Source organism: Mandrillus leucophaeus, unplaced genomic scaffold, assembly GCF_000951045.1.
Source record: "Mandrillus leucophaeus isolate KB7577 unplaced genomic scaffold, Mleu.le_1.0 Scaffold1, whole genome shotgun sequence".
Classification (NCBI taxonomy): domain Eukaryota; kingdom Metazoa; phylum Chordata; class Mammalia; order Primates; family Cercopithecidae; genus Mandrillus; species Mandrillus leucophaeus.
Genome location: NW_012098097.1, coordinates 2,482,981 through 2,543,183, shown reverse-complemented (window position 1 = coordinate 2,543,183; position 60,203 = coordinate 2,482,981). Strand labels below are relative to the sequence as shown.

The 60,203-nt window shown below is 37.6% G+C and overlaps 2 protein-coding genes across 3 annotated transcripts; one reads left to right on the top strand and one right to left on the bottom strand.

Moving 5' to 3' along the window:
* Positions 1-25,379: 25,379 nt before the first annotated feature.
* Positions 25,380-36,834, bottom strand: KCNJ2 (potassium channel, inwardly rectifying subfamily J, member 2). 2 transcript variants are annotated; one of them, XM_011991458.1, is made up of 2 exons: positions 35,753-35,932; positions 25,380-30,610 (listed from the first exon to the last, which is right to left on the bottom strand). In XM_011991458.1, the coding sequence occupies exon 2, from the start codon at positions 30,392-30,394 to the stop codon at positions 29,111-29,113; it is 1,284 nt and encodes a 427-aa protein (XP_011846848.1). In that variant the 5' UTR covers positions 30,395-30,610; positions 35,753-35,932; the 3' UTR covers positions 25,380-29,110. The 2 variants fall into 2 exon arrangements, with proteins under 2 accessions (XP_011846848.1, XP_011847564.1); XM_011992174.1 differs by lacking the exon at positions 35,753-35,932 and adding an exon at positions 36,598-36,834 and having other exon boundaries at positions 28,986-30,610.
* Positions 34,601-38,447, top strand: LOC105554922. The gene is made up of 3 exons (XM_012001608.1): positions 34,601-34,717; positions 35,403-35,668; positions 35,946-38,447. Exons 1-3 carry the CDS (start codon positions 34,601-34,603, stop codon positions 36,616-36,618), a joined length of 1,056 nt encoding a protein of 351 aa, XP_011856998.1. The 3' UTR covers positions 36,619-38,447.
* The last annotated feature ends 21,756 nt before the right edge of the window (positions 38,448-60,203 follow it).

Here is a 60,203-nt window from a genome sequence, read left to right as displayed (position 1 = left end):
CATGAGGTTAGGAGGAAAGACAAGGTGCTACAAAAAATAAAATAAAATAAGAGTTGATATTTCTATAGCATCTGTTTATGACAGTGTATATAAATAAGAAGAGTTTCCACCCCAGTACAGGACAAGGAAAAATACATATCTTTTTAGGAGTTGGCTTTCTGCAAGTGCAACTAAATGAAAGACCGTGGGGGTGGAGCCGAATATAAATGCAATGTCAGAACAAAAAAGAACCACCTACAAAAATCTTTCCTTAAAAAGCATCCATTCCTAAAGAAGATTCATGGCATGTAGGCTCACACACAGATTTACTACCTACCCAACCCAAAGTGGCCTGTGACAATGGCTTCTTCGAGAGAGAATTTTAAAACTTGAGGGTTTTCTTTCGTTGTTGTTAAAAAAAAAAAAAAAAGCAAATTACATGACTCCTAAATATTTTTTGCCAGTCTAAATATTTAACAGGAGTTGGCATGGCAGGGCATGTCATACTACTTCTAAGGGGATGCATTTTTGCAGAACAATTTATTTGAGAATCAACGTTCAGTGAGACAAGATTAATTCCTAAGACCCTCAGCTGTTAAGAAGTGCATCAATCATTCTGCATGTTTATTTATATTAACATCATGAAATGGATATTGTTTTTGTTTTGCACACACACATATATATAAATATTTTAAAAATATGACTATGTACACATATGCATAGGCATATGTGCGTGTAGTAATATTTTTGAATGCATGGGGGTGCGAATTGGATGGGATGCTTTTCCATTTACAGGCTCCATGGTGCACTGCAGGAGTATACCATCCCCGGCTCCCTGGCAATAAATATTAGAAATACCCTCCATGGTTGTGGCTTCCAAAATCATCTTCACATATCCCCAAACACTTCCTGGAGAGTGGTAATGCCCTGGTTGAGAACTGTTCCATGAAACGCTGATAAGCAAGTTGCAGACTGTTTCCTTTTGAAGTCTGGGTAGCTTGAAGCTGACTTCACCGTTTACAGCATTGTCTCTGTGTCCAAGGGCTGTTTGAAGATAATTTCTTCGTCAGAGAAAAAAAAAGTTCAAGTTTGAATTTTGGCAAAACTATAAAAAACAAACTAGAACCTCAAACTTCAACCTAGATAGATGACCCTTCCTTTTTAGGTATTATGTTTTGGTGTTTAATGAATTATTTCAAACATTTTAGAAATGTTAGATTTTACTTTCTATATTTTGTAACTTTCACATTTCTTTAATATGGTTTAAAAAATATTCTTCCAATATATTCTGGGAAATGCAGACACAGAAATTAGTAATATATTAAGGTTGTCTAAAATGGGAGAAATTAGATCCCTACAATGTAGCAAGCATTGTATTAGATGCTGTGTATACATTTTTTCTTTGCATCCACATACCAGCCCTGCATGGCGGATGCTATTATCACCATTTTACACATGAGAAAACTGAGCCTAACAAAGTTTAGGAAACATTATAAAGAATGAGTAAGCTATATGTCACTTTTAGAACACATGGGTTTAAAAGTTAATGTGTATCTAACTTTGACACCAATAAAAATATTTGACACTAATTAAAATGTAAATACATATTCTCCTATCACATTTTCATGGCATCCAAAGATAGCCCTTTCATCGAAATTAGATTTGCTTCAGTTATTTTTAATGATTGCTCAAAAAAGTGTGAAAGAGAAATTATATCTGTTGACTATTCTAGGGCTTTTCAGGAGACTTAGACTGTTGCTGTATGTCCTGTGAGTTAAAGATAGAACACAATGTACTATTCTAGACCAGATGTAGATACGCCCAGAATATCACATGGAGTCTAGATGTTTGGTAGAAAAACCAAAAAAGGAACAGGCTGCATCTATATGTGGTAAGAGTGTAAACATGGTAAAAAGGAAAGATAAATGACGGACGGACGGCAACTTACTTGTCACTGCCTCCTCTCCCTCCTCTCCCTCCTCCTCCCCTCCTTCTCTCCTTTCTTCTTCCCTTCTGTCAATCATTCAAGGAATGTTTACTGAGCACCTAGTTAATATCAGGCTTTGTGGTAGTGTTAGTTTGCCCTTTCCCCAAAAAGATTTCCTACTCAGAACATTTTCTCAACTAATCTTTGTCCTGTCTCTGCTCTGGGAGCATGTTCTTAGTTTTTCTGATCTTCTCTCTCTGGTCTATCACAAGTTCTGTGCTCCATAATTACTTTATTGTTATTTTTATTTTCATTAGGCTGATTTTGAGAACCGCAAAGAGAATCGCTGACTTTCTACTTACCCTCTACTCCCTCCCTTAAGACCTTCCTCTGAGTTAGAATGTTAAGTCTTGGGAAATGGGCTCGGGTGCCCTTTCTCCCTGCTTTTGTGGTACTCTGTGACTGGAAATGGGACTCTAGAATTAAGTGAATATGTGATTTTTTCCTTAGTCAGCTAGTACCTCTACATTTTGGTTTTCTAAGAAAACGGTCATTTGTTGGGCCTTTGATTTTATTGCTTTTGGGAAGAAAAAAAAAAAAAATCAGCCACATTGCTTAAGATCAAGATATAAGTTGCTTTGAATGGCCTTCTGCAGAATGATGCTTCTTGCTTTGTGTTCGGCAGATACTCATCACTGTCACTGGCACAGCTGTGTTCATTTTTTCATTTCACTGGGCAGGGTTTTTCCTTCTTTCTCTTCTTTTTCTTGTTAATTTTGTTGTTTTGGGTGTCTTGTGAGAGACTGCCACAAAAAGTGTTTTATGCTGCCATTGCTTTGAAAAACACCGATTAGGCAGATTAAATAGATGTAGAGTTACTTATTGCACTTAAATGTCACCCAAGGTAACAGTTCCTCTGCCTACTTACACACAGTAGAATAAACCGAATGACTTAAATGCCAGTTTATTGATGAAGCCCTGCTGAGCTGGATACAGCTGTAAGAATTATAAGTGTCAACCTAAGAATGTTAAGGGTTCAGCTAATATATTGTCTGCCCTGAATTTAATAGGCATAAATTGAAGAATACAAAAAAACAAGTTATCTAAACTAAAGATAAAAATGTGTGCAAAACAATTCATTACATATTTCTTAAAGTTATTAACTTTTCAGTGATTAATTCTGGCAATTATTTTTAACTTTGTGAACATCAACTTCATGAAAACAGCTGCACTAAACATTGGAATTGCAATGCACGTAACATCTCCACTTAGCCCGTGTTTGAAAGTTTCTTTTGGATGTGTCCTGTGATACTGTGTAATTTATTTATTCCTAGAGACTTTTAAATTGACTTCTGAAGAATGTTTCCTGTATTTATTGTGCCTCCTTTAATTTAAACAAATAATTGTCAATTGTATAACTCACGAGTTGCCACAAATTATTTTGAGGGCCAGATATATACACATATGGAAAGTGAGAGTTATTATAGAAGTTTGGTAATACGTAATTTTTTTCAAAGAAGCCTATACCTTGTAGGACAAGAAAACAACAAGATCAGGTACTCACAATACAATGCAAAAAATTAAACATGGATCATTATTAACCCAGATAAATTGCAAAGAAGAGAATTATCATTTCTCCGGTTTAGTGTAGACACTCATAGTGGTTCTATACAGTATAACGTAGTGGATAGGATTAACTGGAGTCACAAAGATCTCAGTTAAATGGGGACTCTGCCACTCAGTAGCAATTTAATTTTAAGCAGGTTTCTTAACATCTCTCTGACTCAGTTTCTTTATGCAAAATGATAGTGGTAATGCCTACTTTAAAGGTTTTGTTAAGGATTAAATGAGACTATAATGTATGTAAAATGTTCATAATAGTGTGTGGCATGTAGCAAAGTTGCTTTTATTTCATTGCTGTTGCTGTTAGAAGAGTTATTTGACTAGGCCGGGCACTGTAGCTCATGCCTGTAATCCCAGCAGTTTGGGAGGCCTAGGCGGGCGGATCACGAGGTCAGGCGATCGAGACCATCCTGGCTAACGTGGTGAAACCCTGTCTCTACTAAAAACACAAAAAATTAGCTGGCATGATGGCGGGTGCCTGTAGTCCCAGCTACTCTGGAGGCTGAGGCAGGAGAACTACACGAACCCGAGAAGTGGAGCTTGCAGTGAGCCGAAATCACACCACTGCGCTCCAGCCTGGGCGACAGAGAGAGACTCAGTCTCAAAAAAAAAAAAAAAAAAAAAAAGTTATTTGACTAAATACAGGAAAAGAAGAAAAACTACAGTTACCAAAAAACGGTAAAAATATTATATGTATATATTTACATGTACATCCATGTGAGAGGTAAACCTTCATACTGAGCACTGTAAACAAAGGTATATATATGAAGACAGGAGTAAACAAGGTGAAGCCATTTATTAAAATTTGTGGAAGGCCTAACTTTTGATTCCTTCTTCATGATTTTATATTCAAACTTTAAAATCACCTAGACTCAAGCCACTGTTAAAATTTAACTGACACTGCACATATATAAATTCAAGTTGTAGTTTCTCTAACAAAGCTTTGTCTTCACCCTGAAATAAGTATTTATTTAGTATTTGTTAAGTTCTTTTTATAAAATAGCCAAAATGATTTACTTCTCAGTGATTGTACTACTCACTAAAGCGCAAACGGTCAGGAGGACTTAAAATTCACAACCATGTTATTGACCATACTTTTTCAAAGATCATGGCGGCCCCTTTCACAAGTGATGTTTTTATTAAAGTTTCTTCAGAGATTATCCAGACTTATCCTGAACAATTTAACCTTTCCTGTAATTCTTTAAAAGGAAGACATAAAGTTAACAAGATTGCCAAATGCTGGGTTGGTGGCCTTGAGTATTCATTTTCCTTGGCATTAAAAATATTTATGTTTAATTACTTCACTAACTCATTATCTGGTGAATATAGCAGATGAAGTTTATTTAGTTAATGCGTATCTTTATCCTAAGATACAATGAATTATGTAACACGAGATAGTTTAGATTCATTTGGTTTAATTAAGGTACTCAGGGTCCTTGTAAATAGGGCCTGAAATAATGACTCACACTTTCTAATAGGTTCTAGATTACCATAGGTTATTTAAAAATTGCTTTAAAGTCCTTAGGGTACATTGCTTACTAATTATGGATGTTAAATGATAATCATGTTTAGTAGAAACCTTAGGTAATTTCATTAAATCACAGGATTAACAAATCCCTTTTTGAACATTTGTATACTGTTGGTGTGAATGCTAACTATTTCATCCACTGTGGAAAGCACTTTGTTCCTCAAGGAACTTAAAATAGAACTACCATTCAACCCAGCAATCCCACTACTGAGTATATAACCTGAAGGAAAATAAGTCATTCTGTCTTAAGGAACGCATGGACTTACATGTTCATTGCAGTGCAATTCACAAGAGCAAGGACATGGAATCAACCTAAATGCCCATCCATAGTTGATTGGATAAAGAAAATGGGGTACATATACACCATAGAATACTATGTAGCTATAAAAAAGAATGAAATCATGCCCTTGGTAGCAACATGGATGGAGCTGGAGGAGATTAAGCAACAAAACGCAAGAATAGAAAATCAAATACCACATATTCTCACCTATAAGTGCGAGCTAAATATTGGATTCGCATGATTGTAAAGATAGGAACAATAGACACTGGGGATCACTAGACAGGGGATGGTAGGAGGCGGGTATGGGCTGAGGAAACACCTGTTGAGTTCTATGCTTATGGCCTAGGAGATGAGATTGGTAGGGACCCAAGCCTCAGAGTCACACGGTCTACCCGCGTAACAACCCTGCATGTGTACTTATAATACGTTAAGTTGAATCTATAATAAGTTCAACTTATTATAGATACAAAATATATCTATAAAAGTTGAAATTTTGAACTTTTAAAAGTTGAAATTAAAAAAACGTATAAAAGTTGAAATGAAACTTATAAAAGTTAAAATTCAAAAATCAAATTCCTTTTTCATTCCTAGGTGAAAATATGTGTGACAATATCAAGTAGACCTTTTTCATCCAAGATTGTCATAGGGAAGAGCATGATAGGAAAACTGTTGAAGACAGAATGGAAAATAGCACAGGCATTAACAGAGCTAATTTTAACTTGTGTTTCTGTGTATATGTAAGTGCATAAAGCATGCGTATAGCATGAAAAGTTGGGAAACACATTTGGTGGTTCCCAGGAGTAGTCAGACTAGGAGGCTTATTAGGTAATAGGCAAGAGTTCCCAACTCAGCCCTAGTGGTCATTTTCAACAAAATCTGAATAGAAGCACTCACTGGGTGAGGAAGACCACTGAAAATACATGCCGTACCTCTAAAATATTATTAATGGCATAATTTTAATTTCATCTCTTGAAAATTGTGTCATTCTTGTAGAATGAGTTTGAAGATGTTTCCAATTACTGAAACAAGTAGGAAGAAAGAATATGACTTAATCGGTCTTATGTGAAAGAAAGAAGAATTTCTAAAGGTTTTTTTTTTTAGGCCCCTATAGAATTAATTTTTTACATTTACCATCCTGGAATTTCCTCCCAGAGCCCCAGGGAAACTTGTCTGCCCAGAAGTCTAGACACTAAATAAAACATGCACCCAGGTATTATCTTAATCCTTTTAGACCAAGAACCTCAATCTCTTCTATAGCTCTCCAAGAATCCAAGGATTTTTTTTTCTTTTTTAAATATCCCAATTTTTTATTACATATTTAATAATTCTTTGTCTTCTTCAAACAGAATTTTCAGACAAACGTAAAATGAATCAGAGAATCAGGGCTCGTTCTGGAGAATTGTGGGGTTGATAAAACTTGTCTTGGTCTTTCCTACCATTAAGTCACCTACTAAGTTACCTTCTGCTTCTCTTTGTAGAACACTTGCTGTAGGTTACTGTAAACCTCTGAGTATGTCAATAATGCAGTTCGTGCAAAAAATGCAAGTGTCAAAGGAGGGACTTATGGTCTGGAAGTCATTCAAAAATATCAAAGAGATAAATTCTTCAATGGTGTGGAAGAGATATAACCTCACAAGATGTTTCTCAGGATCTGGGGTCAGGCGAGGGACTGATGTGTCCCTTGAAAAAAAATGTCCATACCAAGCATGGCAGACCAATGGCAATGACCAGTCTCTCTGCCTAGCAGTTGTTTCATTCATGGCAGATGGAAGGTGAGAGACTAGAAGGAGATAATTTCTCCTTGGTCATTCTCACTTCTGGGAAGGGCTTCACATCAAAACATTCTCTCAGCAGGTTAAACAGTGGATCACCCTGGTTTATGTTCTTCTTCTTGCTTTTGACTGTTGGGCATGAGGAGGAGTACCTTAAAGACCTTAATTATGGAACCCAACCCAGCCAACAAAACTCATGGAATAGATGTACTCCTGAAACTGGTATAGTAGTTTAATAACTCAGTTGACAGAAAACCCACAGGACAGACACAAGGAAGTTTTGCCATTGACCAGTTTAGTTGCCTTATTGATCATGCTTACCCTTTGTAGCATAGACTTAAATTGTATGGCAAGAATGTAGTTGGAATGAGTAGAATTCATGCATTTTAGCATTGTAGGATTCTTTATTTTTTGTTTGTTTGTTTCTTTGTTTTGTTTTGTTTGTTTTTTCAGACTGAGTCTTGCTCTGTCACCCAGGCTGGAGTGCAGTGGCGCCATCTTGGCTCACTGCAACCTCCACCTCCCGGGTTTAAGCAATTCTCCTGTCTCAGCCTCCCGAGTAGCTGCGACTACAGGCGTGCACCACCATGCCCAGCTAATTTTTTACACTTTTAATAGATATGGGGTTTTACCATGCTGGCCAGGCTGGTCTCGAACTCCTGACCTTGTGATCCGCCAGCTTTGGCCTCCCGAAGTGCTGGGATTACAGGCGTGAGCCACCACGTCCGGTCAGCATTGCATGATTCTAGGGAGCTGGAAGGTTGAGGAAATCCTACAGTGGAGGATTTATGCCTTGCATAAGTCAGAGGGAATTCAACTGGCTATACTTCCTTGTAATAAACATATCAAAATGCCTGCTTTTGGCTGCTGTATACATCAGCTGTGGGCAGTGATTAACTCCTGGCCTCCTCTACTTCCACTCATGCCATAAGAGGAGGGGAGAAAGAATCTTTACCGGCTGTAAAGTAAGACATATAAAACAAGGCTAACAAAGCACTGTGTGTCAAGTTGCAGCAGGAGCGATGGCAAATACATAGGAATGAGTCAATGTCGGATTAAAACAAAGAATGTAATTCATGGAAATCTCTCCAATGTACATGTTGGGATGTGCTGAACAGTTGACTTGAGTGGATTTGTAGCAGCATGTGAAGGTGATTTACATAAATGTGAGCTCATGCCCAGAACACAGATGTGACTTGCAAATTTACAACCCTGGTATCATGGAAGCTGCACACAGAAGCAAACACAATTGATAGTAAACAAAACATTACTCCTTTTGCCTGCTGTTAAATATTTAGTGAACTCCAATACAATGCTGCTAGGATGAGACTTGAATTAGTTAGCCTCACTAGTTGAATTTCTCTGAAGGGCAAAGCCTGTGCCCCCATCCTTACCTGAGAGTGAAAAGATTATATTGTTGCAAATGAGGGTGGTAACTTGGATTCAACTCAAATGGAAGAGTTCAGGAATGTGAACAAAAATAGCAAGTTGAATCAATCTGCCTTCTAGAAGCCTATTTGGTGTGTCCACCTACAAATGACCTGCCCACACTTCAAAAATCAAAGTGTATTTGTTTCTCTTCAGTTCCCTCCTCTCTCCTGACTCTGTTTCTTAATTCAGCCATGCTGTGATTTTTCCAACCACCTTCTCCCTTCCCATGATTTAAACAGATGCTGAGTCATAAACATTTCTCTTCTGCCATGTCTCTGGAATTGATCATTGCCTTTCCTTTTAAAGTTCAAGTCCTTCTTACCCCTCATCTGAAATATTGCCATACACTCATAATTGATCAACCCATTTCCTGTTTTCAACTTTTATCCCTTTAATCAGCTCTATGTTTTGTGTGGGGTTTTTTGTTGTTGTTGATTTTATTTTATTTTATTTTATTTTATTTTATTTTGAGATAGGGTCTCCATCTATCACCCAGGTTGGAGTCCAGTGGTGAAATCCTAGCTCACTGCAGCCTTGATTCCTGGGCTCAGGTGATCCCCTTGCTTCAACCTCCTAAGTAGATGGGACCACAGTTGTGCACCACTATTCCTGTTTTTTGTTTTTTTTTTTTTTTCATAGAGATGAAGTTTTCCTATGTTGCCCAGGCCAGTCTCAAACACCTAGGCTCAGGTGATCCACCCACTTCAGCCTCCCAAAGTGCTAAAATTACAGGTATGAGCCACTGTGCCCAGCCAACTCTATGTATTTGACAATTAAGTTTCCCACAAGGCACTGTGGTTATTTAAAAAGAAAAAAAATCTTCAGTCATTGCTCAGGACCTTCTATTTCAGGTTACTTTTCCTTGGCCTACCATTTAAAATCTGCAAGCTACTTTTCCAGTTGCATTCCCCGTTAATGTCTAAATTTAGCTCCCCTAGAACAGGGTTTCTCAAGGAAGCACTATTTCCATATTGGACTAGATAATTCTTTGTTGTTGGGGTCTGTTCTGTGCGTTGTAGAATGTTTAGCAGTATCTCTGTTTTCTAGCCACTAGATGCCAATAGCACCAACTGCCCAGTTGTGACAACAAAAATTATCTTCAAACATTGTGAAATGTTCCCAGGGGGTAAAATTCCTGCCCCAGACAAAATGGGTCTCTTGTGGTTATCAAGATATGCTTTAGGTTTCTCATGTCTACATGTGTGTTTGTAGTGAGCCATTTACTTGGAACGTCTTCCCTACCACATCTACCTATTAAAGTCATATCCATCATTTGTGGTTTAACACAAGGCTCCTTATTACCAAAGTCCTCTCATTGTTTTAACCACTGCCCCTTAATACAAGTGGTTTCCTTTGGAATGACATAACATTTTACATATTTCTTTTTATTTATTTACTTCTTTATTTACTTTGGGGTTTTCTGGTTTTTTGTTTTTCAACTTTTATTTGAGAATTGGGGTACACATGCAGGTTTGTTACAAAGGTATATTGCATGATGCTGGGGTTTGGTGTGTGAATGTATCTGTCACTCATGTAGTGGGCATAATACCCAATGGGTAGTTTTTCAACCTTTGCCCTCTTCCCTTCCTCCCCTCTTGTATTCCCCTGTGTCTGTTGTTCCCATCTTTTTGCCCAACACTTTACATAGTTCTTAAAACATTTATCTTAATTTTTACATTTTTCTTTTAATTTGGCTGCTAAAAAATTAAACACAGAAGCAAAGTTCTGGCCTTTATTTAAATGTGTAAATATTTATAGCCTGACTTATGTAAGCTACTCTATATTTTGAACTTTGCTTTCTCATTTTTTTTTTTTTTTGCCCCTAACCAACCTATTGTATCTTCTTGTATGAAATTTTTATGGGTATATAAGTACTAAAGTAATAGGCCTTATGTAATTATCTCAAAGTTATCTCACTGATACATGCAATTATATGATGTTCTTTTTTATCAAATGTGACAGAAAATAAACCACAGCCTCTTTAGAGAGAGAAAAGAACACACACAAAAACTAGAGCTGGCTGGATCTTAGAAGCCATCTGGTCCTTCATCTTCCCGTTTACTTGAGGTAACGGGAATAGGAACATTGGAAGGACAAATGGCTTTCCCCAAGCGGTAGATACAGTCTTTTACCCACAGTGCCTGCTCAGAATTTATTGCGTTAGACTAGTTATTCCTCATGTGGGGTCTTCAGACCAGCATCATGTGCACAGCTTGGAAACTTATTCGAAATACAAATCCTCAGGCCCATCCCCAATATACTGAGTAATCCCAGCTCTTTGGGAGGCCAAGGCAGGTGAATCACGAGGTCAGGAGATCGAGACCATCCTGGCTAACAGGGTGAAACCCCCATCTCAACTAAAAATTCAAAAAATTAGCCGGGCGTGGTGGCAGGCACCTGTAGTCCTGGCTACTCAGGAGGCGGAGGCAGGAGAATGGCCTGAACCTGGGAGGCGGAGCTTGCAGTGAGCTGAGATGGTGCCACTGCACTCCAGCCTGGGCGACAGAGCAAGACCCCATCTCAAAACAAAAACAAAAACAAAACAAAACAAACCTCTGGGGATAGGGCCCATCTATCTGGGTTTGGTATAGTGTGGGGGTCCTCAAATCTGAACTTATCAGGATAAGTTGGAGGATCTGTTCATATAGACTGGTTATTTACTATGTGCCATATTTAGTGAAAGTTAAATTGTTGTGGATTCTCAAGACCAGATTGTGAAAGGCAGCTACACTCAATATCAAATTAACCACCTGACCTATTTCTTGAAATATAAAACTTAATCCAGAGATCCTCTGTTTATACAATAAAATGTTTTACTCTAATATGGTGGTTTCTGTTTCATCTTAAGATAGCATAATAAGTTTGCATCAAGTTTAAAATAAAGATCTAACATTTATTTGATGTTGATTTTTATCATGTATTACAGGCAGCAGAAATTCTAAGATTAGGAATAGGAAGGCAGGAGAGAGAGTTGAAAGCATGTTAAGCTTTTGTCTTAGTGAGGAAAATAGATATAAATGCTAACAACTCATAGGCATCTTCAGAATGATTTGTTGTAACACAATATAAATATAAGACAGCCACTAAAATAAAAGAAATAATATGTGTATTTATAAGCCAGTAAAAGAAAAAATAAAGGCAAATATGTCAATGCAGTAATGAATGGGAAGGAAAGAAAGAAGAAAGGAAAATACAAAACATGTCAGTGTTTATAATTATTGTAAATATTCTTCTCAAATTTTGTATTTAAATAACACATAAAAATGGCATAGAAAGGTAGAAAAATGAAGGAAGACAAAAAAAGTTAGACTGGACCAATACCAACAAAACTGAAATAGCATTACCATATTAACATCTGACAAAAAATAATCTGAGACAAAAAGTAAAAAGAGGGTTATTTTATTTGGTAAAGTTACAATACTCTGATAAGATTTGACAATCATGAACATGGATGTACCTAACAAAATATCAATAAAATACGAAGCAGGTGCCATTAAAAATACAAGTAAAATCAGAATATTTAACCATCATGGTAGAGACTTGAACACACTTACCTCAATACTCAAGAGATTAAACAGATAAAAAGTATTTAAAATTTTGAATATTTGAATTATACAGTTAACAGCCATATAGATATTTAAAATGTGTACCTAACAAAAGGGAATGTACTTTAATTTCAAATAGCCATGACGTATTTATTAAAGTTGGCCATTAGATTTTAAATAAAATATTTCATATCTTCTGACACAGTTCAATAAAACTAGATAATAAAAATAAAAGGAAGGAGATAGCCTCCTTTCACAAAAATAAAACAAAACAATAAATAAATATCCAACTGGACGTATTAAAATGCTGTTTTAAATAATCTTTGGGTTATTAAACTACTTAGAAATTTTTGAAAACCATGAGAATGCAACGTGCCAACACCTATGATTTTCGTTCAAATGGTACTCAGATGATATTTTAGAGACTTCAGTGCATTTATTATTGAACAAAAAAGAGTATAGGAAATATCAACTATGTGTTCAACTCAACAATCGTGGATAAGAAACAAAAAGTTATATATTTTCATTGTAGAAAATATTAAAATGATAAATAAATTATTGGAGAAGAAAATAAGAATCACCTACAATTATGTTTTTCTTCCCTTGTAATTATAACATATATAATGGACATTATTTTTTTCCTCCCCTGTAATTATAACACATATAATGAACAAAAAGTAAATCAGGACAAATGCCCCAAATTGTGTGCTGTCTCTACAGTTTCAGGGCTGAATTTCTCCTTTGATCTTAAGAAAGTCACAAGAGAGACTCAAGAATGAGGACTCTGACAATCGCCATGGAGTGCCTTTAGTGTCATGCATGTACACGTAGAAGTTGTGTGTGTGTGTGTGTGTGTTTGCACCTGCACGTGTTATGGTGAAGTGATGGACGAGTTGAACCTCCTCAAACCTCTTTTCAGGAATACTACTTTCTTTTTAAAAGATTTTTGCAAAGGAAAATACATGATTCATTTTAGCAGATTTGCCAGAAGGATTTCAGTGACATGAATATTTGGTAAAGATTTAGCCTGCAAAATGAAGTCATGAAAACAGCAAAGGAAAAAATATACCAAAAGAAGTAGTAGGAAAAGAATCCCCTGAAGTCCATTGAGGAAAAAAACCACCTTGGACACAATGTAAGAAAGGAGATTTTCTTATATAAGGAATCCTGATAGAAACACTACTAAACCTCTGCCAAACAGCAGGACACCCTGGTTTGGCTAGAAGTTCTGGGAAAGGCCACCTCCTTCCTCTTGGAAGGCAGTAGTCTTGTTTTTGGTAAATAAAGTCATTTGGTTCAGCAGAGGGCATCTAAAACACTGAAGGCATTACTTGTCTGGACATTGATTCTACTAGGATGTAGGCCAGAAGATTACACTCTTCTTTTCAGAAGAATGAGAATAAGAAGTGACTAGCATGTCCAAACAAGCTGTGAAATCTTATCCCTCCTGCCCCTTGAATAGAGTCCAATGCCCCAAGATAAAGGAAATCCACTCTGTAATCCGATAGGCTTGTTACTGAGCATTTTGCCAAGAACAACACCTTCCCTTCACGTAGTGCCAGGGTCCAGGTGCATAAACTCCAGCCTAATAAACTCAAATACAAAAAAAAAAGAAAAGAAAAAAGAAGTGAAACCTCTTGACTTTTGATATAATGTGACTATGGATTTTCTTGGCAAAGATGGAGAAGAATGTGCTTACATGTGTTGCACAAACACTTTACTGCAGGTCTTTTGGCTTGGTTGCTAAGGTCAGAGGACAAACATAGAAACCCAAAATTAGGTTACTGTAATTGTTCCCATTCTCTCTCATGCCACTGAGAGCTCTTTGACAAGCCTACCTTTGAATCTCCAACACCTATCATAGTTCTAGTCATTTGATGGTTGGTAAGCATTTTTCAAAATGAGAAAAGTGCTTTGTTGTGGTTGTTATTGTTGTTTGATGGACTTAGGTATTTGTAATTTAGGGTAAAAACTGTCTATCTCAGAAAATAAAAAATTGCTACTACAAGTATAAGATAATACATATAGTGCCATATCATTTGTAAAGCACTTTTACATAAACCATTTTCCTTTAAATCTCACAAATTCTGTTTTTATTTTTATTTTCTAGTGAGCCAAACAAGGCTCAAAATTTTTAAGGAACTTGCGGAAGGCCACTTTTTTTCACAGCCATTTCTCTGTAGAAAATGAATGAGCTTGCATATAACATTTTACTAAGTGGAACTAAATATATTTTACTACAAAATAAAAAGGGGAGATATCAAACCTGCTGCAAAAAACCTGTAGAAGTTCATTTGAGAATTTCTTAGAATTGTAGATTTCCTTAGGAGGAATATACGTTAAATCATACACACACACGTGTGTGTGCACATGTATATATACACACATATGTACGCATATATGTATATGTATATGTATGATTATATTTAACATATATGATCAAAATTATATTTTTTCAAAAGTTGTGCTACCAAACCAAAAAAGGTGTCAGTGGTCCAGAGGGTTGGACTGGGAAGTAGGTAGGGAGCTGGACAGAAGTAATATGTACTGAGCACTCAATTTCCAAAACTTGAAAATTAGTAAAATTCTTCTCTAAGAGTTAGAGAGCAAAATCAGGGCATGCTTCATCAAAACAGAGATAGGCAAGTCCTTTAAAAGACACAATAACAAACACAAAAGACGTATGCAATCTAAAGAGAAACTGGAGTATACATAAATATATAAAAATCAACTCAAATATTTAAAACATTAGCTCAAAATGAATTAAAGATTTAAGTGTAAAACTCAAAGCTATAAAACTACTAGAAGAAAATACAGGGGAAATGCTTCATAATATTGATCTTGGTAAAAATTTTTAACGATAAGATCTCAAAGCACAGGCAACAGAAGCAAAAATAGACAAATGGAACTACGTCTAACTAAAAAGCTTTTGTACAGCAAAGAAAACAATTAACAGAAGGAAGAGACAACCTACAGAATGGGAGAAAATATTTGCAAAGTCAAGGGATTAATATTTACATCTGTCAAGGGATTAATATTCACTTGTATAAGAAACTTGACAGCAAATATATATATACTCGAGTTGAGAACTTCAACTCTCCCTCCCTGAGGAGTTTTGGACCGTGTTTTTAAAAAAATCTTTGGCAGGTATGGGGCTGAGAAGCAGGAGGTCACTGATTAGGGCATGGGAGATTAAAAAATTGGGAGAGGTATATATACACATATATATACACACACACATATATATACATATATATATATACACACACACATATATATATCTCCCAATTTAAAAATGGGCAAAATATCTTAATAGACTTTTCACAGAAGAAGACATACAAGTGGCCACCAGGTATATGAAGAATACTCAACATCACTAATCATCAGGGAAAGGCAAACCAAGACCACGATGAGATACCACCCCACTCCAGTTAGAATTGTTGTTATCAAAACAACAAAAGAAAACAAGTGTTGGCGAGTATGTGAAGAAAAGCAAGCACTTACACATTGGTAATGGAATTGTAAAATTAGTACAATCACTACATAAGCGGTACAGAATTTCGTCAAAAAATTGAAGCTAGAACGACTGTATGATCCAGGAATTCCACTACTAGATATATATCCAAAAGAAATAAAATCAGTGTGTCTAAGAGATATCTGCGTTCCTGTATTTATTGCACAACTATTTACAATAGTCAAGATATGAAATCAACCTAAGTGTCCAATAACAGATGAATGGATAAAGAAAATGTTCACACACAGACACATGCACACCATGTAATACTATTTAGCCATTAAAACAAAAATGAAATCTTGTCACTCGTGGCAGCATGGATGGACCTGGAGAGCATCATGTTCAGGAAAATAAGCCAGACATGGAAATACAAATACTGCATGATATCACATATATGTGGAATCTAAAATAATAAAAATAAAAGTTAATATCATAGAAGCAGCAAGTAGAAGAGTGTTTACCAGAGACTAGGGAGGGGTAGTAGGGGTAGGGGAGGATAGGGAGGGATTGATCAATGGGTACAAAGTTATAATTAGATAGGAGAAGTAAGTTCTGGTGTCCATTGCACAGCAGTGTGGCTATGGTTAAGAATAAAGTATTGTATATTGCAATATAGCTAGAAGGTGTTATAGGGCTGTTATGTTCAAGCGCTCATTGAGCAGTAACAATTCAATATACCGAGACAGCGGGAGTTGCTGCAGAGAAAGAATTTAATAATCATAGGTGCATCCAAATGAGGAGATAGGAGAGAACCTCAACTCTACCTCCCTGAGGAGTTTTGGATTGTGTGTGTGTCTTTTTTTTTTATTCTTGTTATTGTACTTTAAGTTCTAGGGTACATGTGCACAACATGCAGGTTTGTTACATATGTATACACGTGCCATCTTGGTGTGCTGTACCCATTAACTCATCATTTACATTAGGTATATCTCCTAAAGCTATCCCTCCCCCTTCCCCCCACCCCACGACAGGCCCCGGTGTGTGATGTTCCCCTTCCTGTGTCTAAGTGCTCTCTCATTGTTCAATTCCCACCTGTGAGTGAGAACATGTGGTGTTTGGTTTTCTGTTCTTGCAATAGTTTGCTGAGAATGATGGTTTCCAGCTGCATCTATGTCCCTAAAAAGGACATGAACTCATCGTTTTTTATGGCTGCATAGTATTCCATGATGTAAGTTTGGCAAGTATGGCGCTGAGAAGCAGGAGGTCACTGATTAGGGCATGGGAGATAAAATCATAAATATGTAGAAACTGCCTTGTTGCACTTAGTTCCTCAGAGGGTTCTTCACACTCTCTGGTGTCAGTGGGCCCTTAGTATGCAAGATCTGGAAAACATCTCTTAATGGAAAACTTGAGGTTTCTTAACATTGAAGAAGTTGTCTGTAGAAGTTAGGAGCTTGTGATGGGGCTACGTGAATTTTAAGTAGTAGGAAGCAAGAAAGAAGTAGGCTCTAGGGAAACCTGATTAATGCTTAGCCATGCTTCTACTCAAAGCTTATGCTTTTGGTAAGAAAACTGACAATTTAGTTTTATTAATTTTATGAGGACAGTTTTAGGGCTAGGCTTTTAAATGTTCTCATCACAAAGAAATGATAAATACCTGAAGTGATGTATAAGCTAACTACCTTGTTTTGATCATGATACAACATAAATATTGAAACACCAAATTGTACTCCATAATTATGTACAATGACAATGCATCAATTTAACAATTAAAAAAATAAAGATCAAGGAATCAAAAAAAAAAAAGGATAAGATGAAATCTCTGGAAAAGGTAAACTTACTTTGTCAGTGGTTTCCTGGGGCCAAGGTGGGGCTGAGAGGGGAGGATTCTCTGAATCAAGGTACAAAATAAATTTGGAAGATGATGGTAATGACCGTGGTAATAGTTACAAGAATGTATAAATTTATCCAAAGCATAGAAATGTACACTTAAATAACTGCATTTTATTGCATGTAAAATATGCCATAAAGAGATAATTATATAAAAAATCACAGATGAAACAAGAGAAAGATTTCCAGACCTCTGAAATGTAACTTCAAATGGACTGTGTATATTCACTTATGTAAGTAAAGAATGTTTTAATTAAAAGGGAACAGAGAAGGATGATACTAGTTGGCCTTGGAAGTATCTGAAAGAAGAATCCCACAAGCTAAAATGAATAATGCTGATCCAAGCATTGTTCAGGGCAAGAGAGTTCCATCTGATGATTCAACATGACCAGTTCTTTAGTCTGATTCCCAGTTGAGTTAGATGAAAGATGCTGTCTTTGTTTGCTAACATCCTACAATCCTACAGTTAATTCACATGACTTCTCCTTGCTCTATTCCCAAGCACCATGAAAAATTCACAGAGAGTGAACATACACTGACTGTAGTCTTCAAGTGTGTGGTTCCCTTAGCATTCATACTTCTCATTGTAAATAAATATTTTAAGACCATACATCTGGATCCTAGGGCCAGATGTGCTGATGGAATCAGATGTTTGAGCTTGTGGGACTGGAGGCAAATGCTGGACTGAGTTAATTAAACTTTATTACTTTATGTATCTTAGTGGCACAGTTATTGTACAATTTTTCTTTTAATCTGTGGAGTTTTAAAGCTGACCATTTCTAACAACAAGGGTCTTGCTAACCACAGGATCCTTTGATTTGCCCAGCACCTTATTGGGTTTCAAAAGGCGAAAAGAGTAGATCTCACTCTTGGTGGTGACAGATAAGAGAACGAAATCCCCATAGAAGTCCAACCTGCAAGATAAGTTTGATGTTTCGTGCAGAGTGTGTGCTGAGAACCCCTTTTCCGTCTTCCATATAACATTATCTATAAAACCAATATTTCTTAATAATGCATTTTCATGTTATTTTGGAAAAACTCAAAGAGGAATTGAGTTCTCATCGTGGGTTGATGTGGGGCAAAAACCAAAAAACAATCAACAATAGAACAAAACAAAACAAAAACGCCAGAAAACAATGCATCGGAACTCAAAGACAGGAAGAGGACATGGCTGACATTTAAAGCTTTATTTGAGGAAACTCCTTTTGTGCTTGTTATGTACCTCTAGGTAAAAAGACCTGGAAATTCTAGATTCATTTAAGTAAAATTTTCCCACCTTAAACAGCCAAGAACGTTCTTCAGTTCCATTATTTTTCTTTCTTTCTTTTCTTTTTTTTTTTTTTTGCAAGCATGTAACTGGTTTCAGTAAGCATTTAAGAAACATGGCCAGTCTAGTTTTACAAACAACACTAGCTGAACCAGCTACATTTTTTACCTGCAGGCTGCCAGCTTTCCAAAAAGGGAAAAATCCTTTCATATTTTACTTATACAAAAGACTTATTTGCCTTGCAGACAGTCTCAGCCTCGGGTTCTCACACGTAGTCCTCCGAATCAAGAGAACAGACAAGGCACATTCATGAAGAACACATAGGATTATATTTTTGCTCATCGGACACACCTTGTACCTTTGCATTTTCCTTTTTAAGTAAATTCTATATTGCACTCAACTTCATGCAAATCACTAGCAGGAAGTAGCAACCTAAGAACAAGTACATTTCAAATCATGCCAGCACGCAGGTTCAGGATTGCCCTGTTTCACTAAAGGATACTAGAAAGAAGATGTGTCATTTTCCACAAGCAAATTTAACTCATCAGCCCTTCAGAAGGTATAAAGACCAGAGGCAGACCCTCTAAATTCTAAATTCTAAATTCTAAATTCTAAACCCTCTAAATTCTGAATATTTCCCCCAGGTAAATATTGCAATGGGACGACTGTTGAGGTACTCTCCTCCCACCTTCCTCTATTGTGAAAGAAGCTGTTTATTGCAAGTAGCAACAGGATTTCTTTAAAAAAGGATTTTGTTGCCCTTCTCCGCTAATTGCTTTTTTGGCATTCTCCTGTCCACCTCTTTTTATTATCCTGCAAAATGATCATAAACCTATAGAATGTTTTAGACTACAAATGCCAAAAGGCAGAGCAATTTCAGTAAGCCTGGTGAACCCAGATGGCCTGATATGAAGATCCCCTGGAAATAGACTTTGTTAGAAAAGACTCCACATGCAGATGTCAAATGTGAACCAGGGAAAGATAGAAAGGCAGAAAGTCTCACTCCCCTGTCTTGGTAAATCTGGGCCTCATTTCAATTAAAACTGAAGTGAAGACTCCTCCTTGAATGGTTCAAATGTCTTGAAATGGAAGGGAGAAGTGAGCTGTAGACTGAGGCAAAAGTACATACTGTATTTATAATCGAACACAGCTTTTTATATAATTACATCCTTGTGCACTTTTTATTTTTGGTTCTTAAACAAAGTCACTCAGATGAAATTAAAGAGTGTGCAGGAGAAGGTGCTTCTATGCTTCCTCCAGTTTCTATGGCAACTCGGGGGCATCTTATTCAGCTGCCTCATTGACTGAGTGTGCTCAAGTGATGCTGGCTGCAACTTTAGCTGGCTTTCAACTTTCCCTCCCTGGAAAAGGCAGGGAGAGTGCTTTGTTGACCTTATGGCCACCAAAAGAACTCATGATAGGACTGAAGAAAACCTCTGACATGTTAATTCAACTTTCCCTCATTTTGTCATATATGGCGCCATCTGAGAGTGCTTTTGCTGAGAGTGTTTTGGTAGAAAGGTGTGTATACTTGCCTTTGAAATTTCTCTATTGGTAAATAATCTGTTTTTATGTGAAAGTTCCTAATGCAGCTATCTATATAATGTAAAGGAACCTCCTATATACTATTCGACGAGACACTCTCTTTGCAGGACCAAATGAAGAGTTGCTTAACTGGGACTTCAGATGTAAAACTGTATTAGCAAAAATGTAAAAAAACAAAATCCAAGTAAAATGACAAAGTCTGAGACTTGGTTCATTTGTTTGTTGCACTAGATTGAATGTTTGCCAAGAGATGTCTTTCTGTCCATGTGTCAGGACTGGGGAAATGCTGAGGCGAGGATGATTCACAGAACTAATAGGAGCAGAATACGAGGTCAGAGCAGTCATTTAGCAGGAGGGAGGGAAAGAACAGAGTTCACGGGAGCAAAGTCCTTACAAGACCAATTTAAACTTTAAGAAGAAACACTTCCAAATTTTAGGTTAAACATTGCATTAGGTAACCATGCTTTATTACTGTAACTTTATTAAGAGTCACTTCTGAGCACTACTAATTACAGCAACAGCAAACAGAGTGGCAGGCAAATGATAGAGAATTAAAAGTGTTTGGGAAGAAGGAAGAAAAGAGGAGAGAAGGGAAGAGGAAGGTAGGAAGAAAAGGAAGGAAGGAGGAAAGAAGAAAGCAAGGGAAGAGGAAAAAAGGAAGGAAGGAAGGAAGAGAGGGAGGGAGGGATGGGAAAGGGAGGGGAGAGGAGGGGAGGAAGACAAGGAAGGGAAACAAGGAAATAGGGAGGGAAGGAAGGAAGGAAGGAAGAAGGGAGGGAAAGAAGGAGAGAGGAAGGAAGGAAGGAAGGAAGGAAGGAAGGAAGGAAGGGGAACATACATGCTATTTTTGAAATGTCTCTGGCTTTGGAGTCTCTCTATGCTTAATTTTCTTACATTTCCCTAAACCAAGAAATTGTCATAATGTTTTTACCTCACAATTCCATAACTTTTATATTAGTATAAGCTTGTTTGGGTATGTATGTTTGTGGTCAGAAAGCAGTCTATCAAAACCAAACCAAATGTACACAAACATTTAAGTTTTCCTTGAGGGACTGTTTGACCTATAGAATTTCCATTGTAAGAGTAAAAAAAAATATAGACTGTAAAGTAATGTATTCTGATTATGGCTGTGTGTCTATACAAGTATTATGTTTGTAAATAGCTGTTTTTTAACTAAGTTGATTTTAAGGTTATTGTTACTGATATATGGCTAATGGTTTCAAAAGAAGTGACTAGAAGGAGGCTAGGAGGGGGAGAAAATGATATATATTATATTTTAAAGGTTTTACATATTTTCATTTTAAGATATTTAAAGTTGAGAAAATAGGTTTGTCTCACCAAACTTACACATTAATATGAATGTTTGCAGATGATGTTTATCTAGAATTCAAGGGTAAAAATCAAAACAAGAGGTAGGAGTTACCATCATGAATTCGAAAAGAAAGTGAGAGGGAAGGAAAGCAAGAGAGAGAGAGGAGTTTTTTTGTTTAAGCCAGGTAAGATTATTTATAGACATTTGAGATGTCCTTCCAAGTTATCATGGCAGAAGGTTGCTTACTTAATCCAAGTCTACTCTCTTGGTGCAGCATATTTTGTAAAGCCTCCTGGGTCATTTGAGCCAAATCAAAACCATTAATAATTAAACAACCAAACCATCTCATTAATTACATGTTCTTTATAGTCACTCATTTGTTGTTTTGTAGGACATGATATTTGCGATCTTAGTTATCCAACTTTGTCGCTTAAATGTGGTTCCAATTGAGTTCTGGATTTTTCTAAATATCGAATTTCACCTTATACCAAAAAGTTATAAAAAAATTGTCACAAATAAAATATTCAAATGATGTGCTCTGAAAACGATTCCCAATAGGGTGTTTCAAAAATACTAGAATCCACAGTGACTTCCCTGCAAAGATATTTAATCTAAGTACTCAGTAATTGGTAGTTATTGTTATACACAAACTTTTTATATCTAAAACCCAGTTACTTTTCTTAGTTTTTAAGACAAAATAAATATATAACCATACCACCCATTTTCTAAGTTGTGATTGATTGGAGACCAAGTTCATATAGAAAACTCTGAGTGCCCAGTACTACATAATAATTGCTTAACAAATTTTTGGTTGAGTTGAATAGAATTTTCTAAAGTCAAGCTGCTTAATTGCCTCAACCTCTTAGAATATAATCTCGAACCTGAAATAAAAAAGATCTCTGAAAATCAATACAATGAAAATAAAACCCCTGCACTGAAGCCAGGTCGTTTGTGTCTCCTCTGGGCCTTCTGAACCTCTCTGCTATTACCTATGATATTAGTCATAGAGGATTATGGGATATCCTCTCTGATAATCTACATTATATAAGATACGATATGATATATGATAAACTTATCATATATGCTATATTATATCATATATGATACAATAACCTATGTCATAATAACCTATGTCATAATAACCTATGATTTATTTGACACAAAGAGTAAGGAGCAGAAAACAAACTAGTACCAGGGGAATTCTGGCAGTGGACGAAATATTAGCTGGTTTCATGCTAAAGAAAGATTAAAAAGCATATCCCATCAGAAAGAGGTGCACATATTAGCTTGAGTCACATAAGGAAATGTTAAATAATATATATTATCTTTTGAATAAGGCAGAGAATTGTACAATATTTTAGAAAACCATTCCTCCAAAACAAAAAAAATGCCCTTGAGGCGACAAATTTCAGTTAGTTGGAGAGAGCCGTTTCCTAAGTCACTATTCACCATTATTATTCTGTTTAGTAACACTAACGTGCTACCTCTGGTTTACCTTGCTTCAATTCCTCCCTTCCGCATTCTTAACTGGTGGGTCTCCCCCTTTCCCCCAGCCATTCTACTTCTCTACTTTCCAAAGGAGGATGACCGACTCCCTTGGTTTGCCCAGAGCTTTTCCAGTTTCAGCACTGAAAGGCTTGCACTCTGGAAAACCCCTGAGTCCCAGGCAAATCAGGACAGTTGGACACCCAATTCCTAAGCCAGGCATTCTGATACTCTCATTCTACTCGTGCTGTGCAGTACTACCTTGTAATTAGATATTTCTCGTTTTATAAAATCATTATAACAACCCTCAGATAGTGACTAATCATTAGGTCACTCAGCTCCATGGTCTGAAATATTCTGAAGAAACACTGAGGTCCTGAAACAAGCTGATCATGGATTTGGTTCTTTACTTCATTTAAAGCGCATAGAGCTAGCCGTCCTTTATTTATTTGTGTGTTTATTTATTCACTCACTCAAATTTGGGCAAACAAATATGATTTATTTAATCAGTTTTGCTAGCTTGAAAATGAACATTTCTAGACGGAAATTTGTTTTTTTCTTTGTGGGTATGACCTGGGAAGCTGCTGCTTCTGAAGGCTAGAGCTTGGAGGTCTTGCCTCACTTGTCACTCAAAAGACAGTCCAAGCAAAAGGACTCTGAAATTCCACCCTTGCCTTTTCTTTTTGTATACGTATTTAATAAAATAAAAAATAGAGGCCTTTATAGCATGCAACTCACTGCCTAGCGTTACCATAACCGGTCTTGCTTAATTATCTCAATTGCCCAGAGGATTGTGTTACACCTTTGGCTGTCATGGGCAGAAAACAAAAGTGTGAATGTGGTCGGGTGCCTGCAGCTTGGTTAGTAACAGAACTTTGTGGTTTCGCCTGGAGACAGACCTAAACAATTCCGCGTTAATTGAAATTAATCTTAAGTTTGAAATTTACCCAAATCCCACAACCAGTGTTTGTAGTTAGTCTACTCGTTGTAAGTTGTTCTCTTCTCACCAAACATTAAATGAGGAATTTAGGAACAGGTTATGAACAAGGCAAGAATTCTGCACTAATGTATGCTGTGCAAACAAAAAGGATGTATTTTCATTACTGAAAAGGATAAAAACTGAAAAGCAGAAAGGCCTTAAATGGTGAAGCTTTTACCAAGCATATGTACGAAAAGAAAGTGCATAGAGGAGTCACAAAAACCCACCACCTAGTATTGAGTGGCCTCAGTTTAAGTCTCAGCACTAATAATTCATGTACGTACTTGGACAAGGTGCTTAACCTCACTGAGCCTTAGTTTCTTCATTTCTTAAATGAGGATAATAATACAGCCTATTCCATAGAGTTGCTGTTAAGACTAAATTATTTAGTACTTAGAAAGGATTTAGTCATATTTGAAATATAAATAATAATTGCCATATTAAAGAAAAAATAGCAAGGTACAACCCATATTTTAGAATGCAAATTTTCTCCGTATTTCCAACCTTGAAAAACATTTATTTATTTCAAATCTGCCAGAGAAAGTGGCATTTCCTTTGGGACTACATATCCTTGGTAGCTTTGTGACCTGAAACGATATATAATTGAGTGGATAAAATTAGGTTTAGATGCAGGTAAAACTGGAATTCAAATACTACCTCACTGATTCATTAGCTTTAAAATTCATACTCAGTTTCTTCACCTAAAACAGGGGTCAACACACTACTGGCCATGAGCCAAATCTAGCCCGCTGGCTGTAGAAGTTAGTAAAAATTTTTTGAAACACAGCCATACCATTTGTTTTCATACTGTCTGTAACTGCTTTCACATTACAAGGCTGAATTTGCATAGTTGAGACAGAGACCCTCTGGTTCATAAAGCCAAACAATACTTATTGCCTGGCCCTTTACAGAACTTATTTGCCAAGTCTTAATCTATAATACAAAATAATAACATCCTGATTTGGCTTCTGTGGGAATGAGATAAAAATAATATGTAATGCAAGAACTCTACACATAGTTGAGACTCAATAAAGAGTAACTACACATTATCACCCATTAAACAGAGAATCAAAATCTAAACTTCATAATATTTTTGTTAGTTTTTTTTTTTTTTTGGCTAGTTTATTGGTCTTTTCTATTCCCTTTCTACCTAGGCTGTTGTATCCAAAAACAAAATATGAGCTTGACTTCCTCAAACTTGAATTAAACTAATCTGCCACCCCACTGCACCTGTCTGTTGCCATTTCTATGGCTCTATTCATCTAACCTCTCAGGGTTTATGTTCTATTGTTTGGGAATATTTGCTTTATGGTGTTTCTAGAGTAATCATACAGGAAGCCCAAAGATTCTTCCACCAATTTGTTTTCAATTTTTAATTTTTTTATTTAGAAATAATAAAATAAGACATAATATATAAAAATATGTACAATCCATGGTTTGTGCAGTACAATAGGAAGACTTTAGATACAAAAAGACAGCAAATGGGAAAATAATAACTATCACGATTGTCAATGGCTAGGATTGTTCAACTTGCCAGAGCCCAGAGCTGAAACTCAAAATTACTAGAAAAGAGATTCTACTTTGCTGAGGGTTAGGGATGGGCAGGTAACTACGCCACACTCTTTTTTTTTCACCTGAACATTATTAGACACAGAGTGAAAAAGAACTCACTCTACTTCTCAGGACAAGCTTTTGCTTTTACTGAGTGGTTCATTATAAAATATGAAGTGACATTTATTAATTGTAAGGGAAATACGATTTACGGGACAGAGCTCATCAAATAGACATCAAGAGTTGGGGTAGGAGTGTATTGGGAAGAAAGGAAGTAAAGAGAAGAAAGAATGCATTAACAGAATAAAAACAAAGTAAAACAAACTTTTCTAGGAATTTGAAAATGACAACAGTGCTATAGTGACATCCTTAAAATGTCTGATTCAAGTATACTCTTAGAGGGATAGAAAACTACTCCTTTCTCAATAATCAAAATAGAATTCACTTTGTCTACATTTTATTTAAAAATAGGAACACCAGGAATCTATGGCTCCCCCCAAAAATATAGTGCCCTTCCAGATATGGGCAAAAATTCTTTAAAAGGGAATAAATCCTAAGTAAATTCAACAGGGAATCTGCTTGCAATAGAGAAGCAACACACATCTGGGAATCGACCCCAGATATTCACGGTGAGTCCCCTCCATCTGCATTCTAATGACATGTGTACACTAATTAAGGAGACCCAGTCAAGAAGGACAAATATTTTGAAGGTAAAATGCAGCAATCAATGTCGTGCATTACCTGTGTCTTGGCTCTTGACAAAAAAAAAAAAGAAAGAAAAAATTGCCATTTAAAGCTTGTAACTGTTAAAATGCTAATAACTAGAAAAAGGTTTCAAATGAACAGTCCATGCTGAAATAAATAACAGAAGAACATAGCAATACGAACCTTATAAGGCTGGTATATATTTGCTAAAACCATGCTAACCCGTAGCATATAGGTACTAGCTCTCAGACATTGCTGCACTGACATTATACTTTCTATGGCAATTATTTTTCTTTACAGACCTCTATTTACATTTGGCTTTAAATATGAAAATATCTGATAAACTTTATAAAATGTACACTTTAAAAACATAGCTTCTGCAAAATTTTCTTGAAAAAACAAACCTGTGCACCAGAAATTTTATATTTTTTTCTCTTTTTCAGAAATAAGTTGAAAGATTTCCCTCCCTCTTTCTTGCCCCCCCCCCATACCCACCCCCTTTCAAATTTCTCAAGTCTTTTTAAGTGGCAGCACTCTGTGTTTAGGGGGAGCCTCTTTTGTGGCCACCCCCATTCTCCACTGTATCTTCATTTAATTTACATATCACTGAATACTCTTTGGTTTGATTATTTTCCTTTGCAAAACGTCATAATAGCAGCAGCTGAAGCCCTCAATATCCTCTCACTGTCAAGAACCAAATTGTTGCCTCTTCTGTAAGTTTTCTTGTCCACTCAATCCCCAATTCCTCCAACTCTTTAAACACCTTCCCAAACCTGCCTTAACATTTGGATCTAAAACAACCACTTGCTTAACATCTCTTTCTCGGTTTCATTGAAAATAACACCTCAGTTTTCAAAGCCATCAAATCTGAAGGCTGAAAACAGCAAAAATTGTCATAGTTTTGCAGGCACGGCATTCAGATATGGCTGTTCAAGAACCAGAGACCATCACAAACATCAATTTACAAAATATGTGATTCTAGAACAAGCTGTTTTTTAATGGCATACAGAGATATAATACCATAAGAGAGTTGATTTTGAGACTCCAATTAAAAAGAAAAGTCAGTAACCCCAGAATTCACAAATAGGGAATTTTAAATTTAAAAAAAAAAAAAAAAGAGTTCCATTATTGAGCTACAGTGAGGAAAAAAAAAAAAAAAATGTTTCTAGCAAGGCAGTCAGCCAGGCAGGGGAGGCTTCTGGAAAACAATGTGTCCTTCCTTAGTAACCTGCTCTAGGGCTCCACAGGAGACAATGCTTAGCTCACATTCAATCATAAGTATGCACACAGAAAAGGGAAGTAGCCTTTTTAGACCATTATCTCCTTTACTTGTCATTATGTTGTATTTTTATGACTCTCTTTGACCCTAAAATACTGAGACATTTTCATTACTCTCCTCTGCCATAAAAAAGGCAAGTTTCCTCTTCCTCCTAAATACTTGATCTGAAGTGCTGCATCAGATTGGCTTGTCCACACCTCCCCGTTTCCCCGCTTTGGCATTCACCGCCCTATCTGACACTGTAGGACTCACTCCAGACAGACTGATCAGAGGAACAAGCGTGGAGGCCAGGTGTGGCATCTCCTCTAAGGTGAAGGTGGGCTGGCGATGTCCTGACAGTCCAGGCAATAAATTCAGCAGCAAGGGTTTAAACCCATTTATCTGTCATGCTGGATGGCTCAGTTTTGAGAATGCCAGGATGCCAAGGAGGTCCTATGAAGATCTTATGAAATGAATTTTGGAATGTGCAAAAGGGAAAGCCCAGAAAAATGTAAGAGTACATCACCATCTCGCACACTACACATGAGCCTGGCCAGCACTGCCTAGCAGGAAAGGATGGATGTTGGTATTGTGTGTGTGTGACTTTTACTGCCCCTTTCTTCTTCTTCCTCTTAAAATAAAAAAAAAAAAGTTACATGAAAGGACAAAATTTTAAACAGCACTACACTGACTAGACTCGGTGAGTATGATGCTCTATTTTCTGAATAAGGTGCAAAATGAACCGGCGGTTCAAGGTCTTGCTGAGGTTCAAAGTTATTGTCTCTTGATTTCAAGGCAGCCCATGGGGCTTTGTTTTCTTTTAAGTGTAAGCTCCACTGTGCAAAAATATGCATTATCTTTGGTATTTATTTTAGGTAGTTTAACTTAAAATTTGAGATAACCCATTAACATCATGGAGGAAAAAAACAACAACCACCACCCAGAGGCTACCATTTGGCTAGTGTTACATAATGCCCTTATGTAACAGAGAGAGAGAAAAAAAAATCAATTCTAGCAAACAAATTACTGGCCTCAAAAAATCAGGCTCTTGTTTTGGCAGTTAATAGCCAAATACTTGCCACTTTGAAGCGCATCATGAGCTTTCAATCAAGTTCAACACTGACTTTAAAATTACACAGAAGGAAAACTACACTGCAACAAAAATACACATTTGTGTTCATGTAGTTAGCAGCTTTTCAAAAATTAAGGCAGAGTCTTGCCTTTGTTATGCCATTAAAAACATCCTTGTTCCCTAAAGAGAAGCATTCTGGATAAATCAAATACCCAACCAAGGCTTGCCTGCAAGTTCAAGTTTTGGAAAAACACAAAACAAAACATAAAAACCCATAACTTATTCTACAACATCTATGTGCCATTGGGTCACAATGGAGGCATGGTTAGTGCTTTATGCTAATCATGGAGCTTACAGTCTTTCTTTGAAACCATTGTGCTTGCCTCAGTCCCTTGTGGCCGCTTGCTTGACCCATCTTGACCAGTACCGTCATCTGTATAACTGTTTTGGGCCTCTGACCAACAGACCGTGTTGTAAAGTAACTATTCCAGAGGAGGAATCAGTCAGTCATATCTCCGACTCTCGCCGTAAGGGCCTGGGCTCTAGAGGTACACTTGCCTGGTTGTGAAGGTCTATGTCAGGGGGTGTGTCCGTACTAGTGCTTTCTGGAACTCCGTTTTCACTGTCATCTTCCTCTTTGCTTGTGAGGGCAACTTCATTTTCATAGCAAAATGAATTCGCATTTGAGAGGATGTATTTCTTTTCTGCTAAGTCTCTTGCACTGCAAAGGGGAGTGTTGGGGACTTCGTAAGTTTTGTGGAACCTGGAATAGTCCACTTTGTAGTAGTGCTTCTCTTCAAAGAGCACAGGCTCATAGCGGTGGCCCCACAGGATTTCATTTGCTAGATAAGAGCTACGGCACTGTGTCGTCATGGCAGTGGCTTCCACCATGCCTTCCAGTATGACCACGATTTCAAAGTCTGCATTGTCAATGTCCTGTTTACTCAAATCATATAAAGGACTGTCTTCGTCTATTTCATGGACTATAGTGATTGGGGACACCAGAAATATACGATCGATTCCACTGTCAAACCCAACATTGATGTCTATTTGATCCAGAGGGATATACTCCCCTTCAGAAGTGATTCTGGATTTGAGGAGCTGTGCTCGGACATGAGCTTCCACCAAGTGGCTTTTCCGAAGATTGCCCACTCGCCACATCAAACACAGCTTGCCATCTCTCATGGCAATCACAGCATTGTGACTGAAGACGAGAGTCTCATTTCTCTTCTTTGGCTTTGCCATCTTGGCCATGACTGCACCAATGATGAAAGCATCAATGATGCAGCCCACGATTGACTGGAACACCACCATGAAAACAGCAATTGGGCATTCATCCGTGACACACCTGAAACCATAGCCTATGGTTGTCTGGGTCTCAATGGAGAAGAGGAAGGCAGCCGTGAAGCTGTTGACTTCGGACACACAAGCTTTGCCCTCTTTGGATGCATCCAGGTCCCCATGGAGCAGAGCTATCAACCAAAACACACAGCCAAAAAACAGCCATGACAGGACGAAAGCCAGGCAGAAGATAACCAGCATCCACCGCCAGCGAATGTCCACACACGTGGTGAAGATGTCTGCGAGGTACCGTTGCCCCTTCTCACCCACGTTGATGAACTGAACGTTACAGTGACCATCTTTCTTCACAAAGCGGCTCCTGCACTGTTGTCGGGTGTGGACTTTACTCTTCCCGTTCCCAAAGCCATTTGCAACTGCCATGGTGGCCAACTTCATACCGTCTTCTTCTGAAGAGACAATGCTGTAGCGGTTGGTTCGCACACTGCCCATCGCTTCTGCTGGGGACTCCAGTGCCTCTGCTTTGGAAAACAGTCTGAGTTTTTGCAAAACGCTTTGGAGAAACAGTTTTGAATGTTCGGTGAAGACACACACACACAAAAAATGAGGAGAGATGGGTGTCTCTGGGAGCCTCGGGGTTCTACCAAGGTCTGTCTGCTGACATGCAGAGTTACTTTAATAACTCAGCTGACATCCAGAGAACATGTCCTGCAAGAAAAGAGAGATTGTGCATTACAAAATAAGCCACTCTTAAAGAATTCTACTGTCTAAGACAATACATCCTAACAAAAACACATAATCAGGTAAAGATAAGTATACTTCACATTAAATTACAAGGTTTTACATTTCTTTGTATCCTAAGCATGCTTTGTAAACCTTTTATTTAAAAGCATAAAGTCGTTAAACATAGGAGAGTTGTCTGTGACAGTTGTTCAACCAAAATGTCAGGTCAGGTCCCCTTTCCCTTATTTTTGGCCAGGGATCTAGAATATTCTATTTTTCAGGTCTACCTCTCCCTTCTCTTATTCTTTTCTTTGGCCTGCCCCACCTGCTACGATCCCTGTTAAGCAGATGAAAGACTGTCTGATCCCAAGGTTTGTTGTAAAATTTTTGGAAAGAGGACATGTTTAGAAATCTTCATGTGGATGCAGTATTGATATTCACTGAGTTGCATGTGCACTACGGGAGAATATGAGAGCCCCTGATGGCAAGGTTGAAATCGGAAGACAGACTATTTTGTTTAAATGATATAACTAGCAGACCGGATAGGCTGAGGAAATGCTAGAGGACAAAAGTCAGATTCCCACCTACAAATATAATAGTGATATGGATTTTGGAGTAGGCTTGATTGAGTGTATCCTGAAAACAGAGGGAACTAGTGGACAAAACCTCCTACGATGGTGAATACTGCCCCTATTGCTTATAATCATCTGAAATGGATCCCAGTTTCTGGATACTGTTTGGGCTTGCTTCATCACTTCTCACACTTCAAGCAACCACTATGCAGAAATGCCTGCTAAGTCTCTATTAGTGCAGGTAATTCTGGCTTGAAGACTTTGAAGACGCAGGTTTGCTCTGGGGGATAGAGAGCAATTCTGTTGCCTAGCAATAAGAGTCCTGAAATTCTCCTGAGATGGAGCTGTCATGTGTAATGACAGGCTAGGAAGTAAGCACCATTGTGCCAAAGGACCAGGTCTTTAGCGGATTGAGATAAGGCAGGAACTCATTTCATGTCAGTCCAATGCTGTGTTCTCTCAGACAGAGACAACTGTGTAAGGACAGATCATAAATGCTAGTCCGCTTACTTTCATTTCCAGCGCTGTTATTTGCTACAGGTTCCTATGGAGAAGGCACTCACCTTTACCTAATATGTGCAAATAGTAGTTCTCAGTTTTCTCCAATTGCCTCATTCTTCCCTAGGTAAGAACTATCTATTTACTTTAACTTGCCATCCTCACTCCTAAGAAACTATTTTCCTTGACTAACTAACAAAAAACTAAGAGAAAGTCTAAGGTGCTTCCTTTATCAAATGTGTGATAACAAAATGAATATAAGTTAGAACTGAAAAATAAAGCTCATCCTTAACTTTTCATACAACCAAATCCTTCTGCTATATTAAAGGGGGGCAATGAATAACTCATGAAAGGAGTCAGAGATTTGTTGATGCCTGATAATGAAGACTCCATTTTTTTCTTTTCCTCTAAATCCATTAAGATTACACAGTTAACAGAACCGATTTCAGCCAAGCCAGCTGCAAACAAATCAAGCCATCCATTTACATTGTTTTTGTGCGATCCCTTAAAAAGAGGCAAGGTGCATTGCCTTTGAAAATGCCTTGTTACTGTCTTTTGACTTCTTCTTTATCCAAGTTATTATGCAAGAATGTGCCCCAACACATTTTTCCTGAGATTAGTCATCTATGAAAATTGCAATGTGTGTTACATTTTGGCAGCTTTTGACACCTAAATGATGCTTGGTTTGAAAGTGCCTTTGAATCACTTTATAAAAAGAAGTTACTGTGCTTTCTTAACCTTCCACCTGCTTCAATGTTTTGTCTGCTCCCCTGTGAAGTTTGCACTTGGACCAAAGAAACAAGAATCCTACCCCTCAAGGTTCTAGATCCTGTACATGGACAGCATTTTTCAAGTAATTAGTTCATCTCAGTTGCCTCACATTTCTAAACAGACAGAGACAGCAACACCACCAAACGCAGGTGTACGTTTCAAAAAAAAGGGAGAAGAGCTTCATTTAATGAATGCTTTGTATTCTTGAGTTCTGATTGACTTCAGAACTTTGTATTATAAGCTGACACCAAGAAATTCCCTTTTCATGATTCAAAACAATCCTTCCTTGTGAGTTACCATTAGGGGCCATGAGTAGACAGTGTCAAATTTCTTCTGACTTATTTCTGTACTCCTTCCAGATTAAAACATAACAACCATATGAAATCTAAAGACTGAATTAGGACTTTCCAAAAATCCTGACCCCGGGACATTTGTTTGAATTCCACAAATCACACAATACCAGCTTCCTATGAATAGCTTTCCACATTTAGAATCTTGAAAGTGGTCTGTATTGAGAGACTATTATTGTCTTATTTCCATTGCTAATAACAGAATTTGTCCCACATGTGGAGCATCATTTAGAAATTTTACCATTTCTTCCTGGAAAGAGAAAAAGAGGAGTTTTGCTTTTTGGTTTGTTTTGTTTTGTTTGGCAAAATGAAAACTTTTGCCACTTCAAATAGATATGCCCCAAAACAGATTTATGTGTGTATGCATGTGCACACACATATACTATGTATTCAGACTTTTTGTGGAGCTGATTACATAGCTAAAAGCTAGAACCTGTCAGGGTTTGATGGGGTAACGGTCTTAATGTTTCATGGTAAAAATTGCTTTCACTGTTAACCTGCCCACATGCCTGAGCGACTTTAAGCGAGCAGAAAACTTCCTTGCCCGGTCCTCTCTCACTAGCAATTACCAATTCGTGAACAAGCTGGGAAAAGCTATCATTAAAAAAACAGGGCTTACATGCAATTTTATTTCAAGCATATATTCACAATAATGTTTTGAGATGCAATCAATTAGGAATAGATGAGAACACAAAGTGATACAAATCCAGAGAATTGAAATTTGATTTGATGAACAATGTGTAAATTTCCCTTCCAGCCAAAATATTTAAGGGCCTAGATGTAAATTTCATGGACACAAATAATCACTTTTATCCAGGCCATAACCCATGATGTAGAAAGTATTTTTGGGAAATTGAGAGGTTACATGTGGTGCTGTTCATGTTAAGACTATTTATAGGCTGAGCCAAAATTAAGCATAAGCAATGGAAAAAATAGTTCAGCGCTTTAAACTTAGGTAGATGTTAAAGCAGAAAGAGCTATGGATAAATGTAAGGTCAAGGAGATCACATGGTACAAATGGGGGATCTAAATTGCTTTGACTTATAGAGGTAATACTTCCAATATGGTTTATGAATAACTAAAACAAAATCAAATGAGAGTAAATGTGTCCTGAAACACGGTCATGATGTGCAATGAATAAGAAAGTTTCTAAGGATAGGAAATAAAGATAGCAAAAGAAAACGTACTGGGCTGAGAGGTCTGCTAATGAGTGTTTAGAGCAGCTATTTCCCAGCTGACGCCATATAGACCAGCCTGAGTGTGCTCTGGGCACATGTTGCTATGTGAGCACAACTGCTAGGAAAGCAACCTCTTAGAAGCTCAATAAACATAAGGGAGGAGGAGGGGGAAGAGGGAGGGGAGGGGGGATACCCATCTATCTACGTGAGCCCCATGTCTAACATTTATACTCAACGACACTTGGCTTGTAGCACTGCTCAGCACCTGCATATGCTGAAAAACAGACATGTTTGGTAAATAAAAATATACACTTAAAAAATTGAAACATCCAATCTGTGCAGGTAGCTCTTTTCAATCTTTCAGGCTACGCAAAAGTCATACAAGGACGCTACAGCTAACCAGAGATTCTGCAACTGAGGAGTCCGAAGGATGTAGAAAAACTGTGTTCTTTTATTTTTTTAAAAAAAGCAAAATTCACAAGAGTTTAGATCAAATATTTCTTATGGAGACCAAGAACATTAAAAAACAAAGTGTCATTAAAATATGAGAAAGGAGGGCAGGAAGCTAAGTAAAATGGCCTTGACCTTATCCTCACCCTTTCCACCATGCTTCAATTAACATCTCTTACCCCTTCTGAGCACCAGGATTTTTTCCAGATAATGGCAAATAGAAATGAAACATTTGGAAGTGAGCAGGAAAACGCTAACAAGTGTACCGATAATGTACATCAGACACACAACAGTGATTGGCGAGAGGAAATCTGGCAGCCTATTGATTATTCATGTGAAAAGAAAACAAATGGCAAAATGCAATATGGATTCTCTGCATATCCAAGGTTTTCAAATAACACCTTATTTCCTAACAAGTAAAATCTGAATTTATGAAAATCGTCAGAATGCACAGCCTTATCCTAGTGATCATCCTATGATATCCTTACCCAGACACAGACATTAAACTGCCCATTTCCTATCCTTGTTTTTTTTTCCAATTGTCATGATGAATCCATGCTATGATGCAATCTTTTTGCAGAATCAAGTCGTTTTGACTATTTTGCTTCCCTAAAACCACACTGTCTTCGAGCCAGGTATTACCATTATTACTAAAAATAACAAATTGATTAAGGGAGAGTGATATGTAATGTGAAAGTTTTGCGATCCTCAGGCTCAAATTCAACTCGGGCTCCCGCTCTTCTTTCAGGAAGGCAACTTTGAGACACTCACTCTGTTTGAAACTCACGGCTATACTTTGAAGCAATGACGAAAAAAACAAAAACCAAAAAACAAAAAAACCCGCCAAGGATCAAGAATAGTGCTAAGTCCCAAGATTTGCCAAGGTTTAAGACCAGGGCTCAAGACGCACGCCCAAACCCTCAACCACGTTTTCTTTTTTTTTTTTTTTTCCCCTTAGAGTGAGAACCGAACACAGACACTCTCGCCCTTGCCTCCAAACCCAGTATCTCGCTACAGCTGGTGCACTGGAAGTTATGAGCACAAACAGATGCTGCAGAGAAATCTGTTTCTATTGCTCAACTGTTCCAAGCATGTCTCAGTATTTTTAGCTCTGGGGATGTTCTGGTGCGCACACAAACTATATAGGCATGATCTGGGACTCCGGAGCGTGGGTGAGCGCTACAGCAGTGTGACAGCTGGGCACCTCTGGAGCAGCGGGGCAGGGTAGGGTAGGGGACGGCGGCCAGAGTCCATTCCCCAGGACACACCGGCAGCGAGCGAAAAGGAAGAAAACACAGCAGCCCTTACCTGTTGCTGGCGCAGGAGCATGGGGACATGGAGTGGAAGTGGGGGGTACAGAGGCATGTAAGATCCAGTGGTTTGTAAAAAGCGAGTGAGCCAAAGCAAACCAGAATTCCCAAGACCCAGCCTGCCGGCGCCGGGAAGGCTGCGCGCTGGCCAGGGCTCCAGTGCGCTCTGCAATATCCTGGGCTCTTTTGAGGCTGTCTGTGCGACACCGGCTCTCCTGGCCCCGCCCCCGGCCGCTGCCGGCCAATCGCAGCGCGTCTGGCCGCGCGGCCGGCCCCGGGAACCGCGGCGGGGAGGGGAGGATGCTGCGAGGCGTTGCCAGCGGAGGGAACCTGCCGCCGCCTCCTCCCCCTCCACCCTCGGAGTCCGGCCGGGGGAGTCGGGCCCGGGCCGGGGAGGAGGAAGTTGCGGCCCAGCTGGGACAGCAGCAGGTGGGAAGCTCCGCGCCCGGCTGTTGCGGCTGCCTGATTGCAGCCTGGCCTTGGGCAAAGCTTCCTACTCCGTCTGGAGCCCCACACACTTCCCAGTTCCCCCGCTCGGGGGCCGCTTACCCTGCGTGCTCCTCGAGGGGCCTGCGAGATGCCAGCGCCGGAGAGAGACATTTACCGCCGGGGCAGGATTGCTCGTCGGCCCCGGCACGTCTCGCTCTCCCTTCCCTCTCTGCCGGAGCCCCTCGGCCCTTGAAAGTACCCCGGGGAGGCTGCAGCGCCCGGAGAAGCCGCAGAGTCAATGGGGCGAGGGACTGGGGCGGGCGAACAGAGCACCCAGGATTGAGACGCGCGCAAGTGCGGTCACTGCAGCGCCGCTTGGCTGTTTCTTCTCCCGACAGTTCGCGAATTACTTACAAAGAGCCTAGGCTTCTCTGAAGGGTGGACGGCTCGTTCCCTCTCGCCTTGTCCGCCCTCAATCTCTCCACCGCCGCCCGGCACGCTTTGCTGATCTAAAATCAGAACAATTAGAGAGTAATGATTTTTTTGGAATAGCAACTCCTACAGACACTCAGATCTGCCCTCGCTTCAGCGCCTCCCAGCCCTCATTCCCAGCAGCCAGGCGAGAGCGCGCAGACCCCTAAAAAGCAACTTGTGTTACCCGGGTCTGGATCCTGGAACTTTATAAACTAATCCGTGTGTGTGTGTAAACCGAAGAGTAAGTGCCTATTATTTCTGAGTACTTCGGTGTCCTAACGAAGCTTTGCTTCTAAAGGACAGGATATATTTTTGGAGTCTCCTTCCACTGAGTGTTTTAAATGTTTATTTCCTCGAGCGATCAAATGTGTCTTTTGTGCAGTTTATTTAAACTTCGAAAGGCCTCCTTGAGTCGCTAAACTAATTGAGCAAACTAGCTGGTATTGTGGACGGCGCAGTCGGGATGGATTTTTGTGTGTAGGAGAGGTGAAACTGACAATTCAAGGAAAGGTTCTGTGCGAGTCCCCACCTCCCATCCTCATATCCACACGTGGCCCCTAGGAGGTGCTGGTGAAATACGGTTGCTTAGGTTTTGCAGATACGCACTTAATCCTGCCTCACCAAGTATGCCTTTTTTCTTCGCACTGAGCAAGGTACTTAAATTAAAAGGGTGTGCAAGAGATGATTCATTCAGTGTAGCTGCTCTGATAGCCAAATGGCGATGTGGTTCCAGTTAATTTGTTGAGATTATACTGTTCACCAAGTCCTGTTACCAACTCTGTTGCCATGAACGTGGGAATAATACCTGCCCCAAGGGAGGTCTTCTTTAACATCTATTGTCATGTGTTATTTATAAACAGCTTGAATTAACACTGTAAAATAGATGGATGTCTAAGAACCTAGGCTGTATAAAAGAACCTGAGGATAGACAAGATAACTCTATATTAACCAAAGGATAATGAATGAGTTTACCGCTCAGTTCAATAAGCTTCTGAAATATGCTTCCTCCTGGACTTCTAAGAAACAGGCCAAAACTTTAATTATCCTTTAAAACATGTTAAGCCTAAATAGAAAAAGGAAATTAATCACTTATAGATTTTCTCTTCTTTATTATGATTCAGTTGGTGCATCCGTTGATGGCTAAGAATTTTCCAAACCATGTGAATTCAGAGAGGCAACACTTTTGCTGTTGTTGTTCCAGGTAATGAGCTCTCTTTGAAAACCACTCGGAAAGGGATGCCATTTTTATGCAACTTGGATCGAAATGGTTTTGCTTTAGTATTCTATTCTAATTAGGATGAATACACCACAGGCCAAAATAGTTTCATACGATAAGAAAATCTTTAAAGAAAGGAACACAGAGTTATTAGGTTATGATTGGCTGTATAAATTTAGCTGGGCAGGGGGAGGAAGGTCATAATAAATGTATTCTGCTCTCTCTCATCAATTATCAGCATCAATCCCCTAACATTCTCTCCTCCCAAAGACTGAAGGATGTGCAGCAAAGCTTATTTCTTGAAGGAGAAGGTTCGGGAAAAATTAATGATTTTAATTAGAACTTTCCAATCTAAGTAGAATCATTACCTTAATTAGCTAGATAAGGAAGTATGAAGGATGAAATTTTGCAAATGAAATTTTGGAAATGCATGGTAGCATAGAATACCCCCATTGCTTCATTTTAAAAAAAGAAAATATAAATGTATTTTAATTAATAAATGACTTTTCATCATGTCCCTATTAGGAAAATTCTGTGTGCCAATGCTTTCAGTGTTTGAGTTAATACATCTTTTGAAGTGATGCATGATACAGATTTCTGTATTCAGAGTCTATCTTTTTTGGCTGAATCAGGCCTTATTTAGCAAAAATCCCCATTAGTCTTGGACATGAATGCAATTGGGTGTTGGGATCCATCTGTGGATTAAATTTTTCCAAGGAAATGACAATTATGCTCTTACTGATTCTCTCCACGGTAACCACCTATAATATTAGAGCCAAATATTAGTCACAATCTGGATCTGCAGTCAGATTGTGAATAGCTGTGTGACGCAGAAGGTGATTGTTTCACTAGAAGCATAAATCTTTCCTTTGCATTTATATAAAGATCCCCAACAATTAGACATACTTTCAGACTTCCATTCACCATATATATACAGTTCAATTTCACACTGATAAAAGATGAAACGCTCCTGGCATCTGTATCCACTGGATATTAAAAACCACTTTCTAATCTTCAAAGTAATCATCATTAGCAATAAATAGTAAATAAATCGTTGTCAGATTGCCCGGAAATGTAGACAGGCTGAGTTTGCAATCTGCTGCTATGAGAACAAGCCACGCACTGTGGTGTTTTAAGGCACTGCATGTAATCTTATTTGTTGGAAAACAGTTTTGGCCTTAAGTTTCACTTACCGCATTGGTAAGATTTAATCTTCGTATTTTTAAATTCAGTGAACGTATTTGTTGAAATAACTACTTTGTACTTTGGCTATATGCTAGGTGAGATGAAAGACAGAAGGGTCCTAGGGGGAGCAGTATCTGTTCTTAGGAGTTCAGAATGCCCAACTGAGAAGACAAACAAGGCAGAAGTGAAACATTTAAATGATCAAACAACAATATAAGGCAGCTTATGATTACGCACTAAAATGGATCAAGCAACAATTAAAACAATAATTTTAGAGAGATTTTGAGGAATGGAATGAAGCAGGGTAAGACTTTGTAATGGAAGGTTTAATAAATACGACATATTACTATGTGTAGTGGTATCAAGGATGCTGAGAACACATCAGAAGATAGGAGTGTCTCCTCATTCAATTAATTTCCTAAATGCCCACGATGCCCCAGACCTTTCTATATGCAGGTAATCAAGCATATAAATTATAAGTTGTTTCTAAGAATAAATGTCAGTTACATGGAAATGAATGAAAGGAACAGTATGTTTTAGTATAACTTTTGATAATTACTCAATATGATTATAATAAACATAAGCTCTTTCATTTTTTACCTGTAATACAGTAGGCCTATCAGGGTACAGTAGAGCCTTTTCTCCTGCATTAAATGACCCTAGACGAAGCTTATTTAAGCCTTTCTGCTTGTTTTTCCTTCTCCATCAACGTGAGCCTTCCGTTCTCATTTTTGCTTCTGATAATGTGCCTTGGATCTGTCAGGCTGTCACCATGCTCTGCCTAATTTGTTGATTCTAATCTGTGCTGGGCTGATAAATTATGTAACCAAGGTTGCTAAAGTAATGTAAAAGCAAATATGATTTAACATATCTAAAGATGCATTTTTGAAATATTATGAGCAGATGCTGAATTTGGAGTTACCTTCACTTGCTCAACCTCCTTTTCGGGTAAAAAAGCTTCAGGATTTGGATTGATGGCATCTATTTTGCTTCTCAGAGCATTTAAATGGCTTGGTCTTTGTATTTGCTGTTATAAATAGCTGAGAAAAACTTCTGAGTAAGCGAGATACCTGTGTGTTTGCAACTATCCATATGTTTATATGTATACATAAAACAAAATCATATACTCATTTATTGAGAAAATATTTGAGTGCTTACTTTATCCATTTATTATTATGACCTTCATTTTCCATCAAATATGTTAAAACCCAAAACAATAAGTGGCGCTGTTCTTTAAGAAGCTCACACTTCCAGAGCCTCCATGTTATTAATTAGTAAATTAACTCTTCTGTCATGCTCTGGAAGACGTCATTTATCTCACATGAGTGAGACAAGTACATTCTGAAAATACCATATTCATTTTAGGGCCAGACCCTACGTTACTGTGTTTCTTGATTCCATGATTACAATGATCGTTTCATCTGTGTTTTCTGGGATGCATTAGGTCTCCCAAAGGTAATAAGTTTACAGCCTCAGTTTACCCTCTATAACCACGGATAGCAGTTCCTTAGATCAGGTAGCCTTGCCGTAAGCGCAGGTCGTCGGTTAGAAGAGGTGCCAGCTGAGAAAATATGAATCTTTATGCACAGACTCATCATTGCCACTGGGGAAAGGCAAGCCTTATAACTGGAAGGGTATAGTATCATCATTTAATCATAGTAATCAAGCAGTAATAAGAAGACTAATAATCAGCTAGGCTGTATGGAGGGTTTTCCAGGAAACAAACACTGCTTTTGTGCTTTACAGGATGTGCTATTCTGATATTCTGTATTGCACGTACATTTGCATGGGAAAATAATGAAGAGGGGGAAGATAGGAAGGAAGGAGGAAGTAGAGGAGACAAGAAAATATTCATTAGAAATTATTGGTTCTAAAGGAGACACAAACACATTCAGTAGCCACCAAGGAAAGTGAGACTGCCACCAGCATCCATAGTCCCCCTCTACAGCACAGTAAGAAATGCTTTTCAGTGCCACCATCAGCAAACTGAATCTCATGTTTAAAACACCTGTAAAAATGTCTCTTTGCTTTAGTAATACATCTTTGGAAGATCGTTAAGAGTCACGCAACTTGACTTTTTCCAGAACTGATAAAAATAAAACAAAAAATTAAAACAAACAACACAAACTTCAAATAGCCAAAACGAATCACTATTGTAGACATTTATGAAATATGCCACAAGCTACGAAGAAAATGCAAAACATATTTTGAGTAACGTCAACAACACTGTAATGATACTCTTGAAAGAAAATGTACATACTTGAATGTCTAGATTTTCAGATGTGGGCTTTAAGAGTTTGTGGATTTTTTTTTAAAGAGTATTTTTTGGTCTTTTAAAAAATTATTGCTAAAATGATGTATGTCTGTTTTGGAAAATGTAAAAGATAAGCATTTTAAAATGTAGAAGAATGTAGGTAAATGTGGAAAATAATATAAATTCATATTCCCATCATTGAAAGATAACCATTATAAAGACTTTGATATATCTTTCTGCTTTTCCTGTATTTCTGTTTCTATTTTTAAATCTATGTGTTATAACTTTTAAAAATTAACATAATGGGTTTTTTTTAATGATGAGGTCTCACTATATTGACCAGGCTGTTCTCAAACTCCTGGCCTCAAGTGATCCTCAAACTCAGCCTCCCAAAGTGCTGGAATTATAGGCATGAGCCACCGCACCTAGCCTCTATAATTTTAAGATCAATTATGTCATATTTTCAATACATGAGCATCACACTTTTTATATCATGCAAGTATCTGTCATGCAACTAAAAATTATTTGAAAGTGTATATTTTAATGCTCACATATATTTTATGAATTATAATTAATTCTCACCTATTCTTATACCTTTATATTCATTTTTTTTCACCCTTACAAGTATGCATTTACCTGGTGTTGGAGATTTTTTTATCTTCATATCTTTCTCCATTCATTATAGATTTCTAGATGTACAATTATTAGGTCAAAGCTTATGAACTCTTAAAGGTTTTTTTTTGTTTTTGTTTTTTTTAAATGCAGTTCTTTCTAATGAAATCCCAATGGATTTAATCTCAAGGATGTTCTAAATTATGTGACTTTGCATAGTGGCTGTATTGCCCAGTGGGGAGAGGTTGAGCTTTGGGTCAACTTGACATGTGTTTGCAACCTGCCACTTACTAGTTGTGAAAGATTGTTATAGGAATTAGAAATAATAAATCTAAAATGCCTAATACTTTGTGATCAACTAATCAAAGGTATCATTTTATTCTATCACTATTGCTCCTGCCACTAATGATGATGAAAATGATAAGGTGAATAAATCAAACATGTTAACTAGGATAATAAGGCATGCATACAATAAGTCTATAAATAAATAACAGAAGTTTATGTAGTGCTTGATTAAGTGCTAAAGTCATAAATGAAGAGGTAAGCATCTGGGGAACTTAGCAACAGATTAGTTCTATATTTGATAGGACAGGTTGGCATGAAACAGAGAAAACAGTAAAATGGATTTCACAATTGATCAGAATTTGAATAAATTCATGTATTTAAAGAAATATTAAAATTGAACATTAAACTTGGACCAGAGTTTAGTCTTTCAAGACAAAGATGTTGAGTTGACACTTGATTCTTTGCACAAGGAGAGATCTACAGATGACTGAGCAGAAGGATAGGGTGTGTAAACAGGGCTGTTGGAACATTAATCGGACTGTCATTTCTTCATCCATTGCCTCTGGCTGCAGCCCTACCATCTTATCTTTGCTTCCATTTTTGTTTTCTTAATGTGATTTCCAACATTCCAATTTTTATTTAAAAGGAAATAGAGATACAGAAATTATGTTCCAACTGTTCATGTGAATAGGACCTATGCATGTGGACTCCTAAGCTGCTGATACCAAATTCAATGTTTATTCCTCTACTTTCTGCAGAGTATAACTTTTCCTAGCATCTCTGCTCAGACAAATCTAGAAACCTAAAATAAAACCTCTGTTTCTCAAAGCCACTTTCTAATTCTCCCCGACAGATCCTCCACATTATTTCTCTCCTAACTCTGAAATATATGAAATTTGAATTTTTGCTCCTTATGCACGACCCAATTCCAAATGCCTGGCTCAATTTTCATGCTTCCCTGTGCAAGAGTTTCTTCCATTTTAAAAATAAATTTGATCAGTGTCTACAGGTTTAATTGAATGTTTCCTTTATCACTGACCAGCTTCCATTCTGTAGGCACTTATCCTCAATTGAGATTTAATGTCAGTGTTCCAATAAATTTATGTTTTAATATTCAAAGTCCTAGTGTATAAGTTACAAATAAATAAAACTTGTATTGCAACTATGCAAAACTAAAATGCTATACCCAACTACTACCAATAACATTAGTGATTTATGATAGCACAATAATATTCATAGCATTATATGACTATTAAAAGAAAATGCAAGTTTTCACGGGAAACTTTTAGCTCCATGACAGACCAGCCTGTAGTTATCAGTGTATACAGTTTACAGCTACAAAAACCGACTTTGCTATTTATTGCAGAAAAGTACTCAGTTAAAAGTAAGTATTGTTCCTTCAGCAAAATATTCACTGACCCAAAACTCTTTGTGACATTTTACAATGCACACAGCCTCATGCAAGTTTAGACAAGTGGACTTATACTGTCTTATGAGTGCCTGCCCCTAATAAACTACCTCGTAATGCAAAAGTAACATATCTTTCATGACTATTTTGACAAAAGTTTAAAACACATATGATGAAGTTCAACTTTCAGGAACCAAGGACTGCCAGAAAATATTAGTTTCTACATTATACATGCATTTAGAAGTTTACTTGAAATCTGCCTTTTATAAAGGAATGGTATGAATAAGTGAAACTGTACATTTTTTAAACTTGATTGCCATTAAAGCAGAAATTATAAGGTTGAAAAAAATAGGTGCTTCATTAGATTTTTTAATGCACTTATTAGGCTCAAATCCAGACATTTCATCTGCATCATTTGGATTTGAGCTACATACAATTCATTTTAAGTGTTGAAGAAATTTAAATGAATTACTATTATAAGCAAATGTTTTTAGAAATTATTTCTAGGGTTAGCGATAGAGCAACTCAGAATTTATATCATAGACTTAAATTCTATCACCAGTGTTTCAGCTTCTGATCTTTTTATCACAAAGATCTCATTTCAAAACATGTAGTAATACAAAAGTCTATTCTTTTGTATGGTTTGCATAACTGAGTCACCAAGTTTTAGCAAGGCAGGAACTGACAGTATAAATAATGTTTTGTTTTTTTTTTTTGCAATCTGATTGTCATTTCCCTGCATGTAAACAGAAATATGTGAATACTCACATCTTGCCTGTTAAGTCAACTTGGGAAACAGTTAGGAGAGCTAGCTTTCCCATTTACTGAGATTAAACCTCTTTTATGTGTTAGCACGTGTAAGAATGCTTGAAAAAAAACCTTGAAAAATAATCTGTCCTACCTATCAAAGTCCAAAGCTATTGCTTTTACTGTGTATTATTTTTATATAAAAAAGTAATGCCTTCTTTGCATAGATTAAGTTAAGGAAAGTATATACTTAATAGTTTAATTGGCAGAAAGCAAATTCAAAAAGTATATGAACATGCAGGCACACACTACAGACTCATGCACATACACAATTCTATCTGTTGACCCAATGATGACACATCCAAAAACCTCATAAAAAGATGAAGAGGGCTAAGATTTGATTTGCAGTTGCTTAATTCTAACAGAAGAGCTGTGGTCAGTTCTAAGACTCTTTGTCGTAACCTGCCTTCATGATCTTGATTTTATGATATTTAGAGTCCAGTTACATTTTGCAATTTAAAAAGTCACCTATTCACTCATTACACACATATTTATTATGCACTAAATTATGAAACATTCAAAATAGATACTGGAAGCTCTCAATATTTTTGAAAAGTAGAACAATCTATAAAGTTCTAAGGCCAAACAGCTTCAACATGTCAGTAAAACATGAGCTAAGTACACATAATTTAAGCAGTTCCCTTAGACTAAAAGACAATGCACATTTTATCTGAACATCTACCTGGTCAAAGTATCATTTAGCCCAACAGCCTTAGTCCCCAATGCCGTATCCATAGTTTCAAAATCCAGATAGTATAATGGAAATTTATACAAGTCTGTTTAATCCTGGGTTCAAAATGAATCAATGCTCTTCTCTAAGTGAATTAAACACAGAAATTAGTTTACTCCTCTCTGTATTGTATCTTCTTTCCTTAAGCATTGCTTGCCTTTGTTCCTTTTTTTTCTCTCCATAGTCCATACATTAATTCAAGTCCTACATAAAGGGGATCGGTACCAAAAAATAGCCGGTGATCCACGCGGAATGCTCTGAATTGTATTACTACCACGATTTAGCATTGAGTTCATTCTGAAAATACAGCTCAAGACCTGCATAATTCCAGCTCCACAGGCTCCACTGAAAAGCATTGCCTATCAAAGCAACACACAGAAAAAGCACCAAACATGCTTGATAATATAAAACCACGCCATACCCCCACAGAATGAGACAATCCAGTCAGCAAGAAAAAAACAATCATTGTTGGAATGATTTCTCCATAATGGAAAGCAATTCTCTGTGAATTGACTTACAGGTCATGACATAAAACCAAAGAAACAAAGAAAGAACTCTAAGCATTGACAGATGTTCTGTGCTTGCTCCTGCCTCCTGAACCCCTCCGAGTCTCCATCAGAAGGCAGCCTGACCTGCAGCCCCTTGCAAGCAACTTAGGAACTGGAGAGCTCTCATACAAAAGGTTTTACCCCTAATTCCACTGAAGACCCCCTCGAACCAAGAAAAAATTTTCTCACAGGAGAATTTAAGAGAGTCTATGGATTCATGCTCGATTTCATAATTTCCTCTCTGTACAAAAACCAGGGTATTTATTTCTCTTACGTAATTTCCAGGGAATCAGTTGCATGACCTGACTTGTATTCTGTTGGTCTACTGAGGGGACCTTACCGTCAGTCACCCTTGGTGAGAACATACCCAAGGGCTGATATATGACTGCAAAGGAACTTAACAATTCCTGGAAGGAAAAGGGTTAAGAGCCAGTAAAAACAGCATAAATTTACACATGACCTAGTGCGATTACACTTTTATTCCCTTCCTTGGAAGAAACAACAACAATGACAACCTCCATAACTAATGCTTCTGGTCTAAAAAACCTTCTCCCTAAAGGACATGTTTTCACCCACTACCGATGATCTCAACAACTTTCTGGATAGAAAGGACCTATAGACAGAGAGATGTACCTGCCGGTGAGTTTTCTTCCCAAAGGATCTAAAAAGTCCATTCCAGGTCACGGGAAAATCATCTCAACGATTGTGCTGAAGGGAGCAGCCGTGTATGATTGGTTTGTGATGGTTCGATTCAAGCTGACAAGTTCTAGAATGATCATTGTTTTGTCCCAATCTTAACTTGCTAAGAAGGGAGATGGCTTGAATAGCCAGAGGCCTTGACTCCAGAAAGAACTGTGAGTAGATAAAAGCTACTGCAGTGGCTTCAGTTTAAAAAAAAAAAAAAAAAAAAAAGCTGGCCCTGATACCATTGCCTTCCATGAGGCAGAGTGCTCTGCCGTTTTCTTTGCAAAATATAGGAAGAGGATTGTCTAAGCAAGTGAAAAGTAGTTGGGGACAAATAAAGGACACGCGTTTTTTTTCCTTTTATAGGTGAGATCAAATGCACCAAAGACTAAACGAAGCCAGTGCCTCAGTCCTGTCTGTCCTAGCCCTGCAATAGAGGCATCACTAGGTGAATAAGCTAGTTACAAACTGAGCTCTCAGTATAGGGTTCTCTGGGGCCAGCAGAAAGGGAGCAGACAGGTGGGTTGCAACCTCTCCCTCCTACTCATATCTCTCAACAACCCAACAATCTCCTTTCCTCTTTGTCTTTCCCTTTCCTCCTCTAGGAATTTTTCATCTGCTAAAGAACAGGGGCATCTGCTGCCACAGAGAGAAGTTGCTCTTTTACCTTTAGCCATGGATGTATCAGGGTGGTCATGTATTCCCCTGGAGAGCCCACAGATGCCACTGACACAGCAGCTGCTCTGACAATAGCCCATCAATTGTACTCTCTTCTCTTTCTCCCCTCTCCTCCTCCTTCCTGCTATCCACACACAAATTCTTCAAGGAAAACCTCTACGATGCTTCCTGACAACAGGGCTGAAATATCTGGAGTAGCAGATACCTTAGAAGGGCTATCTTGGAGACTTCTGGATGAAATTGATGGTATTAGAAGTGCTGATGAAGAACTAATTTAAATGGAAAAGGTAGACATCCAGAAAAAAGTAAACATTTAGAGATAGCGTTAATTGGAAGATTTTTATTTTAAAATCCATTCTTAAAAAAAAAACTTCAATTTTTTTGTGTGGAGTGACTTTCCTTGCACCGTACATATGGGCTATTCTAAAATACATCTCTCTCCTTTTATTCATGAAAAATAATACGACTAAGAGAATTATTGATGGAGAAGTATCTGGGTCAGGAAAATGACCCAAAACCGAGATTTATGCTTTACTGAAGAATATCCTTATGTTACTAGACCTGTAGAAAGGAAAACTCTGCATTTTTCTAATATATTTAAGTAAGGGCACCACATGTTCCCTTCTGGAAAGAATAATAAGAGTGTGCAAACTGTGTCCACAGGCTAAATCAAGCTCACAACTTATATACATACAGCTTGTGAATGAAGAATGTTTTTACATTTTTAAGGTAGCAAAAAATCAAGAGAGGAATACTATTTTGTGACCTTTAAACATTTTATGAAATTCAAATATGTGTATTCATGAATAAAGTTTTATTGGAACACAGCTATGTTCATTCAGTTACAGATTGTCTCTGACTGCTTCCCAGCTGCAACAGTAAAGTTGAGTGGGTGACACAGGGCGTGTATGTGGGCCCATGCAATGTAAAACACTCACTATCTGATCCTTTATTTTTAAAAAAGTTTGCAGATTGCTGACCTAGAGTAATGCGATGAAGCATCAGGCTGAATTGAGTAAAAAGGACGTGAGAACTGTCTCTCATTTTGATTCTTGGAGGTTGAGTAAATTTGACTAATTTACTTAAATGTTGGTGCTTCCTCATTAAAGTTGAGATAAAATTCAGGGCCAGGCGCAGTGGCTCACGCCTGTAATCCCAGCACTTCGGGAGGCTGAGGCAGGTGGATCACGAGGTCAGGATTTCAAGACCAGCCTGGCCAAGATAGTGAAACCCCATCTCTACTAAAAATACAAAAATTAGCTGGGTGTGGTGTAGGGCACCTGTAATGCCAGCTACTCAGGAGGCTGAGGCAGAGAATTGCTTGAACCCCGGAGGCGGAGGTTGCAATGAGCTGAGATCATGCCACTGCACTCCAGCTTGGGCGACAGAGCAAGACTCCATCTCAAAAAAAAAAAAAATTATCTAGTTTTTTTTTTTAGGAATCACTAAATAATGATTGTAAATATGTACACAAACAATAAATGTGTCTGACTGTGGTGACTCATGCCTGTAATCTCAGCACTTTGGGAGGCTGAGGTGGAAGGATCACTCGAGCCCACGAGTTCGAGGCCAGCCTGGGCAACCTACAGCAACCCCATCTCTGCAAAAAATAGAAAAATTGGCCATGTTTGGTGGCACGTACCTGTAGTCCCAGCTACTCTAGAGGATGAGGCAGGAGGGTCACTTGAGCCTGGAAGGTCAAGGCTGCAGTGAGCTGTGATCATGCCACCGCATGCCAACCAGGGTGACAGAGCGAGACCCTGTCTCAAAAACAGAATGAAAACCTAATACATGTTATTTTCTGTTCAGACTAATTGTAATTGACATGCTTTGATCAAATACCCTTACATATTAAGTGGCTTCCAAATGGGTTCATAAAATAGAATGAGAAATATTATTAATATCAGTCAATAAAATCAATGAATGTGAATGATTCCATGAAGATAAACTTTTGACCTATTTTTCGACACCGTATATTTTCTTGATTTTTGCAAATCTATCACTAGACTGTTGTAAGCCAGCTGTTCCACAGAGGGATATAGGAGTCTGTAAAGTTTTCAGGCAAATGTTTAACTTTGGGTTGTTTCAACTAAACACATCGTGAATTTGATCTCATTGGAGATCATGAAATGCTGCATTTAAGAACTCAAAACACCTTGAATATGATCTCATTAGTGATCATTAAATGTTGCACTTAAGAGTACTTAGTGATTAAAAAGCAACATCAAAAACAATAATTGAATAAATTGGACTATTTTGCAACCAAAATTATTCCTGAAAAGTGTTTAAGAACTTCACTTAATTTTGAATGCGTATTGTACTATTGTTTGATTTTATTGCTTTTATTAAAAAATAGATCTGTTTATACCAACGTCTATATTTTTATCTTTTGCTATGTTTGACCTCAGGGCCAGAATTAGGATGAGGTAAGTAAGGCACTACACTCCTCAGGTGTAAAATTTAAGAGGCACACACACACAAAAAACCCCGCCGGTAATCAAGATAAACAATACTGTAATGCACTATCTTTTAAATAAAAAATTATGCAAAATAACTTACAATAAGCAAAATAGATCATGTGTACGTGTGCATATAGATTAGTTGGAGTTGTCTACAATAGAAAACTTCAAAATAACAATCTACTAACCAAATAGACATATTTTTCTCTCATGAAAAAACATTTAGAGATGGGTATTCCATGGCCGGATGGGGGCCCCATGGCATTTTGTGAAGGTCAGGCTCCCATATCTTTGCTCCAATATTATGCGCACATACACACACACACACACACAGGCACACACATATGTGTATATAATTTAACAAATGACATAGTTGATGTGATTATAATTTGTTTTTTTTTTCTTATGTTTGTTTTCTATTTTTCTCTAAAAATTTGTTATTTCATAATAAGGAACAAAACCTGATATACTCTATTACTTTACAAATACAAAAGAGATATGATTCCATTTTCATTACCTCTTATGTTTGTTTTTCTTATTAAGGCCATGATGCAGTTTTGATCTTCCATTTGCTTAGGTGGCTACAAAGAATGCTGGTAAATGCTCTTTCAGGGCATGCAGAAGTCATATTTCTCTACTCATTAGGAGAAGAAAATCTTTTATCTGTCTAGAAACAACTAAATCATTCACGTAATATTTTGATTTTTAGCTATTAAATGAGTGAAAGCAGAAATAGTTCTAAACCAACATAAATTCACTAGTGGGAGAGGCTCGGGAAAATTCCCTTGCTTGATTTAACAAGGAAAAATAAAAAGTAGAATGCATATTTTCACCATAATTCATTTTGCAGCTTTTACCACCATGCCTCATAGAAAGCAATTCTTGGTAAACTTTCTCTAGGAACCTAACTACAAAGTCATAAATGACTTGTTCTTACTAGATATTTCTAAAAATTAATAGAAGTTTGTTGATTTCTCCCTGAGCCCCTTTAGACCTACCTTTAAGCCTAATGGAATCTTATTCTGTCAGCATCAAATTGTCAGTTTATTTTAATATCAAAAGCTCAGTATTAAACAAGGCTTTTAAAGCTTCTGCTCATTTGAATATTTTCTTTAAAAGCAAGAGGAAAAAACACATCCTATTATTAACTCTCCTGCCCTAGGTTTGTCATTGCACTGTTAATAATATGAAATGCTAAACCCACAGACAGCCCCTGAAAATAAGTGAAAAGCTTCCTGAAAATATTAGTTTTCAGTGAGATCATGTCTGATGGGTTTGTTTACCTGACATGGATTTTTTTTTAAGAGTTTTCATAGCAGTTGCATAATGGGTATGCTTCCATAGAGGACAATTAGCCAATCAAACCATGTGGCAGATGTGGGTAAAAATTTCAGAACAGCTTCGAGGAATCAGTTAAAGTAAAATGCAACAGAGGGGGGAAAATAAAATATGAAGATGAATGGGATTAAAAAATAATAAATGATTGCATTTCATGAGAAATTCTAGGAAGGGAATTTATCAAACATTAAAGATAAATAAAACCGACCCACAAATTTTGGTGAAATCTTGATGTTCAGAATCTATTCCAATGAAATAGAAACAGCTATGCTAATTACCTCAAACAAAATGGGATACTTCTGAATCCTTTATATTTTAGGACTAAAAAGTTTTATTTAAAAAAGGATTTAGTGGCCAGGCATGATAGCTCATACCTGTATTCACAGCACTTTGGGAGGCTGAGGCAGGTGGATCACTTGAGCCCAGGAATTTGAGAACAGCCTGAGCCACACAGTGAGATCTCGTCTCTACTAAAAATATTTTTAAAATGGAGCAAGGTGTGATGGCATGTTCCTGTAGAATTAGCTACTTTAGAGGCTGAAGCAAGAGGATTGTTTGAGCCTGGGAGATCAAGGCTGCAGTGAACAGTGATCATGCCACTGCAGTCCAGCCTTGGCAACACAACGAGATCCCATCTCAAAATTAAAATAAAATAAAATAAAATAAAATAAAAAGGGATTTAGTGATTATTGAGGTTAACTACTTATCAGAACTCTATGGACAAGTTAATTCATTTATCTTATCCTGATTTTATTCTCCAAACAAAAGAGGGAGTTGAACAAGACCTTCCTTAAGATTCCGTCATTACTTTTCTCTGTGATATTTTTGGTATAACTAAAATGGCAGAAATTTTGCCTTATGTCATTTGGCCATCTTAATAATTTGATTTACTAGAAATGTAATTGTTAGTATCCATTTTAAACACTTCTGCATGAATCTAAGTCCCCTGGGGGTCATACAATGTAAATGATTATGATAAGAACACAGTTAAATATGTTATTAACTTAATTTTCCCTGATCTGGTGTTTTTAGTCATATAACAATGGCCCCCAACATTTGGGCACCAGGGACTGGTTTCATGGAAGACCATGTTTCCACAGACAGAGAGGGGCGGTTGTGGGTGATGGTTTCGGGATGATTCAAGCACGTTACACTTATCCCTAGAGTCTCATAAGGAGCACGTAACCTAGATCCCTCGCCTGCACAGTTCACAATGGAGTTTACACTCCTATGAGAATTGAATGCTGCCCCAATCTGACAGGAAGCAGAGCTCAGGTGACAATACTCGCTCACCTGCCACTCACATTCTGCTGTGTGGCCCAGTTCATAACAGGCCACAGGTCATGGACCAGTACTGGGGGTTGGGGACCCCTGTCCTATAACATTCAACATGACATCACCGTATGATTTCTTCTGTTTGTTTTTTATGTAGTGACTTTAATCTGATATCTCTTAGGGTCCACCCAAAGATGCTATTACTATTATTAGTATCATTATAGTTTTCATTAGAGTATGCCAAACTAAAGACAACTACTTACTTTCTTTATGGCCAGTAATTGCATATCAATTTAAAACCCGTGTTTCTCTGTATCTTTTCAATACAATGTTCTTAACATAGATATGGATTTCCTTCATACCGGCTCCTGGAAAAACTTAGTAGACTGGCAGCTTTCATTGCAAATAAGCAGGAAATAAGAAGATAGTGCATTTGATATTTTCAAAAGAGTTTCCTCTGTAAGTATTTGTAAACAAGCATGCCAACCAGTTTTTGCGAGCCTCTGTCTTGCTTATATGCTATGACAGCTAACAAAAATCAATGATTTGCTGTAGCCACCTGATAAACATCAACTTTACTGAAAACTAAATATCCCTCATTCATATATTGTATCAAATATCCCTCATTCACATATAGCAATTAAGTTTATGGCAGTCACAAAAAGTATATTAAGGTAGAGATTTTTTCCACTATAAATGTCTTTTTTTCAATACTTTAAAAATATATTGAACATTGTTCATTGGGACAGTAGCTATGACGCCTGCTCTAACATACGCCCACACTCCCCTTTATGAACACTTCATTTATTCACTAAAAAGCTATTGTCAGACTAGAATCCATTCCATCCCTTTCTCTCATTCTCACTTTTTTTTTTAGAACACTAAAAGTGTTCTAAAGGGATATCAAAGAATATATCCCAGAGGAAGGCAGCACTAAATCCATTAAGGAGGCCTGGCATGGTATCTCATGCCTGTGATCCCAGCACTTTGGGAGACCAAGGTAGGAGGACTGCTTGAGCTCATGAATTTGACAACATAGGGAGACCTTGTCTCTACTTTAAAAAAAAAAAAAAAAAGAAAAATTGCTTCTACTGTCACTCCCAAAAGTGGGGGGCTGGCTTTAAGGGAAATACCAGTTTTGACATTGTACACGAGTGTGTAAGAAAAAAACAGCAAATCCATGGACGGAAAAAGTAAGTAAAATTATTATGAAATGAAGAACTATTTGACTGAAATCTTCATTTCTCAATTGATTGCTATTTAGCTCCAGCATCAACCCACATAGCCAGGTGGTTGCTGTTCTAGGACAATTTTAGTTTAAACAGCTCTTGGTTCTCTAGCTCATGTATTCAGCACTTAGTACCTTCTATTATATCTTAATATGATATACCAGAATGTTTGTGAAACAGTACACAGACCCATGGGCTAGGATAAGTGTTTCTGATAGAGTCCCAACCACTTTTCCTATTTCCCTTCAACAGTTTTTGTAATATGTGACCAAATAGATAAAAGGATGAAGAGCTGGCACATTGCAGAGACAGTGGATCCTGCTCTGTGTTATACTTAAGTAGCAAGAGGTTCTTCTTGAGCTGTAATGGTGATCTTGTCACGTATTTCCAGAACCTCACAATTAATGTTTCAATGGCAGATAAAATTAGTCATCTCTTTTATTGAATTGTGAGTGCATGTGTCATTCACAAAAATGAAACATGTTATATTGGAAAGCTGGATTTTTTTCAACGGATTTAGTTTCTTGGAAACTAAAGTTTATAACAAATGTTATAGATGAAGAGAAACATACAGCCATGCTCAGTCTTATTTACTTTAAAAGTACAGTCTTGGCCAGTGGCTCCCACCTCTCGTCCCAGCACTTTGGGAGGCCGAGGCAGGTAGATCACTTGAGCCCAGAAGATCAAGATCAGTCTGGGCATCATAGTGGACCCTGTCTCTACAAAAATGAGCTAGGCATGGTGGTGCATGCCTGAAGTCATAGCACTTTGGGAGGCTGAGGTGGGTGGATCGCTTGAGCTCAGGAGTTAGAGACCAGTCTGGGCAATATGGCAAAACACTGTCTCTAAAAAATATATAAAAATTAGCTGGGCGTGGTGGCGCACACCTGTAGTCCCAGCTACTTGGGAGGCTGCGGTAGAAGATCACTTGAGCCTGGGAGGTTGAGGCTGCAGTGAGCCAAGATTATGCCACTGCACTCTCCCCTGGGTGACAGAGTGATATCCTGTTTCAATTTTAAAAAATTAAAAATACAATCCTGTTGTATTGCCTGACAATCCTATTTAATTGTCCTAATCTATTTAATCTCCTAGTCTCTGACATGAGTATTTGCACCTTTCCTGTCTGCATTCAAACCTCTAACAATATCCTTCACTCTGATCTGATTACCTTGCTTCTCATTGCACTGAAAAAAATGGAAGCAGAGAGAACAACTTCAACCTTTAGTTCTCTCTCACCCAACGTGAAATCCACCTCTGCATCTCTACCTGTGCGTGCTTTTCCCTTTTTGTGTCTGTAGCTTAGATGAGCTCTCACCACTCCCTCTACTTGTAGACGAGATCCCTTCTCATGTATTCAAGGACTCTGCATCTTTAATTATCCTTTCTCTCCTACATTATCTATTTTTTCCTTAGAGAGGGATCATTCCCATCTGTTCATAAACATACTGAACTACCTCCCACTAACAAAAGAAAGCAAAATACAAAGAAAGAAAGAAAAAAAGAAAGCTTCTAATGACCCTATATCTCCCTCCAGCTATTACTTCATTTGTCTTCCTTCCTTAGCATCAAGACTTTTCAAATGTTTTCTCTGCTTTCTCACCTCTCATTCTCATTCTCTATTGAACCGTCTTCAGTTAAGCATTTACCCCAGATATTCTTTCCAAAGTATTTGATGCTTGGTTCTGTCACTGACAATCCATCACCTCTCTCTTCCTTGGATCACATTCTTTATTTAGCTTCTAAGTAACCATTCTTCTCTGCCTTTTCCCTTATGTCTTGCAATCATTTGAATATAGTCCCTTCCAAATCTTACGTTAACATTTGATCACCAGTGTTGGTAGCGAGGCCTAATGCCTAGTATTTGGGTGATGGGGGCAGATTCCTCATGAATAAAATAATGCCTTTCTATTTACCTATTCATGAGGAATCAACCCTATGGGGAGTGAGTTCTCACTAAGTTCCCATGAGAGCTGGTTGTTAAAAAGAGCTTGGCACCTCCTTCTTGCTCTCTTGCTTTCTCTCTCACCATGCGATCTCTGCATACGCCAACTCTCTTCCACCTTCTGCTATGAGTGGAAACAACCTGAGGTCCTCACCGAATGCAGATGGCAGCACTATGCTTCTTGCACAGCCTGCAAAACTGTGAGTCAAATGAACCTCTTTTCTTTGTAAATTGCCTAGCCTCAGGTATTTCTTTATAGCAGCAGTAAATGAACTAGGACATGCCTTAACCTCACAGTGTTACAGTGATTCTAGCTCTCCCTCACAACCTAATTGCCTATCTCCATTTGATTCCTAGGAGGTGTCATTGAAGCCTATGTCATTATCTATCTATCTATCTATCTATCTATCTATCTATCTATCTATCTATCTATCTATCATCTACCTATCTACCTACCTACCTATACAGATGGTTTCCAAATGTGCATCTTATGGATCTTTCTTTCACAACTCTAAATTCACATATACAACTTTCTAGTCTTTGTCACCCTTTGAGTATAAAATGGGTATCTGACACATAACCTGGCCAAAACTGAATCTTAATTTTTACTGTCCCCCACCCCCTGCCCCCAGATTCTCAAATTCTTCTTCAGGGCCTTTGCATGAGTTAAGAATTCTGTTTCTTCAGGCATCCACAGGCTTGCTTTCTCTATTCTGGTTATCCGGGTAAACATTACTGAGAGGTCTCTATTGACTACCCTACCTAAAATGGCACCTTATCTTGGCACCGGTATGTTTCTTTATTTTTTATTTCATTCCCCTTAATGGTACCTGACATTAAATTGCAGTCATGCATTGCTGAGCAATGGAGATATGTTCTCAGAAATCCATCATCAGGTGATTTTTGTCATTGTGAGAACCTCATAGAGTGTACTCACTCAAAGCTATTAATAGATGATATAGCCTACTACGCACTCTGTGATATGGCCTGTTGCTCCTAGGTTACAAACCTATACAGCATGTTACTGTACTGAATACTGTAGGAGTTTGCAACACAATGGTAAGTATTTGTGCATCTCAATACAGAAAAAAGCACATTAAAAACATGGTTTTATAACCGTATAGGACTACCATTGTATATGTGATCCATTGGTAATGAAACATCATTAGACTTAGCATGAGTAAATATATTTGTTTCTTTACTTTCTGACTCTCCCACTATGTATATATAAACATATGTATATTTATATTTTATACAATATATATATCATACATATATATATTTGAGATGGAGTCTCAAATGGCTGGAGGGCAGTGGCGCAGTCTCAGCTCATTGCAACCTCCGCCTCCCAGGTTCAAGAGATTCTCCTGTCTCAACCTCCCGAGTAGCTGGGATTACAGGCATGCACCACCACGCCAAGCTAATTTTTTTGTACTTTTTAGTAGAGATGGGTTTCACCATGTTGGCCAGGCTGGTCTCAAACTCCTGACCTCAGGTGATCTACCCGCCTTGGCCTCCCAAAGTGCTGGGATTACAGGTGTGAGCCAAAGCACCCGGCTGCTCTCCCACTGTATTTTAAGTTCCGTGAGGGAAATACCTTTTTTTTATTTAGTTCATTTATTACCTTCAAAATGTCTATAAATGATCTGACACATGATATATATGAATGCATGAATTAATGAATTTTATAAAAATCGAGTACTTGTTGAAAATTGTTATCTCACTGACTGCATTAATTTAAGAAAGAAAGAAATGTAAAAAAAAAAAGGAAGGAAGACAAAGAAAGAAAAAGGAAAGAAAGGAATAAAGAAGGAAGGAAAGAAAGAAGAGAAAGAAAAGACAGACTACTAAAAGAGGCATGATTTACATTGGGAATTATTGTTCATTGCAATGAACTGTGTGTAAGGATATAGAAGATATGAATTCTTGTATCAGATCTACTACTTAATAATTATGTGATTGTAAGTAAGACATCTTCTTCTGAGCCTTTCATTGATAAAGTGGTTAGAAGAAGTACATGGGAGATTCATTTTTAAAATTCTGTGAGTTACATCCGTCACTTATTATACCTATAAATAAGACAGTATTAGAGCATCTTATGATGGTACAGATTGGAATACTAAAAATGTTTACATTTCACAGACAACAAAAATAAAAATAAACACCATATATTGGCCATTTACTCTGTGCTAGATTTTGTCTTAAGGGCCTTTACAACATGTCATGTTTCATTTCATTGTCAGAACAATTTTATGAGGTAAGTACTTTAACCCCTAAGTACTTTAACCCCTATTTAACAAGAAACTGAGGCTTAGATGTTTGAGGAGTTTTCCTAAGGCCACACCATTAGTAATCCATTAGTAATTAGATTACTTGACCTCCTAGATTTCAATGTAAATTAAATGAGAGAGTGAAATGGACACAGAAATGGACAGAGAACGAGAGACTAATATGTAGAGAGTAAGAATAAGAAGTAGAAAAAAATCAGAGAAAAGAGAGAAATCGATACATATAAGGTCAAGAAACAAAGAAACAGAGACAAAGAGACAGAGAGATGGATGGAGAGACTTAAAACCAACACTAGCATGGCAGTATATTTGTGAGAATGCATTAAGTTATCTTATACACTACTTTCTTTCTCTCTCTCTCTCTCTCTCCTCCTCCTCCACCCAAATTCTAAACACACACCCCAATGTACACCCACAGCCACTACTTATAATGACAGAATTATGGAGACTTTGTTGTTTCTAATATTTTTATCTTTAATTAAAAAGAAAAATCATAGCCTTAATCAAATAAGAACTGATGGTATAAGATGGTGGCCATTAAATGTCTGAGTTTGTTACAAAATATATTATTTAATTCCTAGCAGATAGTACTCTATGGGAAGGTGGCCAATCCTACCTTTCTCTGTTCATCACATCTGGATACTGACATAAGTAGGATTTAGAAAACAGAAAAATCTTTAAACAAATATCACAATTCTTTGAAATGCATACAAATTATGAGATTATAATATACATATTTATAACGCAAATATTCACTCATGCCATTAAAATAATGTTTATTAAGCTCTACCTATATATCCATTAGTGTGATTATTTTAACACAATATTGCTACTCGATGCCTAAATTTTGGCTGCCTTCCCTTGCGGTAAATAGAGTGTTGAATTATCTATTAGATGCTCAATGGATGCCATCCAGATTTTCATGTCTATATTTGTAGATTCAGAATGGCAGTCTAAAGAAACTACAATTTTATCTTCTAAATATGTAATCCATGTTGAAGTAGCTGGGGGAAATCCAGTACATGGAATCTATACTTAGAACAATGTTGTTTGTTGCTTTTCAGTGCCTGCTATTTTCTGACTTGAATGGTGTCCATTATATTTTGTTTATCGGTATGATTGACCCCAAGCATTCCAAGTTATTTTTCCAAATATCATTCCACAGCAGTGGGGGATAAATTAAAACTTAATGGATTTACTTCATGGAAAAAACATGTGTTCTCTTGTGACCACAAGGTGGCACAATAGTGACCAAAAATACTCAGCCTCCTAATAGAATTGCAATTACCAGAGGCATTTACATAATTGTTATTATTAATATTGTTATCACTACAATTATGACATTTCATAATTAAATATCATCCCAACCTTTGGAGAAAAGGCAGAGTGCTTTTGTTTATTTTTTGTCTTCTTTCTGCCTGCAACATCATTAATATTTGTTTTTCCTCCAATCTCCAGTCCCACTAGGACAAGCAGGTCCAGAGAGTTATCATTTTATTTATTGTCCAAAGGTTTAAAACAAGGAGTAATAACTTAAATAATAAGTTACACTTTTGAAGAAGGATAAACACAACTTAATATTGTTCAATGGATCTAATGCTGCTCTCCATTCAGTCTTAGTTATTTCATGACCATGCTAACATTTATTTATAATACAAGAATAAAAATACCATTCCAGAAACTTCGGCTTACACTACAGATTCAGATTTGTCCATTGAAAATTGCTGCTTTTCTGCATCTCATGCCAGGCACAATATTGGAAGAGATCCCAGAATAGCCCAGTGTGCCCTGAATTTATTTTGTGATGGCTTTGTATTGAGAACAGGCCATCTCTCATCATGTTCAGGAGACTGGGAGACCACTGATGCCTGGGAATCTAGGTGTTGCAATGATGGTGAGCTACACTCACTTGAAAGGTATATAAGAGAAACCACCTTTTCCCCAAGTTAAAATGAAATACAGGCTAGCCAGGTACAGTTTGCCATTCATCAAACAAATCACCCACCTGAAGATGCACTCCTTTTCATTATTATTATTATTATTACTATTACTATTACTATTGAGAAAGAGACTCTCACTGTTGGCCAGGCTGGAGTGCAGTGGTGCAATCTCAGCTCACTGCAAGCTCTGCCTCCCGGGTTCATGCCATTCTCCTGCCTCAGCCTCCCGAGTAGCTAGGAATACAGGTGCCTGCCACCACACCTGGCTAATTTTTTTGTATTTTTAGTAGAGACAGGGTTTCACCGTGTTAGCCAGGATGGTCTCGATCTCCTGACCTCATGACCCACCCGCCTGGGCCTCCCAGAGTGCTGGGATTACAGGTATAAGCCACCGCGCCCGGCCCTGATGCACTCCTTTGTAATAACATGAATTCAGGGTTAGTAGCATCCATAAATGAGCATTTTTCCCCAATTCCCTAGATTAAGAATTCTGGTATTTTACAAAATAACATGTATGAGGATGCCTTTTATTAGTTTATATCATGAGTGTAAGGTGTCCCCATTGGAATTTTAGTGTTCTATACAGTTATTACATTTTTCATGGTGCTACTTTATTCCTGCTATTACAATTGTAAAAGTAATATTTCATCTTTTTTTGAAATCAGTTT

What these genes read in the sequence shown, in the direction of transcription:
- LOC105554922 (XM_012001608.1), top strand. Translation starts at nt 34,601, where the DNA reads ATGCTTCAATTAACATCTCTTACCCCTTCTGAGCACCAGGATTTTTTC. An exon ending in CTAACAAGTGTACCGATAAT is followed by an intron (nt 34,718 to 35,402) that starts GTACATCAGACA and finishes TTTTCCCCTTAG; the next exon opens with AGTGAGAACCGAACACAGAC. An exon ending in CTCTGGAGCAGCGGGGCAGG is followed by an intron (nt 35,669 to 35,945) that starts GTAGGGTAGGGG and finishes GGCTCTTTTGAG; the next exon opens with GCTGTCTGTGCGACACCGGC.
- KCNJ2 (XM_011992174.1), bottom strand. Translation starts at nt 30,394, where the DNA reads ATGGGCAGTGTGCGAACCAACCGCTACAGCATTGTCTCTTCAGAAGAA.